The sequence below is a fragment of the Armigeres subalbatus genome, chromosome 3 (assembly GCF_024139115.2).
Source record: "Armigeres subalbatus isolate Guangzhou_Male chromosome 3, GZ_Asu_2, whole genome shotgun sequence".
NCBI lineage: Eukaryota > Metazoa > Arthropoda > Insecta > Diptera > Culicidae > Armigeres > Armigeres subalbatus.
Window position 1 is genome coordinate 243,478,461 of NC_085141.1, and position 72,089 is coordinate 243,550,549.

General features: G+C 41.2%; 3 protein-coding genes across 3 annotated transcripts; 2 read left to right on the forward strand and 1 right to left on the reverse strand.

Moving 5' to 3' along the window:
• The first annotated feature begins 15,000 nt into the window (after nt 1-15,000).
• Nucleotides 15,001-15,635, forward strand: LOC134227500 (uncharacterized). Its single transcript, XM_062709038.1, has 2 exons — nt 15,001-15,061; nt 15,131-15,635. The coding sequence occupies exons 1-2, from the start codon at nt 15,017-15,019 to the stop codon at nt 15,611-15,613; spliced, it is 528 nt and encodes a 175-aa protein (XP_062565022.1). The 5' UTR covers nt 15,001-15,016; the 3' UTR covers nt 15,614-15,635.
• A 31,023-nt stretch (nt 15,636-46,658) lies between these two features.
• On the reverse strand, nt 46,659-47,317 carry LOC134227503 (uncharacterized). The gene is made up of 2 exons (XM_062709045.1): nt 47,254-47,317; nt 46,659-47,184 (listed from the first exon to the last, which is right to left on the reverse strand). Exons 1-2 carry the CDS (start codon nt 47,296-47,298, stop codon nt 46,702-46,704), a joined length of 528 nt encoding a protein of 175 aa, XP_062565029.1. The 5' UTR covers nt 47,299-47,317; the 3' UTR covers nt 46,659-46,701.
• Nucleotides 47,318-48,467: 1,150 nt separating this feature from the next.
• LOC134222374 (uncharacterized) lies at nt 48,468-49,084 on the forward strand. The gene is made up of 2 exons (XM_062701531.1): nt 48,468-48,531; nt 48,602-49,084. The coding sequence occupies exons 1-2, from the start codon at nt 48,487-48,489 to the stop codon at nt 49,082-49,084; spliced, it is 528 nt and encodes a 175-aa protein (XP_062557515.1). The 5' UTR covers nt 48,468-48,486.
• Nucleotides 49,085-72,089: the final 23,005 nt, after the last annotated feature.

Consider the following 72,089-nt stretch of genomic DNA (forward strand, 5'->3'; position numbering starts at 1 on the left):
ATATGCAAGAAAATCTATGAAATTGAAATCGAAAGCAACAGAAATTCCTTTAGAAATTATACAGGAAAGATCTTATCAAATTCTATAAGGAATCCTATGGAAAATCAAATGAGATTTTTTTTTCAAAAACATTTCAGTTAGTAATATTATACCATTCAAAAACGTTCTTCCCCTCAACAATGATATAATTCCAAAAAAAGGCTGTCCATAAACCACGTAGACTCTTGAGGGGGAGGGAAGGGTTTCGAAAAAGTCTACGTTAGTCTACGAAGGGGAACGGGGGGTATACAAAAAGTCTACGTAGACTTTTATATTTTTTTTTGGAAAACAATTTATAAAGCAGCTATGTGCAAGGTTCACTATTGTTTGATTTTTTTAAAGGATTTTCCCTGATTATTTTGCAAGACTTTATCGAAATAATCTCTTGAATTTATCTAAAAAAATCTAATGAATTTCACTGATGTAATAGTCTGAACTATGGCTTAAAACTATATGGATTTCCCCAGGAAATTTTTCTGTGTTTAGCAGGAAAATTGTCCGAAGTATTCTATAAAAACTTTCGAAAAAATTTCAAAATTTCCACTTGGATTTTATGGCAGATTCTACAAGAAAATCTTTTGATTTTCGTCGGGAACTTCTTCAGAAACTACAAGTGATTCTTTAGAATTTTCACGATAAAATATGTCGCACTTCAACGGGAAATTCCCCGAAATTTCCGCGAAAAACACTTTACTGGAGATTTTCTCAGAAGCTCCGGGAAATTTTCTTAATTTCAGAAATTCTTCGGAATTTTCGCGAGGAATTCTTTGGATAGATAAGCGAAATTCTTCAAAATGTCCATGGGAAATTCTTCGTATATTTCACGGCAATTTCTTCGGAAGTGCTAATGCTAATTCTTTGGAATAATCAATGGAAAATTTTCACGAGAAATGATTTGAATTTCCCACCAAAAACTCTTTGAGGTCGCAAAAAAAAAATTTGTAAGAAAAAATTATTTGAAATTTTTACGAGAATTTCACCAAAATAGCAACTGAAAATTTTCTATAATTTCCACCGCAAATTATTCGGAAAAGTCTTTGGAATATACATAGGATTTTTTTCAATTTCCTCAGGAAATTGTTCCAAATCTGCAAGAATGTAGGAAACCATTCTGAAATTCCACGGGAAATGTTTCGGAATGTCCATTTCAACTTAGCATTATGTCGGGAAATAATTCTAAGCTTTCACGGAAATTTACTCGGAATATTAACGGGAATAGTTTTGGAATTTATAAGACAGTTCTTGCAATTTCAACGGAATATTGCATGGAATTTTCAAGAAAAGCATCGGAATCTTCACGGAGAGTTCTTTGAAATATTACCGGTAAGCTTTAAAGATTATTAATCGGAATCTTCTACGAAAATTTCCACGCAAAACTTATTGGAATGGAGACTTGATATTTTCGGAATTTCAACCTGAATTTTTTCGAAATTCTGAAAATTCTTCGGTTTTCTACAAATTTGAACCGGCGTGGAGAATTATAGGTCAGATGCGTGACACATTTTAAGCAGTGCGTGCCGATGCAAAAGTGTTGGCAGCGGTGGTGCACATCTCTAGGAGGAGTCGAATTCAACAGAAATTAAATTAATTGACTTTGAGATTTGGTTTCAGGAGCTGTGGACAGAGGATTAAATTTGATTTCGATTGTCCAATCACATATGATGTTTTGTAAAATTTGGAAAAGTCTACGTAGACTTCAAGGGGGGGGGGGAGGGGTTTCGGAAAAATCTACGAAAGTCTACCAGGGGGGAGGGGGGGTTTGAAAATGTGAAATTTTGGTCTACATGGTTTGTGGACAGCCCCAAAGCTCAAAAGGGACGCATCCTATGGAGGGAAGGGAAATCAATTTAAAAAGCCATTTCTATCTAGAATCGATGTTACATAATCGTGAAACGGTTTACAAAAGTCAAAAATGTAACATTTATACAAGGTGAAAACTGAGTTAGCGTAGCAATTCAATAGTTATTTAGTAGGACAAAACATGAATATATAGCTTTATGGAACCTTTACCTTTATGGAACATCGGATCCACATGTTAAAAACTTTGTTCAAAATTTGCGATTGAAAATGAATACTAACAATTTTGGTGTTTCTCCTGATTTTAGAAGAATCAATAATATTAAAATTGATTGGACGCATTATGATTATGTGAAGATGGTAAAAATCAACCAAATTTTCACTAACTTTGCTGGATATACCGTTAAATTCTAATGTAATATCAATTCCGGAATCTAGCCGCTGTTTCCCACTTCCGGATAATTAGATGTTTAACACTCGAGCACGCGCGCTGTTGTATTTTGTACAACACTAACAAGAAAACATCGCTCGCGGTACACAGCATGGGCGGTACACTACCGCGCGCGTGCTGAACGGTTAATGTGAACTAATAGCCATTTTTACAGCTGTTTTGTAAAATCTATTTAATTGTTTCTTCTGGTATCAGAAAACAACAGAAATAATCAGAAACAAAAATTGAAGATGATGAAAAGTAGGATGTAACAAATTTAGCTGGAGAGTCAAAAAAGCTCTACTAGCACACATTAGGTAGGCACCCCATGACAGCCGCGCGCAAACTGTTTTATTGACAGTTCATACGAAAAAAACGAAGAATCTCTTCGAGTAATGCCGGCTGTCTTCATGACGTCGAATGAGCGTCAAAGCACACAAGACAACATTTAGGGGAAGACGGTATAATATGCCCCCCCTAAGGCAACTCCTTGATAACTTTTTACTTTTCAGCGCAATTTATGCAAACTTTGTGTTATTTGGTAGTCCAGGAAGTCGCAAATGCATTGCCCGAGAGTAGTCTTATAAAAATATTACAGATAACACGTAATAAAGCTTTTTTGAAAAGTCGTGAAAAAATGGATTTCAAAAAGTGCCTGGGCAATACGCCCTACCTTAACAAAGACGCTTTATAACCCATCATTAGTATTTTATCAATTCCATAATAAAAAGGTTACAAATCCTTATGTAATTGACCTTGAAAACCCAACATAAGTCCATTTGAGCAGGCTGAATTACATTTCGATAGTTTCAATATAATTTGGAAACAACTGCTGCTATGCTCGCCGTGCTTGTATCCAGCTGGTAAGAGCATATAGTCCTGTCTACATTGGTGTGTTTTGACCAAAGAAACATATTTTAGAAAACGTTACATTTCCGAAGATAGAAGCAATTTTATATCAGAGAAAAGTTATTTTGTTGCCTAACTGAGTGTTCCTGTGCAAGTTTGGCGGACAGTATGCTAGCGTCGTTCCAGAATATTGAGGAAACAAACATGAGAAGTTACATCAAAACTGTAACTTTTTGTGTTTTGCAAATATTTTCATTATGTAATACAAAAATACTTCCACATTCACATAGTGTGATGGTTTTACAAGTATTTATAGGTACCAACTGATTTTGACCCTTAGTTAGTTATAGTTTTCTAGAAATCAAAGGGTGGCGTTTTGGCCAGGTGGGGCGCATTATATCGTCTTACCCTAAAATGAACAGCCCATCGGACTCATTACATCCACGGCGCTACAATGTCGAACTAGGGTATCTGTTCCTATATCAATAACAATAAGGCAATGCGCATATGAAATGCATTGATTTCTCACCCAATAATCAAGAAACATGTGAATAATTATGCTCGGCTCATGTAATTTTTAATTGAAAACAATTTGGTAACTTCAAAAATGAAATTTTCATCACATTATAGAAGTATTTAGCTAAAAAACATCATCACCGCCATGCACCTATTTCAATAACATTCAAAAACAGTTAATCCTATGCCTGTACCTATATCAATAATACTGTTTCCAACATAAAATACGCACACTATTACATGTGTGTATACGTAACGATATGATTGCAGTGATGCCGAGTTCTTTAATATTTTGTATTTGAGTTGAAATATAATTACAAAATTGTTGTTTTTGTTGCAGTTTTCCATCTTATCAGTTCAATTTTGTGTTTGTCATAATTTATCTTTTCTATATAATTTATTTTACAAACATAAAAGTTGAATTTCACAATGAAAGTTCATTCAAGCATTTTTAAATAAAAATGTTGGTCGGCAACCCTTGCAGATACTGCCAGCCATGTAAACAGTTTGGAATACGGACAAGGATAATTGAGACGTTGTTCGAAAGAAACCTATATCAAACTATTGGAAATCGCGTTGGTTTTTAAAATATAATTATATTCATAGTGAAAATGTGATGTGCTTTAAGTGCTGTGAAGTGAATTTTGAAGGGATAGAATTGTTTTAGCCCGAAATTGAGTGGAAAACAACGAATCTGCTAGTGAAAACACATGAATCTGCTAGTAGCAATCGAGCAGTGCATCAAACCATCAGTTCAAAGGTAGGAAAATGCAAATAAAAGTGCTTTCTAATTTTATCTTTTAATAATTTGATTCTTGTAAATTAAAACATTACTCAAACAAAATTTTGAATAATATACCAAACATTCAAGAATGTGTTCCATCCATTATTGTTTACATACGATGTGAGAAATTGTAAATAAATTGATTTTTTATTTGGTTTATCGACGGTTGGGATTAATATACGGGCTGTTATTAATATGGGAACAGATACCCTATGTAGCTGCTGTGATGCCGAAAGTTTGGCAACAGCGTGCATCGTGCAAGCGTGCATGTCGTCGCTGCGACACTTCGGGTTGAATGAGAAGTAAACAGCATGGAGCGATTGATATCATGCAAAGCGACAGTAGGTGCTCTTCCGAAATGACTGCAGCGGCAATGCTGTGCATGTGGAAAGCCTGACTAAACGTTCGCTAAGCTGTTGGAAAAAGGACGAAAATCAAGATAAAGTGACAGAATTTAAACTAGACCTGTGCGCCGGCGGCGTGGTAGTTACTTTTGCCCGGTGGCGGTGGCGCGCATTTAGTTTTATCGGCGGTAGCGTGAACCGGCGTGGATGAAAAAATCAACGGCTGAAAAACCAATTTTAGGCGAATTTTTGGATTCACACGGTTTCGGCTCACACGGAACGAATCACCCGTATAAAAATTGACTTCAGTGAATTAATATTTCAACACTCCAGTCGTTTTACTTCTCAATGTATCTAAATTTAATAAAAATTCTAATTCTAATTCTAATCAAAGACGCATATCTTTAAAGAATTTGTATTGCTACTGACAGCCACAACGGACAGTTTATTCCGCAGTTCTGCATACTTGAAATCTCAATAGATGATCAACATAACTGAAATTGAGCACTGATTGAGTAAGACTGGGGCACGATGTTAATTAGTATTGTATTGTGAATATTTTTCCTAAAATTTGGATAAATATATCAAAAAAGTTATGGTGGAGTTCCTGAAGGAATTTTTGGAGGAAACCAGGATTTTTTTTGGAATTTCCTACAGACATTTCGTTGGAAACTTCATTAGGAATTCCCTTGTAAATCCTATGAGAATTTCTGCGGAAATTCTTAAGGTTCTTCAGGTTTTACGAAAATCCTTTAGGTTCTCTTCCTTTAGTAAAACCATACAATATTCCTTTGGGCTGCGAAATGGTGAGTTGACAACCGGGAAGGGCGCCTAACATAGCTCTGGTCCTCACAAGTTCCAATACTCACGCTTCCACGGGTCTTCCGATGAAAATTGACCGCCAGCTAAGGGTTGCGTACTTAGCTGGTAGTGTGCCCCTGGGCACTGTTGTCCTTCTGACATCAGCTAGAGTGAGAGGGTGTGTCCTGTGGGGTCTGCCTAGGATGTGGCCTCTGTTAAACTTTTATAAAAATCTGCATGTGTCCGCAAGCAGGCCCTATCAAAGCGACCATGTGCTGCTAAAAACGCACGAGGCTAGTCCTGGTGTTGGGTTGGACTTTAAACAAATTTGACGCGACTGATCGAGCGTTTGTCCACCAAGGAGGTGCGGCTACAACAGCGTCTGTTCTGGCATCCAGCGGCTGAGTATGAAATGCTATTCCCCGGAAGCTATACCTAAGATGGCAGCCCCATCCCAGTGGATAGGGAACCTTGAGCCAACAACCTACTGTTCCCGAAACATCAATTTGTTCGAGAATCCGATAATGAAAGAATACGGACTGATTTTACGGCGACGACTCTTAGCGCGAAACAATGGACACGAATAGGAACATGGAACGTTTTAACCCTAGCCCAGCAGGGTAAATTGGCACAACTTGCCAATGAGGCACGCCGCATGAAGCTTGAGAACCTGGGACTGAGTGAAGTCCGTTGGCCAAACTTTGGAGAACACAGAACGCTGTCGGGACACGTTCTGCTATACTCTGGTTTACGAGGTGAACACGCTCCCCGGCATCGCGGAGTTGGCTTCCTACTAAGCGCTCAGGCATACTCTGCGCTTATGAAGTGGGAGCCTATAAGTGAACGGATAATCGATGCCAGATTTAGAACACGGGTCCAAAACCGTACTATTATACAATGTTATGCGCCAACCGATGCTGCGATCTACTAGACAAAGAGATCTTCTACAGCCAGCTCAATGCCATCGTAGATAGAATCCCGAAAGGTGATATCAAGATCTGTTTGGACGACTTTAATGCGAAGATCGGATCCGACAACTCGAACCATGAGCGCATTATGGGACGCCATGGTCTCGGAGAAATGAGCGAAAACGGAGAGCTGTTCGCAGAATTTTGTGGTAATAACGACATGGTGATCGGGGATCGCTCTTCCCTCATCGACCGGTTCACAAGGTCACGCGGGTCTCCTGTGACGTCTTTACAGAAAATCAAAAACAATGGATCACCGATGAGACCTGGAGGAAGATAGAGGAGCGAAGAGAAGCCAAAGCCGCGATAGAGCGATCGAAAACCAGAGGAGCCAAAGTCTTAGCCCGTCAACGATACGCGGCTCTTGAGAAGGAAGAAAAACGCTCAAGTCGACGGGACGATCGAGCGTGGGCAGACTCTCTGGCCGACGAAAGAGATAGAGCCGCCGCAACCGGGGACATTCGCCTCCTCTACGATGTCTCACGACGCTTAAGCGGGGCGAATATGAATGCAACGATGCCTGTGAAAGATTGACCGACCCAACTGACCAGCTGAAACCCTGGTTCGAGCACTTCGAACAACTTTTTCAAGTGCCAGCCAGGCCATCATCACCTCGGCATGATCTGCATAGGATCCGACGTGTAACATGCGTCAATACCGAAGCTCCATCACTGCTAGAGATTCAAACAGCCATCCGAAGCATGAAATCAAATAAAGCCCCAGGGGTCGACCGCATATCAGCCGAGATGCTCAAAGCTGACCCCATGACATCCGCTCAACTACTGCATCTTTTATTTCGCAATATCTGGGACACCGCAACTCTCCCGGTCGACTGGATGCAAGGTATCTTAGTGAAGGTACCCAAAACGGGTGACCTGACTGCATGCGATAACTGGCGAGGCATTATGTTGCTGTGTACCGTTCTCAAAGTTCTGTGCAAAATTATCCTAGCCCGGACTCAGGAGAAGATCGATGCGACTCTCCAGCGGCAGAAATCCGGATTCCGTGCCGGAAGATCCTGTGTGGACCATATTGTCACGCTCCGCATAATTCTGGAGCAGGTCAACGAATTCCAAGAGTCCCTTTACTTGGTATTCATTGACTACGAAAAAGCTTTCGACCGTCTCAATCACGAGAATATGTGGGGCGCCCTGAGACGAAAGGGGGTTCCTGAGAAAATCATCGGCCTCATCGAAGCACAGTACGAGGCCTTTTCGTGTAGAAAGCTGGTGTAGGTAGCTAGTGTGAGGCAAGCATGTATTCTATCACCGTTACTGTTCCTCATCATAGTCGATGAGATTCTGGTAGATGCGATTGACCGTGAATTAAACTATGGCAGCCTATAACCATGGAGCACCTAAACGACTTCGAATTGGCTGATGACTTTGCACTCCTCGCGCAACGGCGCTCTGATATGCAGAGTAAGCTCAACGACCTTGCCGAGCGCTCCTCCTCGGCAGGTTTAGTCATCAACGTCAACAAAACCAAATCGTTGGAAGTAAACTCGGTGACTCCTTCCAGTTTCACAGTAGTCGGGCAACCAGTGGAGAATGTTGAAAGCTACCAATATCTTGGTAGCCAAATGGCGTCAGACGGCGGTACCAAGATCGACATAGGCGCACGGATCAAGAAAGCAAGGGCTGCCTTTGCGAGTTTAAGAAATATTTGGAAAAACAGGGAGATAAGTATACGCACCAAAATACGAATTTTCAACACTAACGTTTAATCTGTGCTGTTATATGCTAGCGAAACATGGTGTGTATCAGTGGAGAACACTCAACGGCTGCAGGTGTTCATAAACAGATGCCTGCGGTATATAACTTGGGCCTGGTGGCCTCACAACTGGATCTCAAACAACGATCTCCATCGTTGTTGTCACCAGAGGCTGATAGCAACAGAAATTCAGGATCAGAAGTGGGGCTGGCTCGGCCACACTCTACGTAGGGGCGGAAACGAAATCTGTAGACAAGCATTAGACTGGAACCCAGCGGGACATCGCAGCAGAGGCAGACCCAGTGGCTCATGGCGGCGAAGCCTCAATAAAGAAATAAAAGAAGTCGACCGAAATCTAACCTGGCAACAGGTTAAAGCGATAGCCGGGCAACGCTCATGATGGAGATCTTTCAAGTCACCCTTTGCACCACCGGAGGTGTACACACAGGATCCATAAGTAAGTAAGTATTACAATATTCCTACATGAAATCAGAATTTTCTTAAAGAATGAATTTTGAAAGGTTTCCTAAAGGATTTTCCTGGACACTTTCTGAATTAATGTCGGAAAGAGTTTATGAAGGCATTTCCGACAATTTTTTTGAAGGAATTTCGAAGAAGTTCGAAAAAATCATTAATGGATTCTGAAGAAAAATCAGAAGGAACCTTTTACGGAAATTTCGAATAAATCCCTACAGACATTTTCGAAGGAATTCCCAACAGAATTTCCCAATGCCCTCAGAAGCATTGGAGAATATTGGAAGGAATGAATTTCTACAGAAACTTCACAAGGAGTTTTGAATGAATTTGAAGTGATTTTCGAAAAAAAATAGAAAGAAATGGAGAATGCTGTGAAGTAATTCACGAAGAAAATGTTTAAAACTTTCTTCCTAAAGTTTCCAAAGAATTTAATGAATGTATTTTCAAATGACTACTCGGAGGAATTCTCATACAATGGCTTAAAGTACATCTGAAATAATTCTTATGGAAATTCCAGGAAAAAATGTCAATAAACTTGTTAAAGGAACCTCTAAAAGAATTTCTAAAAAAAAATTCGAAGTAAATTCCAAAAAAAAAATCCTAAAGCAATCCTAAAAAAATCCGAAGGAATTCTTGAATTAATTTCCGAACCAATTCCTAAGCTAAAGAAATGTCCGAAGGAATCCGTAAATGAATATCAAAGATTTTACGGAGGAATTCTAAAACAATTTCACCCCCCCCCCCTCTTACACTTTTTGTAATAAACTTCTAAATTATTTGTATCGTTATGCTGGTCGGAACCCCCCCCCCCCCCCCCACTACAAGCGTGACGTACTTTGTTAATGCCCCCAAAGGAATTCCTGGATGAAGTTCTTAAGCGATTCCTGAGGGAAATTCTGAAATAGTTTGAATCTCTTAGAATCTCTTCTTTGATTTTTTGGAGGAATATCTTGAAGAATTTTTTTTTTCAATTTCTAGATTTGTCCCAAGAGGAATTTGTGAACAAAGTTTTGACGGGACGTCCAAAAGAATTCTTGGAGAAATCTAAGACTATCGGATATTCCTTCAGGAACTTGTTTAGGAGTTCTTAGGAAATTTCCTAGAAGCTCGTTCTAGAACTTTGCACAGAAATCAAAAAAAAAATCTTAAAAGAATATCTTAAGAGAGTTTCTGAATGAATTTTCGGATGAATACCTTAACGAATCTCCCAAGGATTTTCTAGGACAATTTCTTTAAAAAAATCCTGAAACGAATCCTGGAAGAACTCTCCCAGCCCTTCAAAAATTCCCTCAGAAATTCCTTTATAGATTCATCAGGAAATTCCTTCAGGAAATTTAAAACTCTTTCAGCAGTTCCTTCAGAAATTATTTTCGAAAATCCCATTCAGGTTTTTTTTTTGGAAATGTCTTCAAAAATTCATTTGGAATTTCCTGCACAAAACCCACCAGGAATTTCTTTCAAAACTCCTCCTAAAAAATCCGCCAGGATTTCCTTCCGATATGCCTCCAGAAACTTCTTTAAGAGATTCTTCGATAAACCTCCAATAATTCCTTCTTCTCCAGAATTTTTTTTGGAAGTTCAGAAGTTTTAAATGAAATCCATTGAAAATTAATTAGATAGTGATTATTATTATTATTTCAGACTAAGGCCGAAGTGGCCTGTGCGGTATGTAAGAGTCTTCTCCATTCGGCTCGGTCCATGGCAACACGTCGCCAGCCACGCAGTCTACGGAGGGTCCGCAAGTCATCTTCCACCTGATCGATCCACCTTGCCCGCTGCGCACCTCGCCTTCTTGTGCCCGTCGGATCGTTGTCGAGAACCATTTTCACCTGGTTATTGTCCGACATTCTGGCTACGTGCCCGGCCCACCGCAGTCGTCCGATTTTCGCGGTGTGAACGATGGATGGTTCTCCCAACAGCTGATGCAACTCGTGGTTCATTCGCCTCCTCCATGTACCGTCCGCCATCTGCACCCCACCATAGATGGTACGCAGCACTTTCCTTTCGAAAACTCCGAGTGCGCGTTGGTCCTCCACGAGCATCGTCCAGGTCTCGTGTCCGTAGAGGACTACCGGTCTAATGAGCGTTTTGTAGATGGTCAGTTTGGTACGGCGGCGAACTCGATTCGATCGAAGCGTCTTGCGGAGTCCAAAGTATGCACGATTTCCAGCCACTATACGCCTCCGAATTTCTCTGCTGGTATCATTTTCGGCAGTCACCAGTGAGCCCAAGTACACAAATTCTTCTACCACCTGGATTTCATCACCACCGATGCCAACTCGCGGTGGGTGGCTCACATTGTCTTCTCTTGAACCTCTTCCTATCATGTACTTCGTCTTCGACGTGTTAATGACTAGTCCGATCTGCTTGGCTTCCCTCTTCAGTCTGATGTAGGCTTCCTCCATCTTCTCAAAGTTACGTGCCATAATATCTATGTCGTCGGCGAAGCCAAATAGCTGGACGGACTTATTGAAAAACCCGCCTGATACTGCCCCACGAACTCCCTTGCAATTGGTGCTAGTCGACGGCATAAAATTTGGGAGAGTACCTTGTAGGCGGCGTTCAGCAATGTGATTGCGCGGTAGTTGCTACAATCCAGCTTATCGCCCTTTTTGTAGATGGGACACACGACACCTTCCATCCACTCCTGCGGCAAAACTTCCTCCTCCCAAATCTTGGTAATGACCCAGTGCAGCGCTCTAGCCAGTGCCTCACCACCGTGTTTAAATAGCTCTCCTGGTAGTTGGTCAACCCCAGGGGCTTTGTTGTTCTTCAGCCGGCCGATCTCCTCCTGGATTTCCTGGAGATCCGGGGCCGGTAGAATTATGTCCTGCGCGCGTTCCCTAGGTCCATCACCATACCGCCATCTTCGTCTGCCACATCGCCATTCAGGTGCTCTTCGTAGTGCTGCTGCCACCTTTGGATCACCTCACGCTCGTTCGTAAGAAGGTTCCCGTTTATGTCCTTGCACATATCAGGCTGTGGCACGTGGCCCTTACGTGAACGGTTCAACTTCTCATAGAACTTTCGTGTGTTATTAGTGCGGTACAGTTGCTCCGTCTCTTCACGGTCTCGATCTTCCTGCTGACGCTTTTTCCTCCGGAAAATCGAGTTTTGTCTGTTCCGCGCCTGTTTATATCGTGCCTCATTCGCCCTCGTGCGGTGTTGCAGCAATCTCGCCCATGCTGCATTCTTCTCTTCTACTAACTGCTCACATTCGCCGTCATACCAGTCGTTTCTCCGATCCGGGGGCACCGTGCCAAGTGCAGCGGTTGCGGTGCTACCAATGGCGGATCGAATATCTCTCCAGCCATCTTCAAGAGACGCTGCGCCTAGCTGCTCTTCCGTTGGGATATTAGAATTAGATAGTGAACAAGGTTTATATTGTAGATATCGTGGGCAGAACTCGAGAACGTCTTGGAGTACCTTGAACATCTCGTATTTCTAAATTGTTCACTGGCTTGGCGTTTGGGATAAATAACATGATTGAGTGTTGTCAAACAATGCGATACTAGATTCAAATATTTCAGATTCGGAAGCGAAATTTTCCCAAGGTTTCGGATATCTGGGTCTTCAGTGTATAATCACACTTGACCTCCTCAGTAGGACGACCCTCAGTACGCTAGACTGGTGCTTTTTATCCACTAAGCTACGAAAGACCTCCGTTGAGCCCGAGATTCCCAAATACAGGTCAGCCTCGTTATAAAGCAACCTCGCTATAACATAATTCGTTATAAGGCAATTTTTAATTCTATATGACGTAACATTCAAAAACTATTAGCTTTTATGTCTATTAGTTTGTGTAATTGTCAATAGCACCGGTGGTGGGCTTCCGGTGGTTGCTGCTGAGAACTGAACCTAAACGATTGTGTCTACTGCAGTACATTGGGAAGTCATGGTGTGATCGGTCAGAAGCAGCACCCAAGTGATATTTTCTCGCATTTCTCGGACTAATGGTTGGCTCCTGTTTTCAAATGTCAACCACATCCGATATGCATTACATAACAAGTTCAGCGTCCTGGAATCCATTTTTCCAAAATATCACTAACAACAACCTGGCTAGTACTACATGGGTCCCTGAACCCGCTAGAAATAGTTCGATTTTGGTGTGAAATGATAGCCTTTCGCTACCTATTTTATTGTACGAGAAAGGCAAAAAGGAAGTTTCCGGGCTGATTATGAAGTATTTTCTAACACGCCCCGGACCATTAAAATGGATCTGAGGGCCGCTTCCGACCCGTACGTCGTACTTTGGGCAACTCTGGTCTAAATAATAGAGTGTAAAGACACCCGAATCTTTTTTGTACGCGGGGGATGCGTTCCTAGTAAAAAAAGTTTAGTTCAAAAATCGGAAATCTGTGTTAAAAAAGATTTATGATTTCTCGACGAATCATGAAGCAGAAAATGTGTATGGGATTTTTTTACACGGCCGTATGAAAAAAAAATCCTTGTAAAAACAGAATCGGGTGTAGGTACTAACTACAAACATAATGGTAGGGGATGCATTGAAATTTATTATTTATTTATTTAGTAGCATGTTTAACCGAATAGCAATCCATTGATGCCAGACAAGACCGATCCGATCAACGAGGTGCTCTTCGAGGCAACGGTTGCAGTGAGACTGGTCAGATTTCCGGTAGCGTAGTTCAATTCGGTGATCAGATTGCTCGACACAGAGGCTCCAGCTGCGACGATTTTGGCGATGACGGTGTTCACATTGCCAATGGCGGCCGATAGTTGTGTGGTTGCGGCACTCAGGTCAGAAGTCAGGCTGGAACCCAGAGACGTCAAACCGTTGGCAACGATGGAGGCCAAGGCAGATTGGGCATTCTGGATGGCTGTTTGAGCGTTGGACAGAGCGGCAGTCAAGGCGGAAGCGATGGAGCTCGGGGCACTAGCAGCATTGCTCAAAGCGGTTTGAACTGAGCTAATCAAGTTGGACAGTTGGCTTTGCAAATTGCTGACCACAGTGGAAAGAGTGCTGGCCAGATTCGAGAGCAGCGATGGATTTGCGATGGTAACCTGCCGTTGACGGAAACAAAAAGAATAGTTGGAATACTAGAAATATCCTTGCGCCTGTTGAATACTTACACCCAAAAGACACAGGCCAAAACCAATGATTAGCAAGTTTTTCATTTTGAATGTTAATGTTCTCCTTCTAAAACAGAACTGATTAAAACCGATTCTGCACTCATCATTTATAGTATGGATCGATTTCCGAAAACATTTAAAACCAACACAATATCACACCACTTCGAAATTTTTCGACGTGTGGACATTACTTGCGCCTTGAAGAATTGATCACATTGTTTAAACCGCAACAGTGACTATGCCATTTCCAGATGAGAACAAATGTATGACGATTATTTTTGCAAATGTGTAAGCCACTTCAATAGTGCATGATGCAACTCAAATGATGACAATGGTTTACTGTATAACTAAGAATATGTAGAACTTAAACCAAAAAATTGCGAAGTGGGAGGTTACGCAATTCTTAATATTCTTCGCAGACAGAGAGTAAACATTATGCAAGAATGTTTTAGGGGTGTTGATAATTTTCCTTTGAATTAATTTGGTATTCTATGGAATCGGCAAATGGCTAAAAATCAAGCTGGTTTCATCAACTGATTTTTAACGTTATACAAAATAGCGAGACTCGTAATTTTTTGTGACAGTAAGACGAAAGGCAACAAAATTCACAACGCATAGCCATGCAAAAATTTGAACAAGGACCAAGTTTAATTTAAAATTCCAGTTCATAGCGTTGTTATTGACAATTAAAAATGAACACAAAATTATACTAAACTCGATAAGCAGAATGTCTTTCTTTTTCGACAAGTGATTTTAAAAAAAATAACTTATTTGAGAGCAGCCAAATTTATGAAAATCAACAATATTTGTTGTAATTTATTTATAGTGATGTGAAATAAAGTCTGGAAGAGTAACTCAATTTCATGTACTTGTATAATGAAGTATACAAAGTGCAAAACAAGTAAAAACAAAAAGGTGCTTTGATATCGAAAAAGTTGAGTAGGCTTACTTCATTTGCTACTCCATTTGTGTATAATTGAGTCATCCACATTCCGTTCAAATTCAGTTGCATCATCAACTAAATGTTTGCGTAAAACGAATTTCTGAAATGCTTCTTTCAATAGTCATTGACGTATGTACGGCTTCACATCTTGCAACATAAAGTCAGACTATGTAAGGTTAAAATTTGCTATAAATATTGAAATCTTAATTGACTTTCAACAGTTCCACTTGTGATAAGACAGCTGAAGTTACACGGAAGTCCACAATGAAGAATCTGCTGATCATCGGTTTTGGTCTGTGCCTTTTGGGTGTAAGTACTCAACAGCCGCAAGGATATTTCCAGTTTTTAACTAACTTTTATTGTTTTCGTCACTGACAGGTTACCATCGCACATCCGTCGTTGCTTTCGAACCTGGCCAGCACTCTTTCCACTGTGGTCAGCAATCTGCAAAGCCAACTGGCCAACTTGATTAGCTCAGTCCAAACCGCTTTGAGCAATGCTGCCAGTGCCCCGAGCTCCATCGCTTCCGCCTTGTCTGCGGCTCTGTCCAACGCTCAAACAGCCATCCAGAATGCCCAATCGGCCTTGGCCTCCATCGTTGCCAACGGTTTGACGTCTCTGGGTTCCAGCCTGACTTCTGACCTGAGTGCCGCAACCACACAACTATCGGCCGCCATCGGCAATGTGAACACCGTCATCACCAAAATCGTCGCAGCTGGAGCTTCTGTGTCGAGCAATCTGATCACCGAATTGAATTACGCTACCGGAAATCTGACCAGTCTTACTTCGACCGTTGCATCGAAGAGCACCTCGTTGATCGGATCGGTCTTGTCGGGCATCAACGGATTGTTGTTCGGTTGAGCATGTTGCTGAATGAATAAATGACGAAATTGAATGCACCCTACCATATTGTTTACAGTTCGTACCCTTTATTACCTTAAATATTTAGTCCAATACCTAACCCTTCGAAACAATCGTAACAACAACTAACCAACGTAACTCGCAAAATCTTAACCTGAGCTTCAAAAACAACCAAATTTTCAAACATTTCTACAAGAGTTTGCAAAACTTGATTGAAGTTACATGATAATGTGTTGTTATAAAGCTTCATCAACTTACATTTATTGCTAGATATGGACACAAGCTTATCGTAATTTTGAGCAGCAGTTGGAAACAGTTATAAATGATAGCAGTCCGACAAACATTTCACTTCTTCTTCTTCTTTCACTATTTTGACTATTTTTGTGTAAATATAAAGCTGTTCAGAAAATTTGTAAAAGACCGAACTATTCACAAGAAAAAGAAAGAATTTAAATCATCTATAGATGGTTTACTGAACTTAGAGAATAAAGTTTTAAATATTTTGAGGATTTAAATAATTTCTGTAATTTTAAATGAGGCCAGCGGGATAATTGATTTTTCGTGTCGAAATCTCTTCACTCCCGCCACTAAAAAATAGACCGGGACAAAATCCGTGGACCAGGTGACCAGGCTATCTTAACTATTAAAGATATACCCAGTCTTTTAAAAAAAAATCAACCAAAGTTGAGTTGATTTGTCAGCCTTTGGATAACGCAGGAATCTCCGGAATCTTAGTCGTTTTAATGAACTAAAAGGAGGAATGTGGGAGTATTAGGGATTTTTATGATCTAGGAACAAAATTAGAACTGTCTAGTAATATTCTGATAAGTTTAGGCCAGCTCCAGAATCTAGAAAAAAATGGGACATCAGAAAATGTGTAAAACATGGAGACCAACGCAGGGCTGAAAACCTAAATAATAAAGAAAAAATCTGCAAAGTTCTAAGAAGCATTATAATCAAGAAAAGGCTTGAAACGTTCAGTTGGACACTTATATAAAACAATGGACAACGGACAACATTCAGTACCTAGACCAATGAGGAATGTTTTGTTCATCGGAGACTTTACACGACTAAAGCGGAAATCAAACTCTCAACTCATAATACACGTCATATACCTGAGTACAAAATATGTTCAGATGGCAGGCGCCGTGCAGCCATGAGGTCTAGATTGTGCATCATTTCTTATATGTTTGAAAAAAAATAAAGATTTTGAGGATTTTGTTTCTATGAAATTGAGCGATTAGTATCATACTGGATGATGTTGTAGCAAAATCTCATTGACGATTTAATACGCTTTCAAAATATATAATGCATATACTGTCCCGGATATAGCCCCAAAAAAATCTGGTCACTTTAATGCTTGTATCGTGCATTATGAGGAAGACAATCCCCAACATCCTTTTTAGTTTTGTGCTGGTTTTATAGAAGTCTGGTAGAGCGATTTCAAACCAAAAAATGTTACCGTTATTAAATCAATGACATAAGGAAAGTTTAACCCTTTCAGGCTCGAATTTTTCAAAGCGGTATCACACAGTATATTTGATATATTTCATTTATTTCCATGAATAGTAATGGAGATATGACAAATCAAATTGAAAAATAGTTTGTTGAAATCTGCAGGGTCATCCAAACTTTTCTTTGAGTTCGGAGCTCGAATTCTACGGTCACGATGTGTAACCACCCATGGACATCCACACGTCCAGGTGTCGACGTCCATACGCCCACGCCAGCTCACCTTCTCAGTTACCTCAGGATCGGCTTTGGACCGGGGAAAACTGAGTAACCCTATACCTACCTCCTTACTTTCAAGCGAACCAGAGAAGGCCAATCAATTTATTGGAATTATTCTATTGTTTTAAATTTATATAACGCTTGGATGTATGCCTTATAATCCATATTTAAAAGGGGGATTGGGTTAAGTTATTACAATTTTTATTTTGCTGATCGTTAGGGCCCATTGCTGATGGAGACGGATAGAAGATGGAAACATACCTTCCCACCCAAGTAATACCGAAAACATCTTTCCTAGCGAAGACCTTATAAACTTGTTGTATGACGGTTAAAAAAATGATATATAAACATGTTATGCTTAAAAAAAACTGTGCAAAGCTGTTTGCTGAACATACATCTGTTTGATCTTAAAAGATATTTTGAACTAAATTCTTACAACTTACTGATAACATGCCATATTTTGACATTTGTTTGGTTTTTCAAGATGTTTTATTTTACATTCTCACGACATAAAACATGCTGTCAGGATGATTTCACGAACTTACAAATAAAATTTTCATTTTTAGATATTTGTTCACACAGAAGATGTGTAGTTAATATGTATGCAGTATTATGGACTTAATTTCAACATTTTGTCGTAACTCAGCCATGAATATTTTTTATCTACACTGTCGTTTATCGAGAACTCGCCATATTGCTATTTCGCAAACTCAAACATGTGTTTGCATTTGAATTCCTAAATTATATGTTTTTGGTATAGCGTATATATTTCTCCAATCAACCCCGCTTGAATTTGGAAAAAATAAAATGAAAAGTTGCACGAATAAATTTCAAACTCATGCATCGACACAAAATTCAAACTCCATGAATGTGTCTTTATAATTATTTTTTGCAAATGACACATTCCAGCGTAACGCGACACCATGTGGAGCCGACTTTCAGCGAGAAATTAGGTCTGCATTCGAAAATTGGCTTCGGGTGCATATGATTAAACAGGTTTATAATAATCCTCACTAAATTTTCTTTCTGATAGAATATTTACTTTAAGATTTCTTGCTTTAAATATAGTAAATAAAACGCGCTACATTTCGTAATGCGACACCATCGCTGAAATGAACTTTTTTGTCGTTTGCAATACAAGTGCGTTTTTTAGCTCTGGTATATGGTTTGGAATCTCGATTTATTCCAACCACTTCTCGTATACATCAACAGAAATGAGGCTGTGCACTCAAATTGTGGGTAAAAACGGAAATTACAAAGAAATTCGATGGATTGATTTCAACACCACCGCGTTACGCTGGTCGACAAACAGTGTTCTGCAAATGTGTCGCGTTACGCGAACATGTTTCTCGTTGATAGAGTGCATAATTTCAGCAGATTTCGATGGAGCATGTTGTATTCGACAGAGAATATTGTTACATTATCTATCTTTGAATGTTGTTCGAGTTGGTGGCCACGATCTGGTGTTTCGAATTTCAAGATTTTAGGGACTAACCGGCCATCCAAACAAACAACCAAAACCATTCATGTCACATATCCAGTTTTCAAAACGAAATCAATGCACTATGGTCCAGGATTCAGATTTACGCGGAAAGATGCATTTTACGCCAAAACTATATTTTTTAGAAAAAACAGTTGTTCTACAAAATTGTTCGAAATAGTAAGGCCATCATTATGGTTTTACCAAAAAATAGGGTGGCCCATCATATAAAAAAAATTAGAAAATATTTTTTTTATTTCTCAGAATATTGACATGTTATGTTCTACAATGTTGTAGCGTAGCTTATTCCAATCAATTTTGCTAAAAAAACTTTTTCTGTAGCTCTTAAGTTGGCTGATTTAGAGCAATTTTACCTAATTGGATTAGGGTGTACCTCAAAAAAACTGTATTTTTGATCTACTTTTTTTGTTTTACATTTCTCGAAAAAGTCGTCTTCAGGTGACTTTTAGAGCTAAAAAAATGCAACTTTTGATGGGTGAATATGCTCAATATCTTTTTCCGATCAAAAGTTATAATCGTTTTTCTGTCAAAATTACATTTTTTTCATAAGTTGATATCTCCGGTTAGGGCAGACCAAAAAAATATATTAACACAGCATTTGAAAGAGAAATTAATATTCTTTATTATGTCAAAAAATTGGGGATATGTTATTTTTTTATCTCAAGTTTTATCAATTTTACTAAAATCATGTTTTTTCAAATAAATTATTATAACTCGACAACGGAAGAAGATACAGACGATATTCTTATAGCAAAACACGCGTTTTGAAAAGCCCCAAAAGTCTTCAGAAGATAACATTCGTGAGAAATGAAAAATAAAAAATCTACAGCTTAAACACTTTTTATAAATTTTATCATTATCATCGTATTGCAAGATTTACGAGAAAAGATGCATTTTCGGTCTGAAGCATACTTTTAAGAAACAAAATATGTTCTACAAAGTTGTTCTGAATACTTGGGCCTTTATTATAAAGTTACTGAAAAATAGGGTGGGCCATTTTATAAAAATGTGAAATTTTTTTTTTTTTTATTTTACGGAAAATTGACATAAAATATTCTACAAAGTTGTAGCACAGCTTTTTCCCATCAACTTTGCTATATAAACTTTTTATGTAGCTCTCAAGCTCACTTGTTTAGAGTAATTTTACTTACCAGGATTAGGGTGTCCCTCAAAAAAGAATATTTATGATCTGCTCATTTCATTTTTCATTTCTCACGGATGTCACCTTCTGAAAACTTTTGAGGCTTTTTAAAACGCGTGTTTTGCTATAAGAATATCGTCTGTATCTTCTTCCGTTGTCGAGTTATATAAATTTATTTGAAAAAACATGATTTTAGTAAAATTGGTGAAACTTGAGATAAAAAAATAACATATCCTTAATTTTTTGACATAATAAAGAATATTAATTTCTCTTTCAGATGCCGTGTGAATATATTTTTTTGGTCTGCCCTAACCGGAGATATCAACTTATGAAAAAATGTAATTTTGACAGAAAACGATTATAACTTTTGATCGGAAAAAGATATTGAGCGTATTTACCCATCAAAAGTTGCATTTTTTTGAGCTCTAAAAGTCACCTGAAGACGACTTTTTCGAGAAATGTAAAACAAAAAAAGTAGATCAAAAATACAGTTTTTTTGAGGTACACCCTAATCCAATTAGGTAAAATTGCTCTAAATCAGCCAACTTAAGAGCTACAGAAAAAGTTTTTTTAGAAAAAATGATTGGAATAAGCTGCGCTACAACTTTGTAGATTATAGAACCATAATGATGGCCTTACTATTTCGAAAAATTTTGTAGAACAACAGTTTTTTCTAAAAAATATAATTTTGGCGTAAAATGCATCTTTCCGCGTAAATCTGAATCCTGGACCATAGTGCAATGGTAATAGGTTTTCTGATATTTATATTAGTCACACCCAGGTATGATCCGGATCTGTTTTTAAGTACGTGGTCAGATGATCGATCTCCCTAGAAGTGATTTGTTCAAGATGAAAACTTCATGTGTTGCCTTTTTTCTATGTTAACCGTTTTAAAAGGTGATGATGGCCCAAGAAGCTGAGAAATGTTGAAAATGTGTTTTTCTGTTGTTTTTAGTCTTCTTTTCTACTGGAACGTGGTGTGTTTTTAACTTTTTGTTCATACATGTCTGAATACATTGGTGTATGTGATGAACATAACTGGGAAATCAATAAATTTCCAATGTTTAACACAGAAGCCCCCTGTTTGCCTTTTTCAATAGACCCTTATTCTTGCAGTGGTTGCTGAAGTTTGTTTTCCTGATGCTATCCATTATATTTTCAACTGCCGATGACCAACGCCCTAGGCTGTGTAAATCTCAGTGAAATTCCGTAAGCTGAAATATCGGCTAAATTGACGCATGGTTACGGCGCCTCCTTTAAGTGTTGCAATGAATCGCCCACTTTGAGCGTGCTTACAGCGGTACACTAGGAGTTAACTTTCTGAAATCAGTATGGCGAATGGCATCTAAGGGTCGATTTCTCAAAATTAAGCACCTTCATCGAAAAAATATTTGGTAGGCGGTACCAAATAGTTTTTCATGGAAAGCTTCTAATTTTGAGAAAACCCGCGTTAGATGTCTTTCACCATACAAATTTCTAGTGGTTAACTCATGCTGGCTATTTTGCGCATATACTACGGCGCCTGGATGCGACAGCGGGATATTAGTAGAAATTCTCGAACCAAGAATTGGGCCGTGCAGATCTCGGATAAAAAAATAAAAAAAATCTTGCAGATCTACTGATCGTAAGGAAAATAAATTAAAACACTAAAAATCATCAAATCAAAAGAAAAAGCACGAGTCTTTCTGCTCTCCAAAGCCAAAAATATGTATAAGATTCAAGATCAAACTAGTATCGAAAAGCATTTTTGCGGCTCCGTAACGCTTCACGACAAATGAGCTTTTCAAATAAACAATTGAAGCAAAAAAAAATGTCCTACATGGCATCCGCAAAGAGTCTGAAGGTCCGTGAAAGGGTAGAAGAAAGCCGTGTTCGGGAGCAAACTGTTCGCTACGTTTACTCATATGAGTACATGGTGATATCGAGCGCGAAGAGAGAGGTTTAAAAAAGCATCACAATCTATTCGAACAAAAAAAGAGCTCAAATTTCTCGGGAATTATTTATGGATGAGTTCTATGAAACACCCAAAATTTGCAGTTTCCCACCCTTTCGTAACATTTAGTAGGGTTTTGGTCACCGTGAATTTTTATATTTTTGGATCGTTGACTTCGTAACATTGTTTGCATGTGAACTCATTTTTTAGTATGGACAGTTATCAAATGATACACCCCAATTTTGTTTCACATATTCACGTACAAACCCTAATATACTAAAAAGATTTTTTTTCTCTATTTCTGGGCCATTGTGATACTGTATACATACACCGAAAGCCGGTTATCCCTCATTTCAGTAAAACACTGAATTCGCGTAACGCGACACCAAATTTTTGTACCTAGTGTAACTTCGTGAAAAATGCTCCGATTTTGGATATTAAAACATGAAAAGAAAGCTCTTGACGAGTACTAAGAGAATCCGAAGTATTATTTTTCCAATGTGTGTACTTTTTGTGTAGTATCAATTATGCGACTATTTTCGTAACGCGACACCATTTCAATGTTACTGTTTTCAAAGTCCAAAAATTTTAAGAAAACAATTTTTTTTCGAAGCAATACAATTGGCTCACAAAAAGGCCATCATAAACTCTACTATATCATGTATTAACCAATACATTTGAACGCAAATAGGTGCGATGGAGCACATTTCTAAAAATTAGATTAAGAAGTTTTTTTTTCATATTAAAAGTCTACTATTTTGATTGGCTATCAAAATATGTTCCCAAACTAATTTTCAGTGAAACAAATGTTTTTCTTATAATTCAATATATACATTTTCTTGTCCTAAAGATATTGGACCCTAATTTTCAGTTTAAAATTTTGGTACCTTGGCGTAGAAGTGCGTGGAATGTGTCAAATAGGAATTCGTAGTTGATTTTATGCATGCATTTTTTCATTCGATTTTGTTAGTGTTCTATTTGATTAGAATAAAATGTCAACAACTTTTTTTGTACTCGATTTGACAAATCACATCATGTTGAGAAAATGTTATTGAATACTTAATTCGAACTTAACTTAAGTTTTGTGAGTGTATTACGATTACTTTCTTGTGACTGAAAGATGTTGAAAATGTGAACAATTTTTGCGCTGTTTCGGTCGTGTAAAGGTAATAAAACAAGTTTGTATACCAACATCAATCAACCTATATGTTTGAAACATGTATTTTTTACTTTCATACGACAAACCGTGTTACTTGGGCACCACGTGCTCAACGTTGCTGAGAGAGTGTGGCGCTCGCTCCTGGAATTGGCGGGGTTCATCTGGGTCGGGGTTTGGTACTGTGATGAAATAGAAAACATGTTACTGCGATCACTAATGGATGCTGGCGTTGCATGGAGATTCTTTGTTTATTCTTTGTTTATTTGAAAATATTTCAACGAGCCTTTGTGGTCTTATTGAAATCTTACTTCTAATTCCAATGGCATTGAACATAATCTGAAATCTAATCATTGCACATTTATAGTTCACAATACATCATAGAAAATCACATAAAAGTTTTTAAAGCCACATGAGCATCATAACATTATATACTAATACTAAACCATCTTAAAATACAACGATTACAATTCAACATTTTGATCTTTTTGATTACGGTTTTAGGGTCTCCACACAACACGCCGGTTTTCAAAGTCACGATACTTAATACCTGTTGGCCATGTACTAGGCTTCATTGCTAGGGTTTTGAATTTCAAATTCAGAACAATTTTGAATGAAACAAAATCTAATTCTTCGTTTGCTCTCCCTCTCGACACAAGTTTCTTAACATTCAATGGACTCACATTACTATCAAGACCTAAACAATCACATACAAGCCGAGATACAACGTTTTCAGTGGTATGATAATCAATATTCGTTAGGTATAGAGAAAAATTTTGATCTACACATTCTTATGGAGAAGCAATAGGTAAGGCAATATAAGAATTGGTTACTGTAGACTCATTATTCTTTGTCCTGTCAAATAAAATATCGTTTCGAGCGGATATATTATGGGTCAAATGAATCCTCCCGAACGTGCTTTGCGGTGCAATAGTGGCGAGCACTTGAACAATTTCTATTCATTTTCATTTATTTAGTCAACATCTAAACTGAATCAACAATTTGACGCCACAATGCACGGTTCGAGGTCGCATCTCTCCATCCTCGGATACGCCCCACGTTCGCCAAGTTTTTTTTTTTTTTTTTTTTTTAATCTTTATTAGAGTGATTTTTAAGATAATACAAAGTTCATCACTTTGCTCGCCAAGTCGTTTTGCACCTGGTCTGCCCATTTTTCTAGCTGCTCTCCACACCGTATCGTACCTGCCGGATCGGAAGCGAACACCATCTTTGCAGGGTTGCTGTCCGGCATTCTTGCAACCTGTCCAGCCCATTGTACCCTTCCGGCTTTAGCTACCTTCTGGATACTGGGTTCGCCGTAGAGTTGGGGGAGCTCATGGTTCATTCTTCGCCGCCACACACCGTCTTCTTGCACACCGCCAAAGATGATCCTAAGCACCCGTCTCTCGAATACTCCGAGTGCTTGCAAGTCCTCCTCGAGTATTGTACATGTTTCATGTCCGTAGAGGACAACCGGTCTTGTAAGCGTCTTGTACATGACACATTTGGTGCGGTGGCGAATCTTTTTCGACCGCAGTTTCTTCTGGAGCCCGTAGTAGGCCCGACTTCCACAGATGATGTGCCTTCGTATTTCACGACTAACGTTGTTGTCAGCTGTTAGCAAAGATCCAAGGTAGACGAATTCCTCGACCACCTCGAAGGTATCCCCGTCTATCGTAACACTGCTTCCCAGGCGGGCCCTGTCGCGCTCGGTTCCGCCCACAAGCATGTACTTTGTCTTTGACGCATTCATCACCAGTCCAAGTTTTGTTGCTTCACGTTTCAGGCGGGTGTACAGTTCTGCCACCTTTGCAAATGTTCGGCCGACAATGTCCATGTCATCCGCGAAGCAAATAAATTTACTGGATCTGTTGAAAATCGTACCCCGGCTGTTACACCCGGCTCTCCGCATGACACCTTCTAGCGCAATGTTGAACAACAGGCACGAAAGTCCATCACCTTGTCTTAGTCCCCGGCGCGATTCAAACGAACTGGAGTGTTCACCCGAAATCTTCACACAGTTTTGCACACCATCCACCGTTGCTTTGATCAGTCTGGTAAGCTTCCCAGGGAAGCTGTTCTCGTCCATAATTTTCCATAGCTCTACGCGGTCTATACTGTCGTATGCCGCCTTGAAATCAACGAACAGATGGTGCGTTGGGACCTGGTATTCACGGCATTTTTGAAGGATTTGCCGTACAGTAAAGATCTGGTCCGTTGTCGAGCGGCCGTCAACGAAGCCGGCTTGATAACTTCCCACGAACTCGTTCACTAATGGTGACAGACGACGGAAGATGATCTGGGATATCACTTTGTAGGCGGCATTAAGGATGGTGATCGCTCGAAAGTTCTCACACTCCAGTTTGTCGCCTTTCTTGTAGATGGGGCATATAACCCCTTCCTTCCATTCCTCCGGTAGCTGTTCGGTTTCCCAGATTCTGACTATCAGTTTGTGCAGGCAAGTGGCCAGCTTTTCCGGGCCCATCTTGATGAGCTCAGTTCCGATACCATCCTTACCAGCTGCTTTATTGGTCTTTAGCTGTTGGATGGCATCCTTAACTTCCCTCAAGGTGGGGGCTGGTTGGCTTCCATCGTCCGCTGAACTGACGTAGTCATCTCCTCCGCTGTCTTGACTTTCACTGCCTGTACTCTCAGCGCCATTCAGATGTTCCTCGTAGTGCTGCTTCCACCTTTCGATCACCACACGTTCGTCCGTCAAGATGCTCCCATCCTTATCCCGGCACATTTCGGCTCGCGGCACGAAGCCATTGCGGGATGCGTTGAGCTTCTGATAGAACTTGCTTGTATCTTGAGAACGGCACAGATGTTCCATCTCCTCGCACTCCGCTTCTTCCAGGCGGCGTTTCTTCTCCTGAAAAAGGCGGGTCTGCTGTCTCCGCTTCCGTCTATAACGTTCCACGTTCTGCCGGGAAACTTGCTGCAGCACGACCGCCCGCGTTAAAAATGTATGACAGCAATACAATAACTACAATCGTTCATGTATGCGCACAGTTATTCGAAAATAACGCGTACTTTTAAGGAAAAATATTTAAAAAAATCTAAGGGCACCGAATATTTTAGAAGTCGACTTTCGACTGCACTCTAAAAAAACGATTGTGTATCAATAACAACAATAATTTAAGGACTGTCATACATCAGTTAAGTTAAATACACTATAATTCTTAGAGAGTCTGGTAGAAAATCGTGTATGTTTATTTATTTTTTGCTGTGATACATCGGAAATCAGAAAAGGGCATCATGTCTCCCCAATCTCACCTAATAATAGGCGCTTGTCCGGATTAACGCAATGGTTGATGTAATTCATTCTTTGAAAGTAGGCCCTTGCCCGGATGAAGGCCATGGTGGATGTGATCCCTTCTTTAAAAATAGGCGTTTGCCAGGGTTAAAGCAATGGTGGATATGATCCCTTCTTCAAAAAAGGCGCTTGTCCGGATAAGGGCAATGGTGGATGTAATTCATTCTTTAAAAGAAGGCGCTTGCGCTTGTAATTGTGGGTGTGGTTCCATCTTTAAAAGTAGGCGTTTGCCACAAATGAAGCAATGCATTGCAATGGTGGATGTGATTTCTCTTGAAAAGTAGGTGCTTGCCTGGCAATGGTGGATGTGGATATGATTCTTTCTTTAGAAATAGACATTTTGCCTAGACTTGTAGATATATTTTTTCCAATGAAAGCAAATGACGTCTAATATGACGTAAAATGAATTATCCAATTGTAGATATGATTTAATTTTTGAAATGAAGTCTGCGTCTACTTTTTTTTATTATGTTTTTTATTAAAGTTATTTTTAAGTAGGACAAAGTTCATAACTAAAGTCTGCGTCTAGAATGAGGTGAAGAAATATGATAACCATTCGTAAACAGTTTCTTTAGTATTAGACAAATATGATGTTTTTGGTAACTAGTATCCATCTTTCTGAAAATTGTTCAATATGTTAAATAATCCCTTTTATTAAAATTAATTATACCGCAAACCCATTCATTAGTAAACAATGCCAAATCCCCGTTATGCAAAATTACTTTCTTTATATAATTTTTTTTATATTTGTATAAGCCTATGATTTGAATCTGCTAGATAAGTTCGATCTAATATTCTTGTTATCACCCTAATGCTGTGAATTTATACTACTTCTATACATATGTAACTTGCCATGTTATATACTTCTCTCTATAAGCCAATGTATTGCCTGAAATACGAGAGAAGAGATAATGTTCCTATCTGACCACTATCCATATACATTAAGATAGCCGATGAGTCCGTTGATCATCTCGTTAAGAGACAGTACATTCCAACTCGTCGATCTATACGATTGAGAATAAACGATCGTGCGCGACAAATTCCACCCTAAATTCGAATCGTCTCTAACAATTCCGAAAGCAAGTGCTTATCCGCGACTTTAAATCCGAAAAGTGGGAAAGCAATATTCGGTTCGAAGTGTAAGACACACAAGGAGTGGAAATGTGCTACTAAACTCCGTTCTGGTTAAAGAACAAAGAAAGTAGTGTTTTCCGAGAAGTTCACACTCATTTAGTCAACTGATTGCCGTTTATTGCGGTGAAGAAAAACATTCGGTCCAGCGAACAACCCTGTGGGCGTCGTCATTGGTCCTTCGATCCAGATCGAAGGATACCCCGGTCAGAAGGAATAAAGTGAGTGTGTGTGAACCAAATTCCGGGTCCGAGTGACCACTGAAAGTCGGCACAGAGGCCGTGAAAGTACGCCATAGTAGAGTGACTACAAAGTGTGGATATCTGAAGCGCGCCAGATTCCAATTGTGCGATCAGTGAATAGTCACCGTGCCATTTGTATCTAGGCATTGTACGGTCCCCGTGGGGAAGAATAGTGTGAAAATCGACACTGAAGCAGCTTTGTAGCTGAGCGTGGCTTGGGTATAGGCAGTAGAAACAAAGTGTGCTGTTTTTAGCCTGGTCGAATTCAGTGAAAAAGTGCTTAAGCGTCCGAGGTTTGAGTTTGCACGGTACCAGTGACTCTTCAAACGATAGTGTTTGCACCAATCCGCGTAATCGCGACGTATTCCGCGCAATTCGTCCGCGTCGGGAAGGAGCAAAATCGTACCGTCCGCGACGGGAAGAAGAAAATCGATTTCGTTCGCGAACATTTCATCCTAGATCGGTGCAAAAATGCCGGGCAAGCGTGAAAAAAAAGTTAACCAACTTTAACGTAGTGAGGAAAGGGCTGATAGCCCATTGTACTGAAGTAGAACATTTTGTGAAAAACTACGATGAAAATCGTGATAATTGTCAGATTTCGGTTAGACTTCAAGTACTGGACAGAGTGTTCCGAAACTTCCTCAAGGTGCAAGCGGAAATCGAAAATGCGATGATGCGGAGAATTTGGACACGCATCTAGCGGAGCGAAGTTGGGTTTGAGGCCAGATATTGTGTAGCTGAAGGTTTTCTGTTGCCCAAACGAGCAGAGGATCACAACCAAAGTGTTCTAAATACAACAGCAGCTGTTCCATCTACGACTGCCACAAATTGATCTTTCCAAGTTCCTTGAGGATTTCTTAAAGTGGCTATCCTTTTGGGACATCTTCACGTCAATGGTGCACTCGAACGCCGACATTCCAACTGTAGCCAAATTGCAGTACCTGTTCCAGTCCCTCGAAGGAGAGGCACGTAAACCGTTCGAGACCGTAGACATCGAAGCCGATAATTACGGTGCCGTCTGGGAGGCTCTACTCAAAAGGTATGACAATCGTCGTTTTCTCAAGAAACAGCTTTTCCGTAGCATCTATGACCTACCGGCGGTCAAAAAAGAATCCGCCAACGATCTGTATGAGTTGGTGGATGAGTTTCAGCGCCATGTGAAGGCCCTCGCCAAGCTAAATCAACCCATGGATCACTGGTACACCCCCTTGGTGAATATCCTCTCCCACAACCTCGATCCAGCTTCTCTCCGCGCGTGGTAGCAGACTATCCAGGAAGATGACGACAAATACAACGATTTTTCTCAGTTTTTGTACCAGCGTGTGCGCATTCTGAAGTCCGTAGCATCTGACATGTCCCATCGTTCCCAACCCAGCCAAGCAAAGGTGGCCGGCAATATTTTGCCTCCAAAAAAGCAGCTTTCGTCCAAGTTCGCCGCCAGTGTGGTATCATCCGATAGTAAATCAAACGTTCCATCATGTTTCGCTTGCTCCGAACGGCACTTTCTATTCCAGTGCCAAACATTCGCCAAGATGCCCGTCAGCCAAAGAAGAGAGCTGATATCCCAAAGGAAGCTTTGCTGGAATTGTTTCCGAACCGGTCACCATGCTAGAAGCTGCTCGTCTAAGTTTTCCTGTCGAACGTGTCGCGATCGCCACCATACGTTGCTGCATGATCCCATCCAGACTGTTAAGTCTTCTGCTGCTCCTGCCGTGATGTCGAAACACCATGACGTGATGGCCAATTCTGCCCTCCTCCCAACAAGTTAGCATGTCGGTTCAATCCCAAGCCAGCACGGTTCTCCTACAGACGGTCGCGCTCAAAGTTGTCGACGATCACGGGAAGTCTTTCGAAGCAAGAGCTCTGTTGGATTCCGGTTCAATGTCGAACTTCATGTCATCAGAGCTTGCCAATCTCCTTGCCATCTCTCAATCCAAAGTCGATGTATCCGTTGAAGGAATTGGCCAATCCCATCGCAAGTTGCATCGTGCCATCGCCGCCACAGTCTGTTCCAGAGTAGGAACTTTCTCCACGAAACTTCATTTCTTCGTCATCGACCACCCACCGCCAATTTGCCTACTATCGAAGTCAAGCTTTCCTCCTGCAAACTTCCCAAAGTCGAATTAGCCGATCCGTTATTCTATGCCCCGAACAAAATCGACCTCGTCATTGGCGGCGAAGTATATTGGGATCTCCACACGGGCAAGAAAGTTTCCCTGGGTCCTGGCTTGCCCTACCTCATCGAAACCCATTTCGGTTGGACCTTATGTGGCTCGACATCACCAGAATCTGTCGGGCCAGTAGCGTGTCAGCTATCCAGTTCTGACGCCCAACTGGATGCCACTCTCCAAAGGTTTTGGGAGATCGAGACGATTCCCAAACAATCCGTACACTCCGCTTCCGAAAAGATTTGTGAAGCATTCTACGCTACAACCACGTCCAGAGATCCAAGTGGGCGATACATCGTTCGCCTACCTAGAACCGAAAATCCCCAAATCGAATTGGGAGAGTCAGAGTCGATCGCAGAGCGTCGATTCCTCGCTTTAGAACGCCGTCTAGAGCGAGACCCCAACGTCAAGTTTGCCTACCATCAGTTTATGGATGATTACGAACGTCTTGGGCACATGAGACGGCTCGATGAACCGGTTGACAATACCAAGCTGCACTGTTACCTTCCCCATCATCCGGTATTTAAGCTCTCAAGTACCACCACGAAGACTAGGGTAGTGTTTGATGCTTCGTGTCAAACAACATCAGGCAGCACACTCAATGACATTCTCCTTGTCGGACCGGTCGTTCAAGACGATCTCTTGTCACTCGTTATTCGATTCTGCTTCCACCGCATCGCCCTAAATGGGGACATCGAAAAGATGTACCGGCAAGTACTCCTTCACGAAGAAGACCAACCGCTGCAGCGCATCAAATGGCGTAGTAATTCATCCGACCCGATAAGCACATACCAGCTTACAGACCGTAACCTACGGTACAGCCTCTGCCCCCTATCTCGCCACGAAAACTCTCCAGCAATTGTCACTTGATTCCGGCAACCAATTTCCATCCGCCGCTGATCCTGTTGCTAATGATTTTTACGTCGATGACTTTCTTTCCGGAGCCGACGATGTCGTAGCCGCTATCCAAACACGACGTGAAGTATCAGCAATGCTCGAATCTGCCGGATTCTCGATGAAAAAGTGGGCTTCCAACTCAATCGAAGTTCTTGAAGATATTCCTCCAGAAGACCGTTCTATCCAGCCATGGCATGACCTCCAAGATCCGCAGTTTGTTAGCACGCTTGGGCTTATTTGGGAACCGGGAACAGACATTTTCTGGTTCAAGGTTCAGCTACTTTTGCCAGTCCCCATTCACACCAAGCGAAGAATCATGGGCTATGTAGCTCAAATATTTGACCCACTAATGCTAGTATGAACCACTGTTGCAAAAGTGAAGCTGATGTTCAAGCAATGTTTATGTGCGTCGAAGACACCGAACAACGAACGGTATGAATGGGACCAACCTTTGCCCCTAGAGCTGTAGCAATAATGGAAAGAGTTCCACCCAACTATCGATCTTCTTCGCGAAGTTCGAGTACCCAGATTCACATTTGTCATAGACGCTGTAAGCATTGAGCTTCACTTTTTCGCCGATGCCTCTAATAAAGCCTACGACGCTATGTGCTATGTCCACGTCCAATCCACCAGTGAGGTGAGTCTAAATCGATACTTTTGCCTCTCGCTGATCGTTATAATATAGTCAAACTGGAACTGTGTGCTGCTCATCTTTCGACGCAGCTGTACAGAAAGGGTGCCTCATCTCTCAAGACCGTTCCACCGGCCTTTTTCTGGTCCGACTCTACCACAGTGATCCAGTGGCGCCGTACATCTCCAGGACGTTGGAAAACGTTCGTAGCAAATCGCGTAAGCCAAATTCAAGCAACGACTACTATTAATTGAAAGGTGGAATCACGTAGCAGTAGCGGGTTCTGATAACCCCGCGGACGACATTTCCAGGGGACTGGATCCAGCCAATCTTCTCAACAAAACGCGGTGGAGGAATGGCCCGTCGTGGCTGAAGCTATCTCCAGATCAATGACCTGCCGGAACAATTTATGCAGCTGAATCATCGGAAGTCACCCACGAAACCCGTAAAATTCCATCGTTGCCATGACCTCCGTTCAAGTATCGTTCAACGATGAACTGTTCTCCAGGAACTCAAGTTTTTCGGCACTCCGCCGTACTGTTGCATGGTCGCTGCGCTATCTCCAAGCCCTGCGTGACCGTGCAATCGCTCGTCGCTGTTCTCCTGAAAAATAAACAAACCAGCACTGTCTAGATCTACTACTACACCAATCAACTCTGAAGAACTCCCAACCGCCAATCGAATGCTGTGTCGCTTGGCGCAGCGCGAAAGCTTTCCTGAAGAGCACAGCGATCTGTCCGCTGGTATGCTTGTTTCAAATCTAGTCCGTTGAAGTGGTTGAAGGCCTACATAGATGAGTTCGAGCTGATCCGCGTCGGTGGATGAATCCATAGTGCCGATTTATCGGAACAAACAAAACACCCTATTGTCCTTTGTGCCAAACATCCGCTGGCACGTCTCCTTGCTGTTCAGTACCATAAAACGCTACTCCACACTGGCCCACAATTAGTCTACGTCAAAAATTCTGGATACTGGGCGCAAGAAATCTCGCCAGAGGCGTCTACCATCAGTGCATTACTTGCTTTCGCAGCAAATCAAATTTGATCCAGCAAACCGTCGCCGATCTTCCAGTTTCGCGCGTTACCCAACGCGACCTTTCTCTGTCTGTGGCGTAGATTATTGTGGACCCTTTTACGTCAAGTCACCGATTCGTAAACGTGGTCCAACGAAGGTATATATCGCTATTTTTATCTGCTTTTCCACGCGAGCCATCCACATAGAGCTCGTGAGCGACCTAACAACGGCGGCATTCCTTTCGGCGCTGCGCCGTCTGGTAGCTCGGAGAGGAATATTTGTGAACTCCATTCCGATAATGCGACTACATTCAAGGGAGCATCTCATGCTCTACACCAGGTGTACAGAATGCTGAAGCCGGACAACGAAGACCGAAACAAAATTTTCTCCTGGTGTGCCAACAACGAAATCCGCTGGAAGTTCATCCCTCCAAGAGCTCTCCATCACGGAGATCTCTGGGAAGCTGCGGTGAAATCCACATAGACCCACCCCCTGCAGGAAAACGGCAACACCAGTTTGTCGTACGAAGATCTGTCACCCTTTTGGAACAGGTGGAAATGTCCCTTAATTCCCGTCCGATGACACCTGGACATTTCATAGTGGGCTCCAATCTCCAAGCTGTTCCTGAATTTAGTTCAAGCAACGTTCCTGAAAACCGAATCCACCATTACGAACAAACCCAGCGCCATCCGCAACGAATATGGTCACGATGGTACCCGGAATACCTGCAGCAGTTGCAGTCCAGGGCTATGCAAGGCTGCCAAACCTCAAAACGCGTGAAACCTGGACAACTCGTCGTGGTCAAAGATGACTGCCTTCCGCCTGCCCAGTGGCCCCTCGGAAGAATAGTTAAGGTCCACCCAGGGAAGGACGGCATCGTCAGAGTGGTCACGTTGAAGACTCTTCTTCTTCATTGGCATTACATCCCCCACTGGGACATTGCCGCCTCGCAGCTTAGTGTTCAATTAGCACTTCCACAGTTATTAACTGCGAGGTTTCTTAGCCAAGTTACCATTTCTGCATTCGTATATCATGAGGCTAACACGATGATACTTTTATGCCCAAGGAAGTCGAGACAATTTTCAATCCGAAAATTGTCTAGACCGGCACCGGGAATCGAACCCAGCCACCCTCAGCATGGTCTTGCTTTGTAGCCGCGCATCTTACCGCACGGCTAAGGAGGGCCCCTGAAGACTGCTTCCTCAGAAAACGTCGTGCGGCCTGTCGCGCGGATTGCCCTGCTGCCAATACCAACCGAAACTCATCAGCCATCCGGTGCATCCGAAAACCAACAGTAGAGCAGTGCTAAACTAGCTCGAGGCGCATATCATTTTAAACCAGGTAATTATCGTTCCATTATTTTAAATCCACCCGAATGATCTACCTGGTCTTTTTTTTGTTTTCGGACGACAACACCGAGGCCACGGCTCCACATCACGACTGCTATGTACATCATCCAGTCTTCGATCACATCGACTCATCGCCGAACTCGATCATTGTCAACAGAGAAGCGATGAGAGTCTCTCAGCTTCATGCAGCCAGATACAGAAGTGTTAGTGTTTAAGATGATTTGAAATAAGCTATTTCAAAAGGTGGCCGGAATGTATAAGCCTATGATTTGAATCTGCTAGATAAGTTCGATCTAATATTCTTGTTATCACCCTAATGCTGTGAATTTATACTACTTCTATACATATGTAACTTGCCATGTTATATACTTCTCTCTATAAGCCAAATGTATTGCCTGAAATACGAGAGAAGAGATAATGTTCCTATCTGACCACTATCCATATACATTAAGATAGCCGATGAGTCCGTTGATCATCTCGTTAAGAGACAGTACATTCCAACCTCGTCGATCTATACGATTGAGAATAAACGATCGTGCGCGACAAATTCCACCCTAAATTCGAATCGTCTCTAACAATTCCGAAAGCAAGTGCTTATCCGCGACTTTAAATCCGAAAAGTGGGAAAGCAATATTCGGTTCGAAGTGTAAGACACACAAGGAGTGGAAATGTGCTACTAAACTCCGTTCTGGTTAAAGAACAAAGAAAGTAGTGTTTTCCGAGAAGTTCACACTCATTTAGTCAACTGATTGCCGTTTATTGCGGTGAAGAAAAACCTTCGGTCCAGCGAACAACCCTGTGGGCGTCGTCAATATTCTTTAACCACCAATAATAATCGGAATTTCCAGTTTTACTATTTCTGGGGAATGGTACATTCTGGCAAATAACATTTTGGCAAGTGGTCTATTCTGGGGAATGGCTTTCTGGCATATAGTCCATTCTGGCAGACGGGTTTCTGGCAAAAATCATTCTGGTAAATTGATTCTGGCAAATGTCATACAATCATCCAAACGGTCACCCAAACTATCGTTGAGTTCATCTCGTTACGCTGGGATATGGATACTCTGAAGTAGTACGAAGCGGTGTTAATCCAGTCATATCGCCAGGCTCGGTACAACACTGAAGCTGACAATATGACGTCCCTGACCCCGAATCCCAAGGTATCAGGTGAGCCGTGCCAAGGGGATGAATGGCTTGGGTGGTGAAACAATTATCCAGGCAAGTTAGACAATTATCCAGGCACGGAGCCTGGGTAGATGCTGGCTAGACACTTTTTCGTGGTGCATTACGGAGTAAGATTTACCACACTGTGCTCTAGTTCTTACTATTCTTGTTAATACTTACGAGTGATGGTCGGAAGAGTATGGAACGACTATAATTTGCTTCTAGATGACCCATCTTTTCCTATTTTTGGATGGTGTCAATGGAGTAAATTATAAAAACTTATAATTTAAAATAAAAACTCAATCTTAGGCTGATTTCGAAGCCGACGTCTTCAATCTTCAAGCTCCAGAGTAGGGCAGTTCACATTTCAAAATTTTTCGAAAATTACAACTCCCATATGTCTATTAGCATCATTTTGATAATATAGGAGCCTTGGCAAAATTTCAGGCAATTTAGGGGTGGCGCGAAGTCAGTTTATGTTTATATGGAAATTTGTATGGGAAAAACTTAAAATTTATTGAAATCGCCCTACAATTCTTAAATTGTGATGAATTAAAATAAACATCCCCAACCTCCATTTTTGGAATCTATTCGAGCTCAACCAGTGGGTAACTTATTATTTTGATTTATATTTCCACTGCTACGTTGAGGCTAATTACACCATTTTAGCCATTTATCCCATATTCACACTGTCAATAGAACCGTTCAATCCACTCATAACTAATGTGTTATCCGGAGGTCTCACTTATATAGATTCCAAAAAGGGAGGTTGGGGATGTTTATTAGAATTCATCACGATTTGACACTTGTAGGGAGACTTGAATAAATTTTAAGTTTCTCCCATACAAATTTCCATATAAACATAAATTGACTTCGCGCCACCCCTAAATGGCCTCCGAATTGCCTGAAATTTTGTCAGGGCTCCTATATTATCAAAATGATGCTAATAGACATATGGGAGTTGGAATTTTCAAACATTTTTGAAATTTGAACTGCCCTACTCCAGAGCGCTGATTAATTAGGAAAGAAGCGGATACGAATTTGGTGGATCTGCTGAACCCTCTGACTGATTAGAGCTCTGTGTAAAGGTGAGATTCAGCAATGCCAGAACGCAATGATCTCTGTACAACACAAATTCGGAACTCATAAGAAGAAGCAAAAATATGTTAGAACTTCAGTACCGATGCATGGCCAAAATCAATATTATCCCACTTATTGTTGAGCCGAAACTGATTAAGGGACGCTCCTTTGAGAGTTGGTATAAGCCATTTCTCGAAGGGTATAAATTGCGGTATCTTAACATAAAGAGGCCTTACATTAAGCTTGAGAAAATATCTGAATAAAAAACGACTACTTCATTTCTTCTCAATAGATGACACGGGTATACTACAAAAGTTCAATGAAAAGGACGCAGTGGTTCATCCCGAACAAAAAAGAAAAAAAATCGTTGAGTTCGGGACTAGAAGTTTTCTGTTGCTAACAAGCTTTTCTGGAGCTCAAATTTGGATATGTATTCATCCATATCCATAACATTTTTCAGAAGATCAACAGACAATGTTAGATGGTTTTGGGATATCCTTGGTGATCCAAACTTTTTTTTTATTCGTATATTTTTTTGGTAGGCACTCTGTGTTCTTGGGCTGCGAAATGGTGAGTTGACATCCGGGAAGGGGCGCCTAACATAGCTCTGGTCCTCACAAGTTCCAATACTCACGCTTCCACGGGTCTTCCGATGACAATTGACCGCCAGCTAAGGGTTGCGTACTTAGCTGGTAGTGCAGCCTGGGCACTGTTGTCCTTCTGACATCAGCTAGAGTGAGAGGGTGCGTACTGTGGGGTCTGCCTAGGATGTGGTGGGGTTCGACAGTGGGCTCTGTTGAACTTCTATAAAAAGCTGCATGTGTCCCCAAGCAGGCCCTATCAAAGCGACCGTGTGCCGCTCAAAGCGCACTAGCCTAGTCCTGGTGTTGGGTGGGACTTTAAACAAATTTGACCCGACTGGCCGAGCGTCTGTTCACCAAGGAGGTGCGGCTCCAACAGCGTCTGTTCTGGCATTCAGCGGCTGAGTATGAAATGCTATTCCCCGGAAGCTATACCTAAGATGGCAGCCCCATCCCGGTGGATAGGGAACCTTGGGCCAACAACCTACTGTTCCCGAAACATCAATTTGTTCGAGAATCCGATAATGAAAGAATACGGACTGATTTTACGGCGACGACTCTTAGCGCGAAACAACGGACACGAATAGGAACATGGAACGTTTTAACCCTAGCCCAGCAGGGTAAATTGGCACAACTTGCCAATGAGGCACGCCGCATGAAGCTTGAGATCCTGGGACTGAGTGAAGTCCGTTGGCCAAACTTTGGAGAACACAGAACGCCGTCGGGACAAGTTCTGCTATACTCTGGTTTACGAGGTGAACACGCTCCCCGGCATCGCGGAGTTGGCTTCCTACTAAGCGCTCAGGCACACTCTGCGCTTATGAAGTGGGAACCTATAAGTGAAAGGATAATCGTTGCCAGATTTAGAACACGGGTCCGAAACCTTACTATAATCCTATGTTATGCGCCAACCGATGCTGCCGATCTGCAAGACAAAGAGAACTTCTACAGTCAACTCAATGCCGTCGTAGATAGAATTCCGAAGGGTGATATCAAGATCTGTTTGGGCGACTTCAATGCGAAGATCGGATCCGACAACTCGAACCATGAGCGCATTATGGGACGCCATGGTCTCGGAGAAATGAGCGAAAACGGAGAGCTGTTCGCAGAATTTTGTGGTAATAACGACATGGTGATCGGGGGATCGCTCTTCCCTCATCGACCGGTTCACAAGGTCACGTGGGTCTCCCGTGACGGCTTTACAGAAAATCAAATCGACCACATCTGCATCAGCCGAAAATGGAAACGGAGCCTTCTTGATGTACGGAATAAACGTAGTGCCGATATCGCGTCTGATCATCACCTCCTCATCGGCGAAATACGCCTGCGCATTGCGCGGATTCGTCGGCAGGAGGAAAAAGTTGGACGACGATTCAACACACGCCGACTGGAAGATGCCACGGTGAAACGGTCCTTCGTTGAAGAACTGGAGACGCGTGCTGCAGATATTCCGGAAGGTGGCAGCGTGGAAGACCAATGGACCGCCATCAAGAATGCCTTCATCGCCACCAGCGAGAACAATCTGGGCGAACTACGCACCCAGAGAAAACAATGGATCACCGATGAGACCTGGAGGAAGATAGAGGAGCGAAGAGAAGCCAAAGCCGCGATAGAGCGATCGAAAACCAGAGGAGCCAAAGTCTTAGCCCGTCAACGATACACGGCTCTTGAGAAGGAAGTAAAACGCTTATGTCGACGGGACAAGCGAGCGTGGGCAGACTCTCTGGCCGACGAAGGAGAAAGAGCCACCGCAACCGGGGACATTCGCCTCCTCTACGATATCTCACGACGCTTAAGCGGGGCGAAGATGAATGCAACGATGCCTGTGAAAGACGCGAATGATCAGTTATTGACCGACCCAACTGACCAGCTGAAACGCTGGTTCGAGCACTTCGAACAACTTTTTCAAGTGCCAACCAGGCTATCACCACCTCGGCATGATCTGCCTAGGATCCGACGTATAACACGTGTCAATACCGAAGCTCCATCACTGCTAGAGATTCAAACAGCCATCCAAAGCATGAAATCGAATAAAGCCCCAGGGGTCGACCGCATATCAGCCGAGATGCTCAAAGCTGACCCCATGACATCCGCTCAACTACTGCATCGTTTATTTCGTAATATCTGGGACACCGCAACTTTCCCGGTCGACTGGATGCAAGGTATCTTAGTGAAGGTGCCCAAAAGGGTGACCTGACTGTATGCGATAACTGGCGAGGCATTATGTTGCTGTGTACCGTTCTCAAAGTTCTGTGCAAAATTATCCTAGCCCGGATTCAGGAGAAGATCGATGCGACTCTCCGGCGGCAGCAAGCCGGATTCCGTGCCGGAAGATCCTGTGTGGACCATATTGTCACGCTCCGCATCATTTTGGAGCAGGTCAACGAATTCCAAGAGTCCCTTTACTTGGTATTCATTGACTACGAAAAAGCTTTCGACCGTCTCAATCACGAGAATATGTGGGGCGCCCTGAGACGCAAGGGGTTCCTGAGAAAATCATCGGCCTCATCGAAGCACAGTACGAGGCCTTTTCGTGTAGAGTGCTGCACAATGGGGTCCTGTCCGACCCTATCCGGGTCGTAGCTGGTGTGAGGCAAGGATGTATTCTATCACTGTTACTGTTCCTCATCGTAATCGATGAGATTCTGGTAGATGCGATTGACCGTGAACCAAACCGCGGGCTGTTATGGCAGCCTATAACCGTGGAGCACCTAAACGACTTCGAATTGGCGGATGACGTTGCACTACTCGCGCAACGGCGCTCTGATATGCAGAGTAAGCTCAACGACCTTGCCGATCGCTCCTCCTCGGCAGGTTTAGTCATCAACGTCAACAAAACCAAATCGTTGGATGTAAACACGGTGACTCCTTCCAGTTTCACAGTAGCCGGGCAACCAGTGGAGAATGTTGAAAGCTTCCAATATCTTGGTAGCCAAATGGCGTCAGACGGCGGTACCAAGATCGACATAGGCGCACGGATCAAGAAAGCAAGGGCTGCCTTTGCGAGTTTAAGAAATATCTGGAAAAACAGGCAGATAAGTGAACGCACCAAAATACGAATTTTCAACTCTAACGTGAAATCTGTGCTGTTATACGCTAGCGAAACATGGTGTGTATCAGTGGAGAACACTCAACGGCTGCAGGTGTTCATTAACAGATGCCTGCGGTATATAATTCAGGCCTGGTGGCCTCACAACTGGATCTCAAAACAACGAGCTCCATCGTCGTTGTCACCAGAGGCCGATAACAACAGAAATTCGGGATCGGAAGTGGGGCTGGGTCGGCCACACTCTACGTAGGGGCGGAAACGAAATCTGTAAGCAAGCATTAGACTGGAACCCAGCGGGACATCGCAGCAGAGGCAGACCCAGAGGCTCATGGCGGCGAAGCCTCAATAAAGAAATAAAAGAAGTCGACCGAAATCTAACCTGGCAACAGGTTAAAGCGATAGCCGGGCATCGCTCAGGATGGAGATCTTTCAAGTCGGCCCTTTGCACCACCGGAGGTGTACAGGATCCATAAGTAAGTAACTCTGTGTTCTTAGCCGCTACTGTGCCGTGATCTACTGTGGTACTTTGCTCTACAGAATCCACACATAATTTATTTTTAGATGTCTATAATTCGTCATCGTTGTCGTTGCCAGTCCGTATCAGGTCCGTATCATCGCGTGTCCATTGTTTTTTCATTTGTCCATGTGGTGAATCCAGTGATCGTTGCTTTATTCGGTTGCCATAAATCGAAGTACGTTGGAGGAGTGCCTCCGAGAAGAACAGTTAAGTAAGCATATGCGGTATTTCGAAAAATTTCGTTTCAGGTGGTTCGAAACGAAATTCCGCGGAATTTCGCGGAATTTGAGCATGGCGAAATCTGATTTTTTGATTTCGTTTCGTTTCGTAAAATTACAAAAATTTCGCTAGAAAAAACTAGCCTCTAACGAAATTTAACGGAATTCCGCGGAATTTCGAGACAAATTTAAACTTAAGACATACTTTATATTATCAAAAATTTTGGCTGCGCCGCTGAACAAAATCATAATACTATTTTCAATTCGTTATGTTAAACACATTTTTCTGTTAACGCTCACTATATAATGTCAACAAATGCGTATTTATTTTTCTTTTATAAAACGTCTTCAGGGGCTCCTCCTTAGCCGTGCGGTAAGACGCGCTTAACCCTTTCCTTCCCCATGGTAGCTCCATCAAATTTTGCACCTTCCAACATTCTTCGAATTATTTCAACAACAAAGAGCTGTATTTGACACAACTTTATGGTTTCATTAGACTGCAAATATAATCAATTTTGAGTAAAAATAGTGAAACTATTGAAAACAATTGTATACATTTACAATCAAAAACTTTTTTTTCAATTTCCTCTAATTTGAGCTATGCCAAATAACTTTTGTTCTAGCATTTTTTCCATAGATGATTCCTTCCTATTGAAATCTTTGAAAAAAGTCGTGGGAAAGAGAGGGTTAATAAACACTTAGCTGTGAGGCGGCTCTGTCCCAGTGTGGGGATGTAATGCCAATAAGAAGAAGAAGAAAACGTTTTCAGTGGTTTGTTAGAAATATCTAACGGAAAACGAAAAGTATCTTTAACTATTCTGTCCTAGTTTTTACAAAAGTTATCCGACTCAATGTGTAAATAGAGTGTAAATGTAATCAGATATGAATCAGGTCAGATTTGTCAAAGAGGCAAACCGTGAAAGAGCAAATTCGTAGGGCCCTAGTGAAGTCTTTTTTGAACGCCTTTTTCTTATTAAAAGTCGATTTCTTAGGCAAACCTGGTTTAAGAGCATGGGAAAACACCGCTTAAGCGTTAAGGAGGCACTAAAGATAACAAAATGCAACATTTTACGTTCAAACACCAATTGGAATCTTATCTATAGGTAAAAATAAACAGTTCAGAAGATTGAAGATACTTCACACACCAGTCAATATTCGGCGAATTATCGAAACATACATAGCGGGAGATCCCCTAGCGCCGGACACCTCCCAATACTGGACACTTCTCAAAACGAAACTTGCAGAGGCCCTCCCACCAACTAATGAAGTGCAAAGGAATACTTTTTCAAAGTCCTTTATTTGCAAGAAAAATTAGATCTTTAGGTTGAATGTTTTGTACAAGATTGGAATTATGAAAAAATGCTCAAAATTTTATTGTTTTACCTTATTTTAGAAGGTTTGAATCAACAAGATCAAATTCGTTTGGAAGCATTCTAACCATGTAGAGATGCACCTGTCATAAGACGAGTTTATACCATCCCATTGAATTCCACCACTTAATTGTATCTTGACAGATACGTATTTCGACCTCAACAGTAAGGCCGTCTTCAGTGTCTCGTACTTGACTCGACTCGAGTCGAGTCAAGTACGAGACACTGAAGACGGCCTTACTGTTGAGGTCGAAATACGTATCTGTCAAGATACAATTAAGTGGTGGAATTCAATGGGATGGTATAAACTCGTCTTATGACAGGTGAAAACATTCCACTAAAAAGCTCAAAATAATTTTCTTATCAACATGTAGAGATGGTCAATATAAGCCATATTTTGAATAATGATCATGATTTGTTATATATGTCATGTAATTGTGGTGAAAAATCAATTTCGTCTATCCGGCAGCTGTCCCCCAGCTGTCCAGACAGTGAGATTCTTATGTAAGCAAATAGTAATTTTTACACCTGTTTTGTAAAACTTACTTCAATTCGATTGCTTTTTTCTTACAAAGGTATCAGGAAGCCACAGAAATAAGTAGAACCACAATTTGAAGATGGTTTTGAAAAAGGTGGGAATTAGGAGTAGGATGTAAGAAATTTAGCTGGAGAGCCGAATAAGCTCTACAAACAAATTTTAATATCTTCAAAACAAAGCAAGTGAAAAATATTACTATTCCGAATGATGTCTCTACTCATGTAATAGCAACATGGTGATATTTGAACAAGATGCAATAGTGTCCGGTACTAGGGTACGCTTTCCTGAACGGCGTAATTTTTCATCAAAATTCGTCAATACATTGTCGCAAAACGTGTTCAAATGCTCATATATAGTTTGTATGAATCATCAATGATCATATTTTGTGTATATAGTATACCAGTTAACATAATCCGTATAGTTAGTGAGTTTTTCATTAAATGGCTTATGTGTCCGCCACTGGCATATTTGTAACACTTGCATTTTTGTTCAATTTGTAAAATGCCTGTGAATCGTTCAGAAAGCTCAATTTACTGCATCTAATCCCACAACAGTAAAATAGTCTTCACTATCTTGCTTATTTGTGGTAAGCTGGAAATGATTGGAAGGATTGACAAACAATTTACAAAATCAACCAAAATACAAATGTTGCAAATATGCTATCATGGGCAGTATGGGTATCTGAGCCTCCTATAAAAAGATTGAATTTGGATGGAAATGATGGCCTTTTCTTACAATTTTTTGTATGGAGAATCAAAAATTATTTCTTCATGCCCTGGCAAACTGCTGCAGTAAAATTTTGCGATCACATTTGTGAAAAACATATCTTTGTGAATTTTAAAAAGGTACACATGGTCTTGCAAAGGAATGTATGCTATTATTATCAATTCTCTATCTCCGTATACGTACAGATGAGGACATATGTAGGAACTTTTTTCAAATAGGCGGAACGGAATTTGACCTTGAAATTTAAAACGTCTCATACTCTCTCTATTCCTCCTCCTTAGCCCTCCTTAGCCGTGCGGTAAGACGCGCGGCTACAAAGCAAGACTATGCTGAGGGTGGCTGGGTTCGATTCCCGGTGCCGGTCTAGGCAATTTTCGGATTGGAAATTGTCTCGACTTCCCTGGGCATAAAAGTATCATCGTGCCAGCCTCATGATATACGAATGCACAAATGGTAACCTGGCTTAGAAACCTCGCAGTTAATAACTGTGGAAGTGCTTAATGAACACTAAGCTGCGAGGCGGCTCTGTCCCATTGTGGGGATGTAATGCCAATAAGAAGAAGAAGAAGAAGAAGAAGAAGAATACTTACTCTATTCAGCACATTTTGTTCAACTGACGTTACTACCAGCTAGATCGCAGTCTATTCTTTCTGATAGGTACATTAGTTGACCAAAATAGTTTGAATTAAAAGCACAATCGCCATTCTAAAAATCAAGGTCATAATCAATTAGGCCAATTTGAAAAAAGTATTATAAATGTTTTAGTTAGTTAGAGTTATCCTAATACCATAACATCACACTGATGAGACAATATGAATCACATAATCTTAATACGTCTTAAGTGGAATAAGGTTTTCAACAGAATTTGAATCTATATAGGAAAAATCCCACAATTTCTATATTTTTATATACTTTATGATATATAACCGAACTGATATAAAAATGAACAGATTCGGGAACACACACTACAGGATGAATTCGATTGAAAGCGGCACAAATGCGGGGGTATTGGCTTATCGCCAATGGTTTATAAACGGGAACGCGGCGAATTAATAATAGCCTGTTATTATAACTCTATTGGTGGCAAAATAGTTATTTGACTTCGAAAAAGTGAAATCAGAATTGCATACATAATGTAAAACCAAAATAAAAATTCCGCGGAAAAAAAAATAAATTTCGTTTCGTTTCGTAAAATTTCGAATTGAATACATCTTGATTTCGTATCGTTCCGAAGTCTCGAAAGTAAATCTATATTTCGTTTCGTTCCGTTTCGAATCAAAATAGAAATTTTAAATTTCGTTCCGTTTCGTTTCGTTTGTAAAAAGTGTGTTATCGCATACCCTTACAGTTATGTCAGTCGTCATCAGACAGCCGTATCGGTGAGGCGCGTTCCCCAAAACGCCACCGAACGGACTGCGCTTCTGGCGACTGACTAAGGTTTGGTGGAGGGGCTGGGAATCGAACCCATGACCATTCGCTTATAAGGCGAACGTATAGCCAACTACGCTAGGAGACCCCCCAATCCAAACTGTTCTTGAGTTCATAACTTGGGTTCTATAGATGCTACCGTACTTTTTTCGTAACTCAATGTTTTGACATGTATTCTGTTGATCCCAATACATCTCCTGAAAGATGTAAGATAATTTTCAGGCACTCTAAATTGTTCTTGAGTTCAGAATTCGCAATCAACAATTGTGGAAATAGCATTTCTTGTTACTTAAAGTTTTCATATACATTAGATCTCCTTGAAGTCTCAAGACACCGTAAGATATACACAGTGCATATTTCCGGAATGAACAAATTGTTTCTTCTTCTTCTTCATCTCCTTTTGCTTCTTCTATGGCTCTACATTCCAACTGGAACTTGTCTGCTTTTCAACGTGATATTCTATTAGCATTTCCTCAGTTATTATTTGAAAAAGAATCCACGCTCCCAGCTCTTCGGAACCGTAACTGATTTGTTCTTAATAAGTTTTCTTGGGCCACAAACCTAAACGCCTCCTGGCTGCTGGGCAGGTTCTTCTTCGCAGACGACACAAGAATAATCAAAATGATGACATGTTTGTCAGACTGCTATCGTTTACAAAGCACGGTGAACCTGGATCATGGATGGAGGTTTATTACTTGTCAGACTTTTGTTTTTGCAAAAAGAAAGGGATTACAATGTTAGCTGATATGAAAACAATACAACAGCCAGTTTATTGTTTAATTGGCCATTGTCTGGCTTTCCATTAGCTTACTTTCTTACCAAATGTGTTAGATGGAAGAGATGAGCAAATCTTCGTTCACTTTTCGAATGAATGTTTCTCTGTTTAGAACACAAATTATTACATAAATTAGAATTTCAAAAGAAACGTTTTTATTCAGGCGATGCGCAGTGTTGTAAATTTGTAATAGAACGAAATGGTCAACTTATGTCTTAAGCACTTTATTTATCTGAAAATCTGTTAATCTGATGCGATGTTTAACAACAAAACACAAGAAAAAACCTGTTGATCTATTGTAGAATAAATAAATTGTTTGCACTGTATAATAAATAGAATTTCGCATAGTAATGACCATTGCTCTTTTCCATGAGGAAGATTTACAGAATTTACAGAAAGTAAAATACACATTTGATAATCAACTGTACACTACTTCTTAACAACGAAATCAACGATATCAACTGCATTTGATTCAGATCCATATAATATATGAGTGTCGAAGTTATTTTTCACTAGAAAACAATCTTAAAACAGGTGAAATGGCTCTATCGAAAATGTTTTTCAAATATGTCCCACTTGCCCCATGTATGTTAAAACTTAAGGGCAAGTGAAAATTGCAGATTTTGGCTTTAATTAAAACTTTTAAATCGTTTTCGATGTCACATAATTATTTAATTGCTCAACATATTCACTTTCCACATCAATGATGAATTTAGAAACGGCCATTTTGTTGGAAATCCATTGAATTAAAATAAAAGTAATAGATTTTGCCGGTAGTTTAAAGTCATGATTAAACAATACCATTAGTATGGTGCCACAAATGGTTGTGATTACAATTTTTTTGTGTCAGGCGAATTCGTTGATAATTCTGCTTCACCTTTCTAGAACATTGTTACTATTAAAAACGTTCACCGATTAATCGGCAGCCATAGTACCCACTTACCCCGTATTTTCACTTGCCCCGGAGTACCTTATGTGAAACAATGGACCATTGCAATAAATATTTGCGATCAATAGACATTTTAAGATTGCATGTGTTATGTTGTTCTAGTTACATCCCCTGAAAGATGAAAGATAATTTTGTGGCACTCTGGACCATCCAAATTGCTCCTGCAATCCAACATGCAGGAGATGGCGAATTAGAAACACAGAATCCCTGAACATAGTGTATTAATTGTACTTGCCAAACAAGATACATAAGTACACTAGACCGGACACCGGACACATGTAATAACGGGCATAGAAAAGCTTTCATCTAATAACTAAGAAAATTTGAACAGAATACTAAGTTGAAAAGCAGGTCCTGTTCCAGTTGGAATGCAAATAGAGCCATTGAAAAAGAAGAAGAAGGAAAAGGAGAAGGAAGGGTATGAACTGTAAACAATATGGTAGGATGCATTCAATTTCGTCATTTATTCATTTAGCAACATGCTCAACCGAACAACAATCCGTTGATGCCAGACAAGACCGATCCGATCAACGAGGTGCTCTTCGATGCAACGGTCGCAGTGAGGCTGGTCAGATTTCCGGTAGCGTAGTTCAATTCGGTGATCAGATTGCTCGACACAGAGGCTCCAGCTGCGACGATTTTGGCGATGACGGTGTTTACATTGCCAATGGCGGCCGATAGTTGCGTGGTTGCGGCACTCAAGTCAGAGGTCAGGCTTGAACCCAGAGACGTCAAACCGTTGGCAACGATGGAGGCCAAGGCCGATTGGGCATTCTGGATGGCTGTTTGAGCGTTGGACAGAGCCGCAGACAAGGCGGAAGCGATGGAGCTCGGGGCACTGGCAGCATTGCTCAATGCGGTTTGCACTGAGCTAATCAAGTTGGCTAGTTGGCTTTGGAGATTGCTGACCACTGTGGAAAGAGTGCTGGCCAGGTTCGAAAGCAACGACGGATGTGCGATGGTAACCTGTCAGTGACGAAAACAATAAAAGTTAGTTAAAAACTGGAAATATCCTTGCGGCTGTTGAGTACTTACACCCAAAAGGCACAGACCAAGACCGATGATCAGCAAATTCTTCATTTTGAATGCTTGTACTCTCTTGAAGAACGGAACTGATTAAAACCGTTTCTGCACACAATATTTATAGTACGATTGGATTCCTCAAATTAAAAAAAACACCAACACAATAGCACACCATTTCGAAATTTTTCGATGTCTGGACTCTGCACACTACTTAAAGAATTGAACACATTGTTTAAACCGCGACAGTGACTAAGCCATTTTCGGTTACGAAACAATGTATAAGGATTGTAATTCTGCAAATGTTGAAGCGTCTTCCACAGTGCATGATGCAACTGATTCGATGACAATCGTTGACTGTATAACCAAGTTTATGTAGACTGTAGAGGTTTAACTTTAATACTGCGAAATTGATCGTTACGCAATTCTGAATCCTTTTCGCAGACAAAGAGTAAACATTTCTCAAAAGTATCCTGAATAATTTGCTCAACCTTACATTGCAGCTACTTTTTATATGCATGAATGTTTTCGGGGCTCGTAATAATTTTCCTTTGAAAAAATATGGTGGTCTGTTGAATGGGTTCGTGGTTGAAAATCCATCAACTGGTGTTCAATAATATACCAAGTAACGAAATTCGTTTATTCTCCGTGAGTGTTGATGGTGTTTAAATGAAATGCCATAATATTAACAACTAAAAGCCATTCAAAACAAAAGCCAAGCAAACTTATTCATCATGATAAAGATCATACGCCAGATCGAACTAATCAGGGGTCTAGATAATTATGCGATAGTCTATTTGTCGAAAAAATAGAATTAATTTAGATTTAAAAAATAACTTAAAATATAGAAAATCAGTCGCCTGCAAGAAAAAGCATTTGTTTGATGATGATAATCAAAAACAAAGCTATAAAGAGTAACGCATTTCATTTTCTTGTATTTTAATAAGAAGGTACAAAGTTCAGAACAAAAAATACAAAAAGACGCTTAGGTATCAAACCGTTTCACATGCCACACATTTGGTTTCTAATTGAGTCATCCACATCCTATTCATATCCGCTAGAAGTTTGCGTCAACAAAAATAATTTCTCAATAACTTCTTTCAGCATTGACGTCTAGACGGAACAAAATTTTTGCAATATCAAGTCATCTTCTGTGAGTTTGAAGCTAGCTATAAATATTGAGATCTGAATTAACTTTCAACAGTTCCATTTGTGATAAGACAGCTGAAGCTACACGAAGGTCCCATAATGAAGAATTTGCTGATCATCGGTTTTGGTCTTTGCCTTCTGGGTGTAAGAATTCAAGACTCCGGAAGATATTTTAAATTTTTTAACTGATTTTTATACTTTTCGCTAACGACAGGTTACCATCGCACATCCGTCGTTGCTTTCGAACCTCGCCAGCACTCTTTCCACTGTGGTCAGCAATCTGCAAAGCCAACTGGCCAACTTGATTAGCTCAGTCCAAACCGCTTTGAGCAATGCTGCCAGTGCCCCGAGCTCCATCGCTTCCGCCTTGACTGCGGCTCTGTCCAACGCTCAAACAGCCATCCAGAATGCCCAATCGGCCTTGGCATCCATCGTTGCCAACGGTTTGACGTCTCTGGGTTCAAGCCTGACTTCTGACTTGAGTGCCGCAACCACGCAACTATCGGCCGCCATTGGCAATGTAAACACCGTCATCGCCAAAATCGTCGCAGCTGGAGCCTCTGTGTCGAGCAATCTGATCACCGAATTGAATTACGCTACCGGAAATCTGACCAGTCTTACTTCGACCGTTGCATCGAAGAGCACCTCGTTGATCGGATCGGTCTTGTCTGGCATCAACGGATTGTTGTTCGGTTGAGCATGTTAAGAAGGAAATAAATATTGAATTTTAATGCATTTCAATACTGTATGTTTGCACTTGTTACTTTATTGTTTTTCTGGTGTTATGGTTGATGCTCAACGCTAATATAATATCATGCGACATGACTTCCTTCGGCTGCTGCGTAGATTGAACGCCATTCTAGAATCTTACTCGTCCTTCTCAGCAACGTTGCACCTCCAGGGGCGAAGGATTGCTAGCGTTTTTATGATACCCCGTAGATTACCGCAGGGTAGTTATACGTTTTTGGGGACTTTCCTTAGCCGTGCGGTAAGATGCGCGGCTACAAAGTAAGACCAGGCTAAGTTAGAATACCCTGTCCGATCTAGGAAATTGTAGGGTTGGAAATTTTCTCGACTCTCTTGGGTAGAAAGTATCATCATGATATACGAATGAAAAAATGGTAACATGGCTTAGAAACCTCGCGGTTAATAACTGTGGAAGTGCCGAATGAACACTAAGCTGCGAGGCGACAGGGATGTAATACCATGAAGAAAAAGAAGAAGGTAGATGTTTACCACGCTAAGTGGGAAACTATCTCCGAAAAGGACTCTGACAACTGGAAGGTTTTTTTGAACTTCTTGTTTTTTTTTCTGCGAGGGACCTCCTGCAGGCCAATGATCTATAGCGAGCAGTCGTGTGGTAAAAACTCAAGTTTAGGAAGGTTTGCAATCCAGATTGGAGTGCCTGGAAGGCCTGGGACGCTGTGTCAGTTAGGACATATTGCCCGGGTTGGAACTTATGTGGTGCCAGGAAAGCGTCCTGAAAGGGTGGGACGTACCTCTCAAATGGAAACTTTTGGGCTGACTAGTAACTCTTATAGCGTCCAAGTGTTACAAGGTTTTTAGTCTTTAAAAGGTGCTAAATGTATTTTATTATTGTCACTTTTCTAAGGTTGTTAAGTGTTGGGTTAGTAATGTTAATAAAATCAAAAATCAAAATTATTGTTAGTAGCGTTAGTGTTTTTTGTAAATTTGAATTGTATAACAGTAGTGTGGCTACAAGGAGACATGATGAACATCAGTGGGTGCAATAACACGACATGCAGGCGCGCGCAAATCCTGAAACAAAAGGGGGTGGTTATAAAGAAAAACTTCATCTTGGGATGGATTGAGGCGCAATGAGAATCCGCCATCCATCACTTTATTTCTGGCGTTCGTGTGCTTCGGATCGAAAGAAGTAATTTTTCAAAGTGTCCTAGTGATAGAGTGAGTGGTTGAAATACGGGTGTGTGATTAAGTTCGATCAGGTACGTGCATGGTTTAGTGCAACCCGACTTAAATTAACTTAAAACTAATGACTAGTTGCGTTCAGTACGGCACCTTTTATAGTACCCCACGGTACGAAGCCATTTTATGTGCCAACCTACGGTTGGCGAAGCACACGATCGGCCTAGTGGTCCCTAGCTGGCCTCTACGCCTAATTCGTAAAAGACCATACGCTCTAGCCGTGCGCGGTTATAATTTACCAAGGAGCGATTCCTCGGGCCCGAACCGTTGCCCTAACCGTAAAAGAGGACCCCTCTCGGCAGAGTCATTCCGGTGTCGTCCTGGGCTCTGTCGATGTGAGCCAAAGAGGGAAGACGCCAGCGTGAGAAGCAGATCGCACCGTCAAGTCAAGACGATCTGCTATACGATCCACCAGATTCCCCTTCCGACTACTACCATCACCCCGCAGGAGGCCCAACCAGACGGCTATAAGATCTTCGGAGAGCGCTCGTCCATCGTCTTCGAGAACACCAGCAACGCGACTTCAACAGCAGCAGTACCGATACGTCCCTCATCCCACAATTTCCAATAAACCACCCACAACACATTGAAAGCCAATAGTTTTTTCAAATTAATTTCCACCCATACTTCAGAAATAGTATATTTAATAAATCCATAGTTTTCATCCACAATAGAATTCATTTTCAACTAACACGAGAAAGGTGACAATAAACTGCACGTTGTTCGTGAAGCCCCTCCGATTGCCCAGTAGTAAGCCGACCTTGAGACCCAGTTCGAGGGGTCACTTGCTATTGAAAAGTTTACCGCGAGCTAGAGAAGGGTAAAACGTTATAACAGATGAACAGATGAACTGCATGGTAAATACGATGCTCCTCGATATATTTATTCCCACGTTGTCCGTCGGGAAAAAACAAAGCGTCCCAAGTGCGCCTCTGACATGCAATGCTTGACTCCCTCGGAGTCCTCCAGGGAAGCAGCGGTTTGATACCTTCTCATTCATTTATTTAGCTTACATCCTAACATAGCGGTTCTCAACCTGGGGTACATGTACCCCTGGGGGTACTTTCGCCGGCCTCAGGGGATACCTTGGACCAAAAAGCGTAATGGCGGATGTATTACAATTCCAATAAAACTTATTGATACAGTTTTGAGAATTATGTATTTTTAGATTCCAAAACTTATTGTACCTAATATGCATAGCGATCAGTAAATAAAAATCTATTGGATTCTGCCCACTACAACCAACATAGTGTATGAATACTACAAGTTAGTAAGAACAAAAGATCTAAAAGACAAAAAGTTAAGTGACTAAAATCAAGAATCTAGAGGTTTGTGAACCACTATTTGAGGGGCATGAAGATTTTTTCCGAAAAGCTCAGTAGCTTCGATGATAAAGGATTGATAGCCTTTTTTCAAGAAACTCTTAAGCCTACTACTACCTTATTTCAAAAGGCTTCCAGAGGCTCGAACACCCCCTCTCGAAAGTCTCAGAAGCATTCTCTCAAGACACTAGGAAGCCTCCTCTCAAGATGCTTGGAAGTCTCCTTAAAAAAGGCCTCCTTTTAGGAGACTCGGAAGCCTCCTTTTAGGGTACCCGGAAGCCTCCTTTCAAAAGGCTCGGTAGCCTTTTTTCAAGAGGCTCGGAAGCCACCTTTTAAGAGACTCGGAAGCCTTCTTTCAAAAGGTTAGGAAGCTTCCTTTCAAAAGGCTTGGAAGTCTTCTTTCAAGAGGCTTGGGAGCCTCCTTTCAAGAGGTTTGGAATCCTCCTTTCAAGAGGCTTGGAAGCCTCCTTCCAAGAGGCTTGGAAGCCTCCTTTCAAGAGGCTCGGAAGCTTCTTTTAAAAGGGTCGAAAGTCTCCTTTCAAGAGGTTCGGATACCTTCTTCCAAAAGGCTCGAAAAGTCCTTTCAAGAGGCTCGGAAAAGTCGTTTCAAGAGCTTCAGAAACGTCCTTCCAAGAGGCTCGGAATCGTCATTTCAAGAGTCTTGGAAACATCCTTCCAAGAGGCTCGGAAACATCCTTTCAAGAGGCTCGGAAACGTCCTTTCAAGAGGCTCGCAAAAGTCGTTTCAAGAGGCTCGGAAACGTCATTTCAAGAGGCTTGGAAACGTCCTTCCAAGAGGCTCGGAAGCCTCCTTCCAAGAGGCTCGAAAGGCTCTTTTTAAGATGCTCGGAAGCCTCCTTTCAAGAGGCTCGGAAAAGTCGTTTCAAGAGGCTCGGAAACGTCATTTCAAGAGGCTTGGAAACGTACTTCCAAGGAGCTCGGAAGCCTCCTTTAAAAGGGTCGGAAGTCTCTTTCAAGAGGCTCGGATACCTCCTTTCAAAAGGCTCGAAAAGTCCTTTCAAGAGGCTCGGAAAAGTCGTTTTAAAAAGACTCGGAAACGTCCTTCCAAGAGGCTCGGAAAAGTCCTCAAAAAGCTCGGAAAAGTAGTTTCAAGAGAATCGGAAACGACATTTCAAGAGACTCAGAAACGTCCTTTCAGAGGCTAGGAAGCCTCCTTTCAAGATGCTCGGAAGCCTCCTTTCAAGAGGCTCGGAAAAGTAGTTTCAAGAGGCTCGGAAACGTCATTTCAAGAGGCTTGGAAACGTACTTCCAAGAGGCTTGGAAGCCTCCTTACAAGATGCTCGGAAGCCTCCTGTCAAGAGGCTTGGAAGCCTCCTTTCAAGATGCTCGTAAGCCCCTTTTCAAGAGGCTAGAAAGCCTTCTTTCAAGAAGCTCGGAAAAATCCTTTAAAAAAGCTCAGAAAAATCATTTCAAGAGGCTCGGAAACGTAATTTCAAGAGGCTTGGAAACGTCCTTCCAAGAGGCTCGGAAGCCTCCTTTCAAAAGTCTCGGAAGCCTCCTGTCAAGAGACTCGGAAGCCTCCATTCAAAAGCTTCGGAAGCCTCATTTTAAGAGGCTCGGAAGCCTCTTTTCAAAAGGCTCGGAAGCCTCCATTCAAAAGCTTTGGAAGCCTTCTTTCAAGAGGCTCGGAAAAGTCCTTTCAAGAGGCTCGGAAGCCTCATTTCTAAAGGCCTGAAAGCCTCCTTCCAAGATGCTCGGAAGACTCATTTCAAGAGGATCGGAAGCCTCTTTACAAGAGCCTTGGAAAAGTCGTTTCAAGAGGCTCGGAAACGTCATTTCAAGAGGCTCCAAAACGTCATGTCAAGAGGCTCGGAAACGTCCTTCCAAGAGGCTCGGAAGCCTCCTTTCAAGAGGCTCGGAAAAGTCGTTTTAAGAGCCTCGAAAACGTCCTTCCAAGAGGCTCGGAAACATCCTTTCAAGAGGCTCGAAAACATCCTTTCAAGAGGCTCGGAAACATCCTTTAAAGAGACTCGTAAACGTCCATTCAAGAGACTCGGAAACGTCCTTTCAAGAGGCTCGGAAGCTTCTTTTCAAGATGCTCGGGAGCCTCCTTTCAAAAGGTCGGAGAAGTCGTTTCAAGAGGCTCGGAAACGTAATTTCAAGAGGCTTGGAAACGTCCTTCTAAGAGGCTCGGAAGCCTCTTTTCAAAAGCTTCGGAAGCCTCCTTTTAAGAGGCTCGGAAGCCTCTTTTCAAGAGGCTAGAAAGCGTTCTTTCCAGAGGCTCGTAAAAGTCCTTCCAAGAGGCTCGAAACCGTCCTTTCAAGAGGCTCGGAAGCCTCATTTCTAAAGACCTGAAAGGCTCCTTCTAAGAGGCTCGAAAGCCTCCTTCCAAGATGCTCGAAAGACTCATTTCAAGAGGGTCGGAAGCCTCTTTACAAGAACCTTGGAAAAGTCGTTCCAGGAGGCTCGAAAACGTCATTCATTTCATTCATTTGTTCATTTATTTGTTCATGACCAACAGGCTCAATTTAGCCCTAATGATCGTAACTTATACTATTACATATATACAAAATACTTCAATTATTATATGACATACTTCAACAACAATGAGGACAACCAGATAGTGATATTCAAATTGAACAAAGCATTACTACACATAAAACATAACATGTAAATTTGTATCACGGCTCCCAGTAACAGTTTTCATTATTCACAAACTCTCTGAAAAGCAGCCCCGTTGGCCATGTTGAGTCCATTGTAGCCATTTCCTTATACGTCCAGTCAACACCAACTTTGAAGGATATGTAACGCAGATTTTCTACGTTGCTCCAGCGTGGCACTAGCTTAATAACATCGGGTTCATGGTTCAGTCGCAGAGAATCACAAACCATTTTTCGCATGGCATCAGTTGAGACATGTTTGGCCACCTTTGTAAAAAATATCCAGAACCTACGGGAACCAGCTTTGTTGGTATCAGATCTAGTACCCCTTAACAATCGAGAAGAATCGTCGTAGTTTAGAGTAGGCTTGGGTTTTTCGTAGATTTTGGCAGGAGTCGAAGTAGAAGGCATCGTTGCAAGACTTTCGTTCCATTGGCGGTTACTGTTTAACGATTGTTGTAAATCAGAGAAACGCTGTTTAATTACAGATATCTCTGATTGGAGTTGATCTACGGTAAGCGCGATCTGGCACTCATACTCCTGTTTATCGCCCTTTCTCTCCATCAAGACCGTTTTGTCCGTTATCGATATCGATCGCTGCTTGCGGAAGCAAGAAAGACATACATCGCACAACCAGAGCACATTATCAAATTCAACACACACTCGCCACTGATAGGGATTCATATTCGTGCAGCTTAGGTGGTATGCTTTACTGCACCCGTGGCAATCGACACGCTCTTGCAAAGCATTGATAGACAGCGAGCAGTTCGTACAACCAAAACCCATACTGAATAAACGCGTTGTTTTGAAGTAGATGGTAACTCAGGCGGGATACAGCTAGCGTTTCGATGAGATGAGACGAAAATAACAACAATGGATGCTTGTTTCACTGTTGCAAACTGAATTCTTTTTCTCCAATTTATACAATTTTAGGCATTACAAGTCGTTGATATTCAATTTCTTTCGAAGTCAGCTACAGGCTTTATCGTCACTGAACGCAATTTTAACAATAACGGGAATAAAATCACGACGATTCGGTACAAAACTCAAGCGCCAATTATACAACACGCACGCAATATGACGATCAAAACAACAACCTCCTTTCTAGAGACTTGGAAGCCTCTTTTCAAGAGGCTCGAAAGCCTCCTTTCAAGATGCTCGGAAGCCTCCTTTCAAGAGGCTCGGAAAAATCGTTTCAAGAGCCACGGAAACGTCCTTTCAAGAGGCTCGAAAACATCCTTTCAAGAGGCTCTGAAACGTCCTTTCAAGAGGCTTGGAAGCCTCATTTCTGAAGACCTGAAAGCCTCCTTTCAAGAGGCTCGAAAGCCTCCTTCCAAGATGCTCGGAAGACTAATTTGAAGTGGATCGGAAGCCTTTTTTCAAGAGCTTTGGGAAAGTCATTTCAAGAGGCTCGGAAACGGAAACCTCAATGAATGTAAAAATTCAAAGGGTTACCTTTCAAGAAAAGGTTGAGAACCGCTGTCCTAACAGATAATAGTGAATCAACAATTTGACGCCCCAATGCACGGTTTGAGGCCGCATCTCTCCATCCTCGAATGCGCCCACAACGCTCGCCAAGTCGCTCTATACCTGTTCAGCCCACCTCGCTCGCTGCGCTCCACGTTTTCTTGAACCTGGCGGAAGCGAACAACATATTTGCAGGTTTTTTTTAATGCATTTATTTGAGGCTCATTTGTTTTATATAAAACTCCACGGGGCCGATTTACTTATTAAATAACAAAGTTAATAAATTATAATGCATTTTTTCGCTTTTTTGCAAGCTGCGTACTTTGCTTGTTCACGCACATCATTCTTCTTCTTCTTTCGTTGTTCCTCAGCATATTCCCGCAGCATTTTCTCTTTTTTCTCCGTGTAATTCAGAATTCCTTTACGCTCGTACCATAATTGATCCGTTTTATTTTAAAGACAATTTTCTTTGAGTTCTCCTTCCTCTTCTTCACCTACTTCTTCCACAGATTGCTGCACAGCAAATCTTAGTCCAGAACTTCGATAGTTTCCTCCTCAATAATTTCCTCATCAATACCTTCTTCATTGTTCTGGCTTCCACTAACTACTCCGGCAAACGTAATTGTTGATTTCTTGGGCTTCTTCTCAATCCGTTTGTTTCGCAGAGGACATGCATCTTTGCGATGCCCTTCCTTTTGACACTCGAAACATTTGTTCAAAAATAAAAAATCTTTGCTTTATTATTTGAAATTTCCAGCGACGGTGGTATTTTATTTTTAACGTCTTTAAAGACACCTCGTACACTCGTTTACAAGTGATCGAGGCCCAAATCCACTGGAAATTTTTCTCGAACTGAATACTCCACTATTTCCGTATTGTCCGAGTACCGAAAATAGATCCTCATCTGGTAGTTCTTGTGGAAGTTCAAACCCCCGAACGCGTCCTGCATGGCGATCTGTCTTCCGAAGTTTTGTAAACAGTTTCCATAAGTTGTACATCAGTGTCCAACTGTTTGACAAAACCCGCTATCTCAACCCATGTTGGACGGGGAGCGGAGAGCGGAAATCGGAATTGCACTGTATTCACAAGCATCATGCAAACAACGACCGAATTGATCCAGACGGAGCAAACAAAAGGCAAAAAACTTCTCTTGGGTACCTACCGTACCTATTATCACGCGTAGACAACTTTTCGCTCGTCCGACTGCAACGACGGCAAAATGCAAACTCGTCTTTGCAGGGTTCTTGCAACATGCCTGCCCCGTCGTACCCTTCCGGCTTTAGCTACCTTCTAGATGCTGGGTTCGTCGTAGATCTGGGCGAGCTTGTGGTTCATCCTTCACCGTCACACACCATCTTCTTTCACAACGCCAAAGATGGTCTAAGCACCCATCTCGTGAATACTCTGAGTGCTTACAAGTCCTCCTCGAGCACGGTCCAACTTTCATTTTCGTAGAGGACTGCCGGTCTTATGAGCGTCTTGTACATGACACGTTTGGTGAATCTTCGTGACCGGAACCGGTAGTAGGCCCGACTTCCACAGATGATGTGTTTTTTTGGTTTTCACGACTTACATTATTCTCAGCCGTGTGGAACCGGAAAAATATCCGTCATTCAAATTAACGTCCAATCGCGCGGCTGCTGTTGGAGCCTACGTCTTGTGCGTCGGATGGTTGGTTGTCGAAAGAGGAAGAGTCATGGCTTGCTATGCGCTGATCGCCTATCGTTGAAGGACTGGGCATTATCCCATCGTTAAACGGGTGAATGAATCCACATTCATTCATCTGCTAACATGTTATGGGCTACGCGTCTAAATACACGCTGGAGATATTTTACTCATACCTCACATTCTCCCTCTTGTCCCAATAAAAAGAGAAAAAAATACTAGTATGGGCTGTTTAGCAAAAGGGTGAATTCTAAACGATGAACTTTCAACTGGGTAGGTGTATTGATCAACTCAGTTGAATTCAATTCACTTACCAAGAGTTAAACTTTTAAGTTGAACGAGGGTGTTTAGACCTTCAATTTTCCTTTTAAGTCACATTACATCTGATTTCCTCACATACATATCCTGTGATTTTCTAAAACCGCTAACCACCTTTTAGTGATCTTCAAACTGTGTACATGTTTTCAAATTGACGAACTATTCAACGGTGGTCTCCCAAAAACAAACATTAGCTTAATTCGAAGACCCTCCTTGCGGTCTTTCAAACCACCAAACTTTTCTTTTTCTGTGGTGGTGAAAGAAAAGTTCTCCACCACCATCTATAATATACAATTTTTGAATTGTCAGTCGGATACTCACTAACGTACCGCTTATACTAATGACAGGTTTATGATATAAGTACCATGGTAATTATACCATGTAGTGCATGCATACTGGGACCATCCTTAGCGCACCGGTTTGATCTATGCTGCCGCTACAAAAAAGGCGTCTCTTGGTCCGGTCTAGAAAATCTTCTGGGTGTTTTTTTTTCCTGGGCACAAGAGTCATCTTGTTAGCTTCATGAAACACGAATGCAAAAATGGTAACTCGCCTTAGGAACCTTTTAGTTATTGTCTGTGGAAGTGTTTAAGAAATACTAAGCTACCAAGCGGAAAAGGCCTAATAAGAAATGTAATCTCAACTAAGAAAACAGTGCATGCGTTCAGGTATAACAGCTTCGAATGATATCCTTGCACTAACCTGGATTTCTCATTTGTATTCAATAATATTCCAAATGTCTTGCATATGTAACTTCTCGGATTCTGGAAATGGAATAATCTTCGTTCCATTTCCACTTCTATTCTCAACGTCCCGCCTGATACGACTAATATACCAACTCCAACATTCTGTTAAAACTACCATTTCTATTGGAATTAATCAATGTTTAATAGGTCATCACTATGCAACTGTCACCTCTCTGTCTCCATTGGAATCGAGGCATTTCACACTACATTTCTAAAGATTGTTGCTTATAAACACGATATGCAACTTAGCGTCTGTTGAATCACCTTTAGTGATGAACTCTAATTTTTGAAAAATCACTTTAATAAAGCTTAAAAAAAAAAAAAAAAAAAATCTGTTGAATCAGAACACTAATATGCCGATAATTATCACATTATCCGTAATCCTAAATCAGCGATGTTTAGCTTCAGTTTAATTAGACAAACTATTCTCTACAAGTTGCATGTTTTCTTTTCGTTTGATTACGATCCTTTATCTCATATACATTATTTTTTTAATTAGGAGTAAGCGTTGGCATTGTTTTTTTTTTTTACTTTTTTTGAAGCTTAGATTTGGTCAAATCGTTTTTTTTTGCGTGGTCATTCTTATCTTCCCTTAAGACCGAAGTAATTAAATGTGTAGTCGTCCCGAACATTATTAAAAACGTTCATGATTAGTTATTCCAAACTACATGCAACCCCTTCCGCACTTTTCACCAGTTTTCAAAATTTTTCGTGGTACTGTGGGGATTCAGAGGTATTCTCGGGCTCTAGAAGCAACACCAATTACACAAATCCTTTCCTAATTGTAATGTAATTTAAACCAGTTCTGATGAACCATGGAATAGCAACCATGACATGTAATTTCAGTCTGAGCTAAGCTGCGCTGGTTAAGTATACTCTTTCAATTACTTACTCATCTGAAACCTGTCTCGAAAACAAAATGCATACATTTTTATCCTTGATAAATTCAAGCTCATTATTTTAACTCCCGCAATCATCTTTCTCAATGACGGAGATCTATGAAACTATCTGACCAATCCATTGTCTACCTTAATTAATCACGACAAAATTATTACATGCACGTATGCATATCACATAGCCACTCTTTTCTGATATGTAAAATTTTCATCAAACGTCCCGTTTGATAGTAGAACGTGCATCTCTCATTATAATCATCCTCACAGTAGTCCCAACCTGTGGCAAGAAAATCTTAGACCAAACGTCCCATTTGGCCCCACTTAATTTCTTAACGAGCATCCCGCCTCGTTAAACAAGCACATCGCACAGAAGTCCCAATCTGTAGCTTATAATATTCCACCAGACGTCCCGCCTGATACGACATGCAACTTCATTGCATGCTGCTCACGGGAGTCGCAGCCCGTGGCAAAGAATTCCTCGCCAGCAGTATTATTTGGCAGCATGGAATCTTTTCACCAAACGTCCCATCTGGCGACCTTCAGCAATTTGACAAAAAACATATGCATGACCTATGCATGAACAGAAAAAGTTTCTTTACATTTGTTAATTTGTTACTCACCAAAAAATTTCAATATTCTTCAGGTTACCGGTCGATCATTGGTTTATTGTCTGGACAATAAGTCCTGGCACGGATCGCCAAATGTGGAACCGGAAAAATATCCGTCAGCCAAATTAACTTCCAATCGCGCGGCTGCTGTTGGAGCCTACGTCCTGTGCGTCGGATGGTTGGTCGCCGAAAGAGGAAGAGTCATGGCTTGCTATGCGCTGATCGCCTATCGTTGAAGGACTCGGCATTATGCCATCGTTAAACGGGTGAATGAATCCACATTCATTCATCTGCTAACATGTTATGGGCTACGCGTCTAAATACACGCTGGAGGTATTTTACTCATACCCCACAAGCCGTTAGCAAGGATTCAAGGTAGACGAATTCATCGACCACCTCGAAAGTATCTCAGTCTGTCGTAACACTACTTCCCAGGCGGCTCACGTGATGCTCGGTCCTGCCACTAGCAGTTGTTGTTTTCTTTGTATTGTTGTTTTCGTTGTATTCACCACCAGTCCAACTTTTATTGCTTTACGTGGGTGCACGGTTTGATACCTTGCGTATGACAATTTGCCTACCGTCTATCCTCGAACGTCGAGGATGCTCCCACACTTCGATGAGGAAAAGAGGTCCGCGCCCGGAGGGGGGAGGGAGTCTGGGAATCTGGACATGCTCATCGTGTTTGGTGTTTGGTAGGTCCGGTGGAGTCATGACGTCCGGTCTACTGGCGCCCCAATTATCCAGGGCAGCTCGGTTGTTTTCTTCGTCCGATACCGTCCTCAGGCGCTGTGGTCGGTCCTAAGGCGCCACGACTGTCCAAGCCAGGCAGCGGTTCAGGCGATGCAGTAGCGTGGGTTGTTGTTGGCACGTTGCCGGCTACAGCGTGAGGGGTTTTTGGGTGCTTGTTGAAGAAATGGTTAGGTCTTGGCGGGTGGTCGTGATCAAAGTTGAAATAAACGTAAAATTCGCTATAGAATCTAATATTAAAACATTCTCACGTGTTCAGAGCAGGGCCGGATTTATGTGGGGCCGGGGCCATGGCCCTGGCCCCCACAAATCTTATGTACCAAAACCAACATTTTTTGTAAATTTTGGGGCCCCCACATACCGTCGGCCCCGGGGCCCCCTTCCGGCTAAATCCGGTCCTGGTTCAGAGGTACAAACTGCAAAAGGCAAAATTTTGAAATCAGCAAAAACACATTTTATATCTTTCCTGCGTTCTAGCACGTATAAAAAAATGTCAATTTTATTGATCGACTATTACTTGAAGTTTATGCCACCAATTTTGTTTATGACCATTGCAGCAGTCATTTTTGGAATGATCGTCACGTTGCAATAATAATCAAAAGAATAGTGCATCGTTTGCATCAATTGCAAGTTTTTGTGCAGAAAAGAAACAAAATTTAATATTGAAGAAATCGATTTACAAGCCTACTTTAGAAAAAAAAAAACAACAGGAAAAATTTAGCTCTGATCCCCGTGTTTGAATCCGCGTCTCGTCACCGCAAACCTAAAATAAATAGTCCTCCCCCCAAAAATCTGCATGGTTCCACTTGGATAATCAGCCTCACGGCGGGGTACATAACAAAAATAGGAAAAGAGAGGCAAGCTCTCAGCAAACGAAACACATTTTCATCTGACTTGTGGTGCTGCAGAACAGGAAAAAGTTCTCCGTTTATTCATAATTAATTTTTGGGGAAACATAATTATAACGCTTTCATGTTTTCTTGTCCCGGTTTGTTGCCGCTGAGCTGTTGGTTGCTGGTGGAAAGAAGAGTACGCAAGATTGTTGGCCTGTGGGGACATTTCTCTCGCAATTTGTGTTTGAAGTTCTGCTTGTTAGGTGGTTGCGTTGTTTAGAGTTTCAAGCGATTAAATCCGATGTTTGAGCGTTTATTTGGTAATTCATTTTTGTTGTATGCTCTTTATTAGGTATATTGGAATAACCAAAATAATAAAAATTATTTATAATTTAATATTTGTTAAAGTGAAGTACAATTCCTGTTCGCTTAGGTTCATTCTGACTGAAAATTCTGACAACCGGAATGGATGACCTGCCATCGCATAGGATTAAGCACCAGACATTTGTAAAGCACGACGAAGAAGTTCCGCACTTTTGACAAGCCCCAATGCCGGTGGTGTCATATTCTTCTTTATCATTTATCCTCGCAGCCAAGCCCGACGACTGACAGCCGGGATGGAATAGTTCATCGTCGTCGTTATGAAAAATTTGACAAAAACTAATTTTCCTTTTGCCATGTGAAATATGCTCCCATCTCGCATCTGCCCTAGGAGTGACATTCGGAAAATGAGATTATTCAAATGAATAATACTATTACTCATATATGCAACGTGCTGCGAATGAGATTCAAATCCAAAGGAGTGGGACTGGTTCTGAGTGTGTTAGTAACAAAAGTGGCAGCCCTGGACAGTTCATTATTCAATTACTTAGTCGGTCACCAAAGAAATGGGTGATTTACTTGATACTTAATATATTTGGTCTATATGGAAACACTTTTACACGTACAACGAGTTTCATTTTAATTTAAAACCCAATCAGTCGTAGAACATGAAGTGTTTTGCAGAGTCTCAATTATTATTCATAAGAAGTGCATACACATGTATGCTGTTCCATGTCAAGAAAAGCACCATTGATGTAGGTGCTATCCAAAATATAAGTAATTTTTTGTGGATTTTTTACCATCCCCCCCTCTCCTCCCCCTTGTGGTTTATAGTGGTTTTTAGCTGAACCCACCTCCTCTCCCTCATAACCACGTGGTTTTTTCACGAAAAAAAACTTTAAAAAAAACTATCAAACATAATCCAACATATAAACACCGAACAATTGGAGCGATATTTCTATCTTTACATATTTTGGTAGTTCTCCAACAAAATTAAATTGTTCTGACGTCAACACATGTTAAAGTATTTTGTTATGTATGTAACTATGTAATGTATGTGTATTAAACTAACATTGTAATCGTTATGCTAGAATTATATTTTGTATGTAACAGACCGATTTATTTTGCACTTTGAGCTTTTTGAGTTTTTTTTTATATGATTCATTTGCTTTAGAAATATCCTCGGATTCGAAAAACATTTTAAAATGAGTCCTTTTATTCTTGATAAGGATTTTCAATCTAATACTGGAAGCTACCTTGGAAGCCTGTTATTCAAATCATAATCTTAGTAATTTATTTGTGTGTTTTTTATTCTAAGAACTTTTCGCAGAATCTCAGATTTGTGAAAGTCTTGAGGTATTATTGTACTAGAAGCCCATGTTTGAAAATTCTGGATCCTGATAGCATTGATTTCGAAATCTATGATTACTTTTCAAAATTCCATATAATTGAACGATGAATTTAGAAAACTTAATTATTCAAATCCGAATCTTCTATTTATTAGTTTTTATTAAATTATCCTAAACTGTCTACGTTGTTACAGATAGAGGGTCTTGTTCGAGAAATCCCGGGACAAAAATCCCTGGATATCCCGGGATGTAATGCATCCTGGATCCCGGGATTTTTCATGCAAATCCCGAGATTTCCCGAAAATAAAAAATACATGATAACAAAAATATATAAGATAAATTAATGAATGTGTGTTCTGCATAATTGCACCGATTCTAGTTTGTTAGCCCATCGGCTTTTATTTTCCCGCATGTCTTATGCACCACACCCATACATACAAACATACACAAACAAGCAATCACAGATATCTTCTCAATTCGTCGAGAGAGTGATGAGTAACAATATAGGTCTCCTAGCCTTCTGACTATTTTGTTTTTGAAGCGAACATACAGCTGATGAAAATAAGGAATCAGCTTTCCAGATTTCACAATAATCAAAGTGCCATCCGAAGTGCGATCAACTGCGGCTACGAAATTGTGTTCAATGTCACAACTCGTTAACAGCTGTTCCACGGATTGCTTTATCTTCTCCGCCGGAAACGATCGGTAAAGCCGAAGTTGTCCCAAGTTGTCGCACCTCGCTATTAATGACGTTCTTCATCGAAGTCCCCCAAGTCCAAGACGATTATGTCGGAATAAAAATTTTCAGATAATGATGACGACGATTGTTTCAACGACATCAATGGTAGTGAAAAATCAGATGACGAACTCAATTCGTTCTCATTTGGTAATATCTGAACTTATATTATATTGATTTTGATTGAATTTAATTCATGATTATATAAAACCGATTTTGGAGAAACTTTCAAACGAATCCGAAACATTGTTCGAATTCCAGAGGAAGGATGAAAAACGGTTTAGGGAACAACTTCAACTCGTTCAGGATGTTCTGAAAACTAGTGAACTGTGAAATCGCTCCATATGAATAAAAGTACGTACATAATAAAAAATTATCTGGATCTGGTTCAATCGATATTCGACGCTCTCCAGCCGTTCGTTGGGGTGGTATCGGAGGCGTTGAAGGGTCGTGACGTAATGTTGTTGACAATTCTAAAACGAGTAGATGAGCGTCGAGACATCAAGAGATGAGATGGCTTCAAAGTAAAGAAAGGTAATTTTCGAATTCGCGCTGAGCTTTCGATCGCTTCCAGTCACTAGCTGATTAAGTTTGTGTAAGTTGCCGATCCACACATCATTTTCTGAATCTGACGTGAACAAGGCATCATCTCTCATAGAAGAGTTGTAAGCTATGAACCAGAAACAGAGAAATGCGTCGTAGCTTGAATAATTTCATCAATAAGGAGCATGCTCTGTTTGAAGTAACTGATGAACTAGTATCGAGTCTGGAGAAGGTTTTCATGGCATTGAAGTCCATTAAACCCACTTCGATTGATATGCCCAACCAGGAACTGTTAGATTTTCATTCACTTCTGTATAAGGATGTATAGATTCTTATACAATATAAGATCACAAACAAAAATTGTAAGAAAAGCTTGCGAAATTGTAAGGTTCATATAATATTTGTAAAAGAATCTAGCGTTTTGGCATATGCCCAGTTCTCATACAGGTTTTGGTAGGTTCTTATACAGAATTGTTAGAAAATCTACCAATCACCGGTTGAGCGAGCGGGTGTTCTCTGATTCTAATTCTAAAATAACTAATAAGAATTCTTTATTGTCGGATACAAGCATCAACGCCTTAACATTTATTAAACCGTATTGCAAGATTGAGTAGACAAGTGGCGAATCGTTAGTAATTTGACCTGATACATATTTTACCATTCTTAAATCTATATAATAAAAATGAAATGGTCTGTGTTCGTATCCGCATAACTCAAAAACGGCTGGATGGACTTTCTTCATTCATTCAGCATATATGTTCGTTATCGTTTCCGACGGGTTCATATGATATTTCCTCATCCGAAATTCACGAGTTAGGTTGAGTAAATCGTGAAAAACTAAAATTAAGATTCGCATGGAAATTTCGCATGGGCAGTTCACCGCGCGTTTTCGCCTACTATGCAGGACAACGTCTGCCGGGTCAACTAGTATGTTATAAATATATGAAATTGAAATTTGCAAGTATTTTTACTTTTATCCCGGGATAACGAAAAATTTAATCCCGGATCCCGTAATTTTTTATAGTCCGGGAAACAAGACCCTTTAGTTACAGATTGCTTCTGTATCTCCGAATTTCCTCTTGAGTAAAGATTAAAATATTAAATAAAAGGTTAAGTTTATCACAAAAATTGATATTTTCTTAGAAGTATCATTATATAAAAAGCTCTTCGTAGTCTTGAAGTGCTGCTATTAGAAGCTGAGCTCTTTGAAATACTCCAACATTATTCGCATTACTTTCACAGCCGTCAAAACAAAGTTCATTTATTTCATTATAGAGACATAGACATGTTACAAGTGCGAACTCTAGTTTATTTAGCTAGACATAGTTGTGCTTAGTTTCATTTAAAAAAACGCAATAATTACATAACTTTGAATCGTACCGTGGTTTGAACTACCGGTAGCAGCTCCTAAATATAATACTTATTACATGCATGAAAAGCTGAGGAAACCTATAGAAAAGCAAATTTGTTTAACTGTTCATCTTCTCGCATTAGATTAGTAACTCGGCACGTGTTATCGATATGAAAATTGCGATTTTTTCATTTTGGAAATGTAAAAAAAGGCTTCTGTTAGGCGCATGCAGCGCTTCTAACGGAGAGCAGTAGAACATGACTGCATTTACAAATTCAAACCACGATACGTTTTAGTTCAAACCATGATCAATTTTTACCTTGTATAGCGATTGACTCTTTCGAACCTTTTAAGTCACCTGGGGTGACTTAAAAGGGTGGAATCTATCCGGCCCTGTTACAGAAAGCGAAAGAAACTTTAACACCCATTAGCTTAGCTTAGCTTAGTTTAACTTTGACTGACTACACATATCTATGGTTGCTACTCCGTGATTGACCAGAATCAGTGAAATTGCACAAAGAATCAACTGAATGATTGACTGGGATTGTTCAAGCATTCTGATTTCTGAGACTGAGAGACTGATTTCCCAGGCAGTCTATCCTGGCGTACAAAAGAGTGGGAATGATTGCATACGCTTTAATTAATGAAGGCGACATGCGGATTTGAAGTAGTGCATTTTATTTCCATTTAGTTTCCAAACCTCTTAAAAGGAAGCTTCCGAACTACTTGAAAAAAGGCTTCCGAGCCTCTTGAAATGGGTCTTCCCAGCCCTTTGAAAGGGGGTTTCCGAGCCTCTTGAAAGAAGGTTTCCGAGTTTTATAATAGGAAGCTTCCGAGCCTCTTGGAAGGAAGTTTCCGAGCCTCATGAAAGGAGGCTTCCGAGCCTCTTCAAAGTAGGCTTTCGAGCCTCTTGAAAGGAGGCTTCCGAGCCGCTCGGAAGGAAGTTTCCGAGCCTCTTGAAAGAAAGCTTCCGAGCCACTTGAGAAGAGGCTTCCGAGTCTCTTGAAATGGGGCTTCCGAGACCTTTGGAAAGAGGCTTCCGAGCCTCTTGAAAGGAGGCTTCCGAGCCTCTTAAAAGGAGGCTCCCGAGCCTCTTAAAAGGAGGCTCCCGAGCCTCTTGAAAGGAGGCTTCCGAGCCTCTTGAAAGGAGGCTTCCGAGCCTCTTGAAAGGAGGCTTCCGAGCCTCTTGAAAGGAGGCTTCCGAGCCTCTTGAAAGGAAGCTTCCGAGCCTCTTGAAAGGAGGCTTCCGGGCCTCTTGAAAGGAGGCTTCCGAGGCCTCTTGAAAGGAGGCTTGAGCCTCTTGAAAGGAGGCTTCTGAGCCTCTTGAAAGGAGGCTTCTGAGCCTCTTGAAGGAGGCTTCTGAGCCTCTTGAAAGGAGGCCTGAGCCTCTTGAAAGGAGGCTTCCGAGGCCTCTTGAAAGGAGGCCTGAGCTCTTGAAAGGAGGCTTCTGAGCCTCTTGAAAGGAGGCTTCCTGAGCCTCTTGAAAGGAGGCTTCCGAGCCTCTTGAAAGGAGGCTTCTGAGCCTCTTGAAAGGAGGCTCTGAGCCTCTTGAAAGGAGGCTTCTGAGCCTCTTGAAAGGAGGCTTTGAGCCTCTTGAAAGGAGGCCTGAGCCTCTTGAAAGGAGGCTTCTGAGCCTCTTGAAAGGAGGCTTCTGAGCCTCTTGAAAGGAGGCCTGAGCCTCTTGAAAGGAGGCTTCTGAGCCTCTTGAAAGGAGGCTTCTGAGCCTCTTGAAAGGAGGCTTCTGAGCCTCTTGAAAGGAGGCTGGAGCCTCTTGAAAGGAGGCCTGAGCCTCTTGAAAGGAGGCTTCTGAGCCTCTTGAAAGGAGGCTTCTGAGCCTCTTGAAAGGAGGCTTCTGAGCCTCTTGAAAGGAGGCTTCTGAGCCTCTTGAAAGGAGGCTTCCGAGGCCTCTTGAAAGGAGGCCTGAGCCTCTTGAAAGGAGGCTTCTGAGCCTCTTGAAAGGAGGCTCTGAGCCTCTTGAAAGGAGGCTTCTGAGCCTTTGAAAGGAGGCTCTGAGCCCTCTTGAAAGGAGGCTTCCGAGCCTCTTGAAAGGAGGCTTCCGAGCCTCTTGAAAGGAGGCTTCTGAGCCTCTTGAAAGGAGGCTTCTGAGCCTCTTGAAAGGAGGCCTCTGAGCCTCTTGAAAGGAGGCTTCCGAGCCTCTTGAAAGGAGGCTTCCGAGCCTCTTGAAAGGAGGCTTCCGAGCCTCTTGAAAGGAGGCTTCCGAGCCTCTTGAAAGGAGGCTTCCGAGCTGAAATGAGGAGTGGAGTTATACCAGCTTCCACATTGATATTCTTCCCTCCATCTTCATACGGGAGTTTGGCAGAAGGAAGGTCGTGCGATATATACCATCACAAATATTGCCCTCCGCTCGCTTTCAAATCCACTTCTATATAACATTCTTGCCTGCCTACCGTTTCCTAACGGAACTATCAAATCTATACTTTCACCTCTAATTCTATCATGAACATGTGAGTCTCAAATTGGAAGATAATGTTAGCTTCTCCATATTATTACAGTGAACTCTCACTTACTCGATATTGAAGAGACCATCGAGTTAGGGAGGTATCGAGATAGAGAACACATTGTATTTGGCGAGAACTGAGAAATGAGATGTTCGAAAGGAGTACCGAGTAGTAAGAAGTGAATACTAGGAAGCGGAAGTGAGTAATAAGTAGTGAGATATTTGCAGTAACATGTGAGTAATGGAAAGTGAGAAGTAAGATGTGATTATTGCGAATTGAGAAGAAGGATGTAAGTAGTGAGAAAAATAGAAGCAACTGATGAGAAGGAGAGATGATAATTATGAAGTAAGAAGCTAGATGTTGAGTAGTGAGAAGTGAGTGAAAATATATAAGGCAAAAAGAATCTCGTTTCTCACTTTTTGTTCATCGGTCCTCATTTCTCACTTCCTACAACTTACCTTCTCACAACTTACTCCTCTCTCCTCATTTCTCACTTTTCACTTCTCACTACTAACTTCTTACTTCTCTCTTCGCACATCTCGCTTCTCACCTCCCTTATCCTACTACTCACTTTTCACGTCCAACTTCTCACTTCTAACTATTAATTTCTCACCTCTCACTTCGCACGTCTCTTTTCTCACTTCTTCCTTATAACTTATAACTTTTTAAATATCACTTCCGATTTCTCATTTCTCACTAATCACTTTTCAGTTCTAACTTTCCATTTCTCACTTTTCCCTTCTAACTTTTCACTTCTCACTACTCGCTTCGAACTTCTTACTTCTCATCTCTCATTTCTCACTTACCACTACTCACTTCTTACTTCTCACTTTTCACTTCTGACTTCGAATTTCTTACATCTCACTTTTAACTTTCCACTTCTCACTATTCATTTCTCACTTCTCACTTGTCACATCTCATTTTTCACTTTTCACTTCTCACTTATCACTTGTAACCTATAACTTCTTATATCTCACTTCTGACTTCTCATTTCTCACTTATCACATTTCATTTTTTAACTTCTAATTGTCCCCTCTCCCTTCTCACTACTCACTTCGCACATCGATTTTATCACTTCTCATTTTGTATTTTTTACTTCTCACTACTCACTTCGTACTTCTCACTTCTCATTTCTCACTTTCCTCTTTTCACTTCACACTTCTAACTTTTCACTTCTCAGTTCTAATATCTCACTTCAAATTTCCTACTTCTCATTTCTCTTTTTTTTGCTAATTACTATTTACTTCTAACTTCTAACTACATATATCATACATGTACAGTTTCTGTTTCAATATCGAGTTAACGAGGGGAAAATGCATTCAAAAATTCGACTTAGAGTAAGGGAGATATCGACTTACGGAGGGAGCGCAATATGCTAGATTCAAGGTACTTTGAATTTCATCGAGTTAGTGAAAATATCGTATTGTAAGCAAAAAAGTTATATAACATTAAAACGATTTAAATTATACTCAATAACTTCAACGAAGCTTGATAAAAGCTTCAGAAAAAGCACCGCTCCCACTTCCAACGAAACAATCGAAACAGCAACCATGTCAATCAAAGTACCTGCACGGAAGTACTCAAAATTGAGTATTTTTAAACTTACTTTTGAGTTATTTTTTCTCTTCTCTTTCATTCACTCTTTCTTTTGTTGTCAAAAACAAAAGAGCCAAACAATCCAACGACGCCAGTTCAATACGGGAAGCCAATTTTGAGTTTCATTACCTGATGTCGAAATTGAGTGAATTAAACTTACATTTGGGTGAATAAATTTACCGTTGGGTACTTTTTTAACATGGGAGTAAATGCAAACTACTTCGACCCTACTTACTCAATTTGAGCTTCCCGTACGGATGTTCGAGGTTGGGGGAATTAAACTCATTATTGGGTAGTTTATTTCTTCCGTGTACAAACTTCCACAGTGATTTCAACCAGTCCAACGTATCCCGGTAGATTTCTTCAAAATCAGCAAATCTGAAAAAGAGAAAAAACTGACAGAGCAAAAAAACTTCTAATCCGATCAAGGCCTACTTACCGAGGATGAATGGTCTCAATTATTATTCATAAGCAGTGGATAAACATGATTGCAGTTTTGAAGACGGCCGTAGAGGTCGAAATACGTATCTGTCAACGTCAAGGTACAATTAAGTGGTACAAACTCGTCTTATGACAAGTGAAGACATTCCACTAAAAAGCTCAAAATAATTTTCTCAACATTGCTGTTCCATGTCAAGAAAAACCCCATTATTATCGGATTGATTTATCTGGGATTCCAATTTTTCATTTGATTTTCAAGAAATATAAATTTTGATAAAAAAAAAATAATTTAAGATAAAAGAAAGCGTCTACGAAATGATAACATTGAACATCATACTGAAACATATTTCTCAAATTTAATCTTCTTCACACTTCCAACCCTTATCCCAAATCTGTGACACAATTAACAATATATCCATATCTGAAAGCGACAAAAGTTCCGTTTAATATCACCCGAACACTAATATTACTGTTATTGTCTCACATCTGCACTTCCGAACCCGGGTTTATAAGCAAATTTTATTTCAGGTACCTCTGGGTTTCAATCCACATGTTCAATATTTATTAATCCGATTTTTATTGCATTGGATAGAACCCACATGAGTTGAGCCCATCGAATCATCGGTTTCGTTGCAGTTCAGCCCTCTGAGCCTGAGGACTGGCAGACGGGCCCTGGATTACAAATGGATCCAATCTAAACTGCATCGCCTTGTATCCTTCTCGGGATTGCACAAGAAATATGTGAATTTTCAAAGGCCCAAGCAAATCCAAAACCGGATATCTCAACTTTAACTACAGTTCGGAACGGCTCATGTGAACTGAACGGATGCTCGTCGTCACAGGAGAAAAACCCAGCATATCGTTACATATATTACATGTTCTAATGGTGCCTCGTCAGATAAGGGCGGAGGCAAAATCTGAAACTATAAAACAGAATCGCTTTACCACCGCGCGCGCTTCGCCCTCATTCCATCAGAATCGGAACAGAAACCCAACTCCGTGCGGAACCCCGTTGAAACGAGGCAGTGCACAGCAGGAAATGTGTGTGCGCTGTGACAAATTACTATTTCCTTGTTAAACGTCTGTGTGATCCGTCTGAGATAACTTTTTTCTGCCTTCTATTCTATTGAAAGGAGAAAAGAGCAATCAATTTTGCGATGGTTCACGTTCAGGATGTGGCTGGGTTGATGGAGTTTTCGGTACCGAACGAGCAGACGTGTACATTTTTATGTCATGATAAAACGATTTCCGTCCGCGACGATTTCAGAATAAATGTTTTCTGTGTGTTAACCAGATAGTTAAGGTGTTTGATTTAAGTCTTGTGGGTTTTTGTGGTTTTCTGGCGTTACCAAAGACTGTATGTATATTGTATACTCTGAAAATCGGATACATTGATAACTTTGTAGCTTGTTGTAATGTTAGTCGTAAGATACGAATCATTTGTGGTTGTCGGACTTCAGAAGAAACAGCGGTCAAAAAAGATTCATGTTTGCACCAAATGTATCATGTACAAAGCGCTCAGAAGACCGGTGGCCCTCTACTTGAAACTTGGACCATGTTCGAGGAGGAATTGCAATCACTCGCGGTATTCGAGAGACGCGTGTTTAGGATCATCTATGGCGGCGAAAAATGAATCACAATCTTGCTCAACTCTACGGCGAATTCAGTTCCCAGAAGGTACCTAGCTAAAGCTGCTATAATTCAAAGAGCAGAGCATGTTGCAAGAATGCTGGATGG

Excerpts from the sequence above, each read along its gene's own strand:
- LOC134227500 (XM_062709038.1), top strand. The coding sequence starts at position 15,017 with ATGAAGAATCTGCTGATCATCGGTTTTGGTCTGTGCCTTTTGGGT. Across the intron at positions 15,062-15,130 it reads TTGGTCTGTGCCTTTTGGGT|GTTACCATCGCACATCCGTC; the intron begins GTAAGTACTCAA and ends CGTCACTGACAG.
- LOC134227503 (XM_062709045.1), bottom strand. The coding sequence starts at position 47,298 with ATGAAGAATTTGCTGATCATCGGTCTTGGTCTGTGCCTTTTGGGT. Across the intron at positions 47,185-47,253 it reads TTGGTCTGTGCCTTTTGGGT|GTTACCATCGCACATCCGTC; the intron begins GTAAGTACTCAA and ends CGTCACTGACAG.
- LOC134222374 (XM_062701531.1), top strand. The coding sequence starts at position 48,487 with ATGAAGAATTTGCTGATCATCGGTTTTGGTCTTTGCCTTCTGGGT. Across the intron at positions 48,532-48,601 it reads TTGGTCTTTGCCTTCTGGGT|GTTACCATCGCACATCCGTC; the intron begins GTAAGAATTCAA and ends CGCTAACGACAG.